The sequence below is a fragment of the Setaria viridis genome, chromosome 2 (genome assembly GCF_005286985.2).
Source record: "Setaria viridis chromosome 2, Setaria_viridis_v4.0, whole genome shotgun sequence".
NCBI classification, from domain to species: Eukaryota; Viridiplantae; Streptophyta; class Magnoliopsida; order Poales; family Poaceae; genus Setaria; species Setaria viridis.
In genome coordinates this window covers 20,502,271-20,573,825 of record NC_048264.2, presented here as the reverse complement: position 1 = coordinate 20,573,825, position 71,555 = coordinate 20,502,271, and the positions used below count along the sequence as shown (strand labels likewise).

General features: G+C 45.2%; 3 protein-coding genes and 1 long non-coding RNA gene across 7 annotated transcripts; 1 reads left to right on the top strand and 3 right to left on the bottom strand.

Moving 5' to 3' along the window:
* The first annotated feature begins 35,314 nt into the window (after positions 1-35,314).
* On the top strand, positions 35,315-36,159 carry LOC117845003 (uncharacterized). Its single transcript, XR_004637985.2, has 2 exons — positions 35,315-35,644; positions 35,775-36,159. It is a non-coding gene; the product is annotated as an uncharacterized lncRNA (long non-coding RNA).
* A 157-nt stretch (positions 36,160-36,316) lies between these two features.
* Positions 36,317-44,605, bottom strand: LOC117845001 (aspartate--tRNA ligase, chloroplastic/mitochondrial). The gene is made up of 15 exons (XM_034725871.2): positions 44,155-44,605; positions 43,705-43,845; positions 43,299-43,408; positions 42,174-42,285; positions 41,599-41,670; positions 41,028-41,119; positions 40,632-40,752; positions 40,210-40,332; positions 39,764-39,959; positions 39,477-39,664; positions 38,969-39,040; positions 38,408-38,506; positions 37,562-37,642; positions 37,080-37,137; positions 36,317-36,798 (listed from the first exon to the last, which is right to left on the bottom strand). The coding sequence occupies exons 1-15, from the start codon at positions 44,548-44,550 to the stop codon at positions 36,626-36,628; spliced, it is 2,034 nt and encodes a 677-aa protein (XP_034581762.1). The 5' UTR covers positions 44,551-44,605; the 3' UTR covers positions 36,317-36,625.
* Positions 44,606-45,905: 1,300 nt separating this feature from the next.
* Positions 45,906-48,742, bottom strand: LOC117841971 (protein NOI4). Its single transcript, XM_034722299.2, has 3 exons — positions 48,585-48,742; positions 47,368-47,565; positions 45,906-46,489 (listed from the first exon to the last, which is right to left on the bottom strand). Exons 1-3 carry the CDS (start codon positions 48,591-48,593, stop codon positions 46,445-46,447), a joined length of 252 nt encoding a protein of 83 aa, XP_034578190.1. The 5' UTR covers positions 48,594-48,742; the 3' UTR covers positions 45,906-46,444.
* Positions 48,743-49,974: 1,232 nt separating this feature from the next.
* On the bottom strand, positions 49,975-66,134 carry LOC117845479 (E3 ubiquitin-protein ligase UPL1). 4 transcript variants are annotated; one of them, XM_034726529.2, is made up of 17 exons: positions 65,857-66,134; positions 64,428-64,523; positions 64,135-64,341; positions 57,282-63,989; positions 56,139-57,173; positions 55,725-56,039; positions 54,932-55,130; positions 54,512-54,777; positions 54,137-54,429; positions 52,142-53,246; positions 51,909-52,055; positions 51,746-51,826; positions 51,403-51,628; positions 51,171-51,310; positions 50,920-51,026; positions 50,650-50,815; positions 49,975-50,318 (listed from the first exon to the last, which is right to left on the bottom strand). In XM_034726529.2, exons 1-16 carry the CDS (start codon positions 65,887-65,889, stop codon positions 50,713-50,715), a joined length of 11,061 nt encoding a protein of 3,686 aa, XP_034582420.1. In that variant the 5' UTR covers positions 65,890-66,134; the 3' UTR covers positions 49,975-50,318; positions 50,650-50,712. The 4 variants fall into 4 exon arrangements, with proteins under 4 accessions (XP_034582420.1, XP_034582419.1, XP_034582417.1 ...); XM_034726528.2 differs by having other exon boundaries at positions 56,139-57,919; positions 58,016-63,989; XM_034726526.2 differs by having other exon boundaries at positions 56,139-63,989.
* Between the last annotated feature and the right edge of the window lie 5,421 nt (positions 66,135-71,555).

Here is a 71,555-nt window from a genome sequence, read left to right as displayed (position 1 = left end):
TTTGTTTTGCGCTAGCGTAGCCTACCTCGTATCCCAACAAGGTCTGTGTAGTCGATGCACATCCTCCACTCATTGTTCTTCTTGCGAACGAGTACAGGGTTGGCTAGCCAATCAGGGTGGAAAACCTCTTTGATAAACCCTGCCGCGAATAGTTTGGCTAGCTCTTTTTTGATTGCATCTCTTCTGTCTTGGACGAACCTTCATAGTCATTGTCTTTTTAGGGTAGCTTTGGGGTCGACATTTAATGAATGCTCAATCAGCTCCTTGGGCACACCGAGCATGTCAGGTGGCTTCCAAGCAAAGATGTCATGGTTAGCCCGAAGAAAATTGACGAGCGCATTTTCCTATTTAGGGTCTAGCCCTGTTCCAATCAGGGCTATCTTGGATGAGTCACCAGTCTAGAGATCAATAGGTTTAAAGTCCTTCTCGCTTGCTGGTTTCACCTTAGTTGATCCCGACTTGTTTTCTGGGATCTCGAGTTCTGTGGGGCTGAGTTTCTTTGATGCTATAAAGACTTGTTGCATGGGATTAGGTGCTTGAGAAGTCGCTGCGATTTCAACAGCTTCCGTGTCGCACTCGTACGATCGCCTCAATCTCCACGTAGTGTCAACTCGCCCTTAGGTCCTAGCATCTTGAGTACTAGGTAGACGTAGTATGGTATAACTATGAATATGGTATAACCATGAATTTGGCCAAGGCTGGTCTTCTGAGTATAGCGTGGTAAGAAGTTTTGAAATCGGCAACCTCAAACTTGATGTACTCGGTTTGGTAATGTTCCTTGGTGCCAAAAGTGACTGGTAGGACAACTTGTCCTAAAGGTATGGCAGCATTTCCTGAGACAATTCCGTAAAATGGTGAGTCCGATGGAGTGAGCATATCTGTGATGTCGAGGCATATTTTCCTTAGTGTTTTGGCGAAAATGATGTTGAGTCCGCTTCCGCCATTGATGAGTACTTTTGTAAGTCTTGAGCTTGTGACGACAGGGTCAAGTACTAGAAGAAATTGGCCTGGTTCTGAGAAACTTGTCCATTGATCCTTTCTGCTAAAAGTTATGGGTACCTCAGACCATTTGAGCGATGTAGGAGCTGCTGGCTCGATAGATAAAAGTACTAGCTTATTGGACCGCTTGGAGGCAGTACCCGGGATTCCACCAAAACTGACGTTGATCGTCTTTGAGGCAGTTTGGAACTCACCTTCACCTTTGTCAGCTTCGTCGACCTTGCCTTTAACCTTGTCCTTCTTTTGACCAATGTCTTCGGGAGGGGGTGGTGTGGGTAATTCTTGCATTACTCGGCGCATGCTGTAGCAATCAATCACCGAGTGTTTGCTGTTTGGATGCCATGGGCATTGTTTCTTGAGTAACATGGTGAAGGAGGGCCTGTGATTGTGTTTGTGTGACCCTTTCTTGCCTGAGTTGGACATAGCCGCAACAGTATTGTTAGGTTTGCGCTTGCGGTTCTGATTACCCGAGTAGTTGTTTCGAGTATCATTGTTGCGGTTTCTATCTTGTTCATGATTGTTGTTATTGTTGTCGCGACCACGGTTGCGATGAGAGCCGAATCTCTCACGCTCTTTGTCTTCTTCATCTGCCCATTGTTGCACCATGGTTTTGAGATCTTTGACAGTGGCTAGACGATGTCTGCCAAAGTCTTGGTATGTTCGACGACCACAGAGGCCATTTTGAAAGCACTCGATGACGTCTGCTTCTGAAATGTTGACTATTGTAGCCTTCTTTTCAAAGAAACGGCGTATGTAGTTGTGAAGTGTCTCGCTTTCTTTTTGTTTGACTTGGCTTAGATCAATTTTGTTGCCTGGGCGAGACATGGAGCCCGCGTAATTATTAGTGAAAGCCTTCGTCAAATCTTCCCAGGAATCGATCATTTTGGGCTTGAGTGACTCGAGCCATGTTAATGGCGCGGGTTCCGTGCATATGGGGAAGTGAATGTCCTTTGTGTCGTCATTACCCCCAGCTGCTTGAACTGCTAGTGACTAGCATCATAGCCATTAGACTGGATCTTGCTTGCCATCATACTTGGTGATCCCCGTCAGCTTGAACATCTCAGGTAGTTTAGTCTTCATTACCCATGTGGTGAAGGCGGGGAAGTGATCATAGTCATTGGCTTCGCGTTCGCGTTCGCGGCGATGGTTGTTATTGATTACCTCTCACGGCGGCGAGGGCTTTTTGCTGAATTTGTGCAGCTAGCCTCTCTTGTGTCCCTATTTCGCCTTGGGGCCCCGTGTTCATCTCTACTTTGCCTTCGGGGTTCGCGTTCACCACTGTGTTGTCTTGGCTGGTTGACTACTTCAACACTGTTTCTTGGAGCCTCATGATGGCCACCGTGGATTGCAACGTCTCTGCTACAATCTTGGTGGGCTGAGTTGTAAGGAATAGATGGGATTTGGCTTGTTCTTCGAGTTGTGCTATTAACTCATTGCCCCTTTCTGTGAGTTGTGTTGTTAACTCAATATCTCTATCGCGAGGTATGAGAGTTGATATGAGATTGATCGAGGCAATTGTTGCGAGTGGAGTGTTGTGTTCTTAAGCTTGCACTGCATCGAATGCTCTTTCGAGGTTCATGATGGGAATGTTCGTAGCTAGTAGTCGGTGACGATCTACTCGGGCAGCATTGCATGCCCTTCTTTGATTTCTCTGTTTAGAGGTTTCATCTTGAGGGGCGTTAGCTGACGATTCATCTTGTGAGACGTCATCGAGTTGTCCAACCTGTCAAGCAATTTTTTGGTGGCTGGCACCCGCGTCGTTGTTTGGTGACGTGATGACGAAGATTTCTCGATCCGGGTAGTAGCTTTCAGAGCTTGATGTTGCAATCTCCGTAGTGCTTCCTTCTTCACGGGTTGAAGTAAGCAGGATACCTTCTTGATACGGGAGGCTATCCATGTGAGCGACAAGGCATGACTCGTAATCTTGGGCAAGAAACGATGGCTTCATCCTAAGCCAATAGACGAATCTACCTTGCGGAGTTGAAGTAATTACCAAGCCTTGAGCTGGGCCTGATAAAGGGATCTCTTGGATGGAGTTTGAGTTGTAGTCGTAGTCCTCGACTAACTCAAGTCCAGTTTGGACTTGAGTCAGGAGTTCTTGGTAGACCACAGCTGCATTGCGGAGTCCGTACAGGAATCGACTTCGAGTTGAAGTCCACTTGTGGGATGACTTGGACATGAGCCTGTGCAGGCTAGTCCGAATCAAGGTCGAGTCCGAGCCGTAGTCAAACTCAATGTTTTGATGTTGAAATTTGGGATTTTCTCGATGAGATTCTCTGCTTCTTAATGAAGAAAGTTTTCGTCGAGACGCTTCTTCTCCTGGTTGCTGATGATGCATCGTTGAAAGGATCCAGCACCGTTAACAATGCAAAGCAAGGAGCTGAAGACGAAGGTTGCACCTACCTCAAAGGTGAACGCAGGCTTGATGACGACTGGTGCCATCGATCTCACGCGGAGAAACTCGAGGACTCTCCCTACCTAGCATGCCAGTTGTCGGTGTTTTAGACCGATAACCCACCTAAGGAATACCCAAGGTGGTCTTTTGTGCGGTGGGTGTCATTGAGAATCAAGGAGTCGATGGTGACGTAAGGAACACGATTTAGATAGGTTCGGGCCGCTAGATCCTGTAATACCCTACGTTCTGTGTGTGGATTGTATTGATCTTGTTCATCGTTGTATGGAGGGGGTCCCTGCCCGCCCTTATATAGTTGGAGGACCAAGGTTACAGGGCAGATTGTGTATGAGTCCTAGTCGAGTACATTTACAAAGTCCTACTCTAACTCGGTAGAGTTGTTTCCTTTTGACTCGACTAGTCTTCGAGGAGTCCATGAAGCCTACGCGCCCTGCAGAGTAGTCTTCATGTCCAAGAAGGTTCCGGGTATGTTCCCTTGAGTGGGTCCGTACAAGTCTTCTGGTGGACCTGGGGGTGCCTAGCTGACACTCACTTGGCTCGAGTCTCTGAAGAGGAACTCCATCGATACATGGAGTCTGCTGAACATGGCATTCACGAACAACTTCGCTGGAGCAATGCAACACCCCGGCAGCAGGATCGACTTGTTGCAAATCAAACAACAACAAGGTGAGACTCTGCATAGTTATCTGTGTCATTTCTTTGATAAGAAGGCCACTGTCGTGGACATCATGGAGAAGGACGCCATACAGTGCTTCCAGAACAATCTCTACGACCGCCGGATGTTCATAGACTTTGGTAGAAATTGCCCGGAAGATATCAAGTCTCTCAAGACCATGATACAAGCCGGGCAGATGAAGAAGACAAGGAGATCGAGCAGTTTGAATCTAACCATAACAGATGCCAGAACAACAACAACCAGAGCAACAGCCAAAGTAACGGCAAGAATTACAACGATCGTCCCAACAATAATCGAGGCAACTACTCAGGAGGTCAAAACCGCAAGAGGAAGCCAGACAATACTATTACGGCAATGTCCCAGTACTCCAAGAAGAGCAGTAGAAATCAAGAGAGGACTCCATTCAAGGAGCTCCTAAAGAAGTAGTGCCCATGGCACCTAAACTCCAAATACTCTATGATGGAATGCATAAGCCTTCGTAGAGTTATGAAAGATATGCTCTGGAGGTATATGGGAAAGGCCAAAGAAGATGAAGATGAGGACAACAATGGGAAATTCCAGAACCCATCCAACACCATCAACATCATATTCGGCGGCACTCCGGGTACTGCTACCAAGTGGTCCTAGAAACTAACCCTCCGGGAAATCATGTCCAATGAACCAGCAACGCCTACGTTTCTCAAGTGGTCTGAGGTGCCAATCACCTTTTCAAGAAAGGATTGGTGGACTAGTTTCTTTGACCCAGGACGCTATCCTCTCATCCTAGATCCAGTCATCGCAGGCTCTCACCTAACAAACATACTCATCGACCGCGGCAACAGCCTCAACGTGCTCATCACAAAACTTTGAGAAAGATGGGCCTCGTTGTGACAGATATGCTTACCCTGGCGAACTCTTCATTCTACAGGATTGTCCTGGGTAACGTAGCCGTACCCCTTGGTCAGGTGGTTTTGCCAGTTACTTTCAAGACCAAGGATCATTACTGGAGCGAGTACATCCGGTTCGAGGTGGCTGACTTCGAGACTTCCTACCACGCCATCCTTGGAAAATCAGCACTGGCCAAGTTCATGGCCATCCCACATTACGTGTACCTCGTACTCAAAATGCCGGGACCCTAGGGAGTACTCTCTCTACGAGGAGACTTGAAGAGATCATATGATTGTGACACGGAAGCTGTGGAGCTGGCAGCAACTACTCAGGTACCAAACTCATGATGCAAGTCTTCACCGCCTCCAAGAAATTGTCCCTGACAGAACTACAAATCCCAGAGAAAAAGTCAGGGGAAACCAAGGTCAAGCCAGCAGGAGAAGTTGATCTCAAAGCCATTGACCTCGAGACCGGTGACAGCTCCAAGACAGCCCTGATTGGCGCAGGGCTAGATCCCAAATAGGAAGACGTGCTTGCCAGCTTCCTCTGGGCCAATTGAGACATCTTCGCATGGAAGCCATATGATATGCCAGGGGTTCCCAGGGAGTTGATCGAGCACTCACTGAATGTGGATCCCAAAGCTACGCCCAAGCAACAACGACTACGCCGGTTCGCCCAAGAAAGAAGAGAAGCTATCAAAAAAGAATTGGCCAAACTACTCGCGGCTAGCTTCATAAAAGAAGTCCTTCATCCAGAGTGGTTGAGTAACCCCATCTTGGTGCGGAAGAAGAAAAACAACAAGTGGAGGATGTGTGTTGACTACACAGACCTCAACAAGCATTATCCAAAGGATCCCGTCGGGCTCCCTAGGATTGACCAAGTCATCGACTCGACAGCTGGGTGCGCTCTACTCTGTTTCCTCGACTGCTACTCGAGGTATCACCAGATAGCACTCAAGGAAGAAGACCAGATCAAGACTGCGTTCATCACCTCGTACGGAGCTTTCTGCTACACTATGATGTCCTTCGGGTTGAAAAAGACAGGCACCATGTATCAACAAGCCATCCAAGAGTACTTCATGAACAAGCTACACCACAACGTAGAGGCATACATGGATGATGTGGTCATAAAGACCAGAAATCCTGACGACTTCATTGCGGATCTGGAAGAAACCTTCGCAAGCCTGTGAGCATACCGGTGGAAACTGAACCCAACAAAATGCGTGTTTGGTGTACCCTCCGGGAAGCTACTCGGGTTCAACATCAGTCATCGAGGAATCGAGGCTAATCCTAAGAAGATTGCTGCCATCACCAACTTGCACGCTCCATCGTACATCAAGGGATGTCCAGAAGCTGACTGGATGCATGGCGGCCTTCAACAGATTCATCTCAAGACTTGGAGAAAGGGAACTACCCTTCTTCAAACTACTCAAGTAGCAAGATAAGTTCCAGTGGACCGAGGAGACAGAACAAGCCCTTCAATAGTTGAAGGACTTCTTGTCAAATCCACCGGTCCTCACGGCACCTACTCTCAGTGAAGACTTGTTGTTCTACATCACTGTGACTTCTATCATCGTCAGCACCGCGATCGTGGTCGAAAGATCAGAACCAGGCCATGTATACAAAGTACAGAGGTCCGTCTACTTCATCAGTGAGGTGTTGTCACACTCCAAAACAAGGTACCCGCCAGTACAAAAGTTGCTATATGCAATACAACTCACCTCGCGGAGGCTATGACACTACTTCCAGAAACACAACAACTCCGTCATCAAAGACTTCCCCTTGGGAGACATACTCCATAATAGAGATGCAATAGGAAGAATCTCCAACTGGGCAGTAGAACTCGAAGCCTTGTCACTGGATTTAGAAACAAAGGACTGCCATCAAGTCGCAAGCACTAGTCGATTTCATGGCAGAATAGCGGGAAAATCAAGTACCCGCACCGGCAGAACGACCAGAGCATTGGGTCATGTACTTCTATGGATCATTCAAGCTCGACGGTGCTAGCACAGGAGTACTCTTAATCTCCTCCCAAAGGCAAACAACTTAAATATGTGTTGCAAATCTTCTGGGAGGTCTCAAACAATGACGCAGAAGACGAAGCGCTACTGCACGGGCTCCGCCTGGCAGTCTCGCTGGGAATCAAATGGTTGTTGGTCTATGGTGACTCACTGGTGGTCATCAACTAAGGCAACGATGAGTGGGACCACCACAAGGACAACATGGATGCGTACTATCTCAAGGTACGCAAGCTGAAGAATAAGTTCTCTAGCCTGGAATTCCATCACGTGGCTTGTAACAACTATGTAGCCGCAGACGTCTGGTCCAAGCTCGGGTCAACTCGTGCCCAAGTCCCAGCTGGTGTCTACGTCCATGAACTACACAAGCCATCCATAGTGGAGCCGACACCTTCAAAAACCACCGATTGAGGCAATAATGAGCCAGACTGGGAGGTTCTGATGATCGACGTACATTGGAGAACCCACTTCATCGCCTACATCAAGGAGCACAAGTTGCCTCCTGACAAGACAGAAGCAGAGCAAGTCTCACAACGCGCCAAGAACTACATTCTAGTTGGGGATAAGCTCTATAGATGAGGCGCATCATCAGGAGTACTCATGAAGTGCGTCTCACGCGAAGACAGCAAGGACATATTAGAGGAGTTTCACAAAGGCATCTGCGGCAACCACGCATCATCCAGAACGATCATGGGCAAAGCTTTTACAGCGGGATTCTATTGGCCTACAGCTCTCAAGGATGCTGAAGAACTAGTCCGCCGATGCCAAGGTTGACAATTCTTCGTCAAGCGGCAGCACATCTCTACCTACAAGCTAATCACTATACCATCCTCCTAGCCCTTCGCATGCTAGGGGCTAGAGATGATTGGTCCTCTGCCTACAGTGCCCGGGGGTTTCAACCGAGTACTCGTGGTGATTGACAAGTTCACCAAGTGGATCGAGGTGAAGCCGGTGACCTGCCCGAAGGTAGACAGAGTACTTGACTTCCTTGACGAGATCGTCCATCACTACGGCTTCCCCAATCGCATCATCACAGACCTAAGCTCGAATTTCAACAATCATGAGTTCTAGGAATACTACGAGAATAGAGGGATCGACATCCAGTACGTCTCTGTCGCTCATCCATGGGCCAACGACCAGATTCTGTGCACCAACAGGATGGCACTGGAAGCTCTCAAGAAGAGACTACACGACATTGGCGATGCCAAAGGAGGCAAGTGGCTCATGGAGCTACCCAATGTCCTCTAGGGGCTTCGCACACAGCCATGCAAGCCTACAGGGTACTCACCCTACTTCCTGGTCTACGGATCAGAAGCCGTTCTGCCCGCCAACATCATGTGAAAATCCCTAGTAGTTCAGCAATACGAGGAAGGTGCAGCTGAAGAAACTAGGCGTCTAGAATTAGATAGCCTTGAAGAAGCTTGTTGTGCAGCACTCATCGAGTTAGCAAGGTACCTTGAAGGAATTCACCATTATCATAATTGCAACATCAAAGAACGCTCATTCAACATAGGCGACATGGTCCTCAAGCGTATTCAAGACACCAAGGGACTGCACAAGCTAAACTCACCTTGGGAGGAGCCTTACATCATCTCCAAGGTCACTGGACCTGGGTCATACAGGCTCCAAACTCTCACTGGCGAACAAATCGACAACTCGTGGAACATTGAACACTTGTGTCGATTATACCCATAGTTTACATACTCATGTAAACCGGCCATTGGCCACAGTTGTACAGTTATAATTTAATAAAGCAGAGTTATTTTTAGTCGCAAAAGACTAGTCTCTGCCACCTTGCAACTTGTACTCACAAGTCTGCACATTAAATCCCCCGGGTTATTCAACTCGGTGGATAGCAGCAACTTGCGCAGAAGCAAGCCTACACATACAAATCTCGAGCTAATCAGCTCCTCGGACAAATCTGTCCATCGACGGCCTTCACAAATAGAAGTCGTCAAAATATTTGGGAGTTATCTATACTACCCGAGTCCTCATCTAGACAAGTTTGTCTAGCTGTGGCTTGTAATAACAAGTTTACAAATTCCAGGTTCTTCGGAGGACAGCACCCAAAACAACCCAGAGAGGTTGCAAAGGCAAGCTCCAATCCATGAAGTCTTGAAGAGTCTACTTGCTTGAAGAGTTTGACTACCTAGATACACGAGTACTAGAGCTCCGCAAAGAGGAGTCACATCCTAAAGGTACTCTACATAGTGTATTTGAAGAGGCTCCCAGGTGTAGCCTTGTGCGCGGACACTCACGACTACCAAACAAGCAAACATCTAGGTGGTCCGTGAGATGCACTAAACCAAAGGAATTCAAACAAGTCAACAAGCAAACAAAAAATTGCGACAACACTTCCAATAATTTGCATTAACATAACTTGTTTATATTACAAACAATTATTTTTGCAGATTACTCAAGGTCTATCTAACCAGCTACTTCTTGAGGAATGGGAGCCATCTCCTCCAAGTACTGCTGGAACTGCTCATCTCAGCAGTCCTCGACAATGCCTTCTGCCACGGGAGCCAAGTTGGCTTGTGGGTAGAACGACTTCACTATTGCCAGCAGTTGCTTGGAGACGGACTTCGCAGTCTTCTTCATGTAGCTGGTGAACTTCTCGGGTACATCCTTGAGTATCTCCACCATGGGATGAGGCTCCACGCCTTCCTCCGAAGGCTCCACCATATCAACAATGGGCTGAGCGACTTCTAACAGCTCCTTGAGAGCAAGGTCCTTCGCCTCCAACTCAGCCTACTGGGCTCGAAGTTTCTCCATCAAGTCAACAAGCTGGACTTCCCCATCCTTGCACAATTGCTTCTCCTTATCAAATTTATGCTCCAGGGTTTTGTACTTCTTGGTCACCTTGTCAACTTTATTAGTGACCCAGTAGTACGCGTTCTGTCAGTCAATGGCACGACCTTGGAGATCATTATTCTCCTTGGAGAGCTCTACAAGCACAAAAGCAAAGAACAAGTTAGTACTACCAAGGACAAAAAAGTACGTGAAAGCAACGGAGGACAAACAACTTACCTTCATTTTGGGGTCCTCAGGCCTCTGTTGAGTACCCGGAGATGATTGTTTTCTTCATCATCTTTCTTCAGGAGGTTCCGATACTCGGTGGCCTGGCCATCATACTTCATCAATAGCCGAGAGGAGTACTACCTCTCCTCAGTCAGTTTCTGCTCTAGCACCTCGGCTTGTTGGATGGTGTCTCCAACTACTTCGAGAACTTTCAACTTCTCACGGGAGCGCTGGATCACTATGTGGTGGAACCGCTCGGATTAACTTAGCTAAAGCACAATTAAGTCGCCTAACACGCGATCATATGCTTTAATCAAGTTAACTCGGCAATCCATCGGATTTCATCCGATAAACCACTATACAGGACCGAGTTAGCATAGCTCACACGAAGGTGAATGGTTCCAGAGAATACAACAGATCATCCACTTAAACAAGTACATTAAGTTCTTTCAACACTGGTTCGGAAATCAAAGTTTTACAGAGTTCATGAACAAAGGAAAAGATAAAACAGCGGAAGCTAGCGGGGTCGGATGTCCTTGATGAGGCCGATCAGGACATCACTGGTCCCTTTCCTCACCGTCCGAGAAGGGATCCCACTCGACTATCCACCCAGGAGGAAGCTGGGGAGGCCAAGTGCCAACAGCAGTGAACTCAGGAGCTTCAACATCACCTAAAAGATGTGCCACAAGCAAGGCTGAGCTACTAAGCTCAACAAGACTTAACCAACCAGTGGGAAAACTACTCCACCAACTTCTAGACATGTAAGGCTCTTTGGCTGAGGGGTTTGTTTTGCCAAAAGCGACTATCGTAGGTCCTTACTTTCAATATTTTAGCTTAGATTCTAAGTTCATTAACCAATCTATATTGGCAACTGATGCTAAACAAACATAGTTTCCAAACAATGTATAGAACAAGCATCAAGGTTCATATCATCATCATGTTCCATTTTTACTCAGTGTAGCATAGCGACCAAGTAGTCTCAAACTGTGAGAGGCAGACAAATCGATTCAAATTTCTTAACCATGCATGGTGAACCTAATCTCACGACATCCGCGCACCACCGAGGGTCGCTTCCTGTGTCGGCCGTCCCCATCAATTCCCAGGCACGTGTCAAGTCCAAACTTTCCTTGGCATGCAATACTCCACAATCCCGACTTCTTGCCGTACTGTGACCGCACTTGCACCCACATGATGCAGCATGGGAACCTCGTTCCAGGGACAGCAGGGGTATAAGCCGCGCCCTAGTTCAATCAGGTACTAGGCTTCCCCATCCCATACTAGGTATGAGATTAGTACTTTCAAACACTTGATCACGAACACCAACACTTTCCGATCTTAACAGATTCATGTAGACAGATGGGGCGATCCATCGACCACCAAAAATAGTTCACAGAGCCCTACCCCGTCCACCGTCCTTATAGTTGTAACCCGAAGGAGAGCAAGCAACTCCTATAACTCGCGAGTGATAGGGAATCACTCGACTTTTATCGAGTCCTGTTAAGCACTGCAACTACTCGGACTTATCATGCTAAAGTTCAGATCAAGGGAACTGAGTCATGCATCTAAGATTTCAAACAACTCCTATAACGTAAATGCACATACATACAATTGAAGGCATGCGCAAGTTTAGAAAGATTGGGTTATGCTCCGGGGCTTACCTTCGAGCGGGGCGGAAGCAAACTGGTCTTCTGGATGCTCGGCTTCAGCTCCTGCAGGCGGCAGCTCGACTACAGCTCTGTCTTCTAGCACCGGGTGCAGCTCGTACGTGCCGTCGGCGAGGTTTAGCTCTACACGGAATGCAAATGCAGGGGTTAAAACACTTAGATGGTTATTTCAACAACACTTGCAAGAGGTATCCCCGAAACTGTAGCAAAACTATAGGAAAGGTGTGAAATCCCATTTTATTGGATTCTACTCAGGAAGAGGATTCCAACCCAAGTGATTTCACACTTTTCGGATTTTTCCTCGACTTAAGATGAATTTCTCAAGCTTGGTCGATTCAGACAAGAATAAAGAGTCGGATCGGGAGAAACTTTACGATCTAACCCTTAGACCTAAGGAATACCTGTACCGGGGTCCTCAAACTTAACACAGAGAAGTCCCCAAAACTTTACACAGCTACCCTTGGTCAAAAGAAAAAGGGTCGGGCGAAGCAGATAGGGGTCGGGTGAAACGGAAAGGGGTCGGGCAAGACGGAAAGGGGTCGGGTGAGACGAAAAGGGGTTGGCAGCTTACCTTTGGGCCTACTAACGAAGACTTGGGGTCGGGAAGGAGCAAGCTCAGGCGGAACGACGAACGGCGCTAAGGTTCTGGCGGTGGCGAGGTCCGATGGTGCTTCTTGTTGACAACAAGTAAGCTCTAGCACTGTGTGGAGGAAACCAGCGGCTAGTGGGTTTGGAAAGGCGGGTGTTGAGCAGAGAGGGGGAGTTCCTCAAAGAGCTTATGCGGCAGCGCTTGAGCACGAAAGAAAGGAAGGTGCGGCAAAGGCAGCGATGGCGAAGGAAACTTCGGTAGAGGCTCTGGTACCCTTTTTATAGCTGCGCAGAAGAGAAGGAGTTCGGGCAGCGTGAGGATAAGGTCAAAGAGGATGGAGTGCTCTGCCGTGGCGGTGATTGGTCGACGCTTCCATTGGCCGGCGAAGCAGAGCTTCGGGGATAGGATTCTTCGGTTATTGGGCACTGAAGATAGAGCTATGCAGGCGCGGTTTTGCCGGACAGAAGGATTGGTGAGGTCAAGCACGTGTCTGATCGCATCAAGCGCCGGATTGGGTGCAGTGGCTCGGCTAGCGTGTGGCAGGAAGGCGGGAAGGGCACTATAGGCAGGGGCACTGCAGGCGAGGTGACAGGGCAAGCAGCGACGCTAGCAAGTGCATAACCAGCGGCTTTGCCGTGGCACGCTACTGGCGAGTCGGGGAAAGGAGTTGTCACTACCGGCGCAGTGGTTGGCAAAGGTGGTATCGTCATGGGCACGCGCGTGGGCAGCGCGACTGAGGGGTGACGGAAAAGCCGGAAGATGTTGGGGCGCGCGGCCAGGGATCCTGGTAAGGAGATGTGCGCGGGAGGCGAGGCGGACTGGCGTGGCAGCGGCCAATCTTCGGTCGCAGTGGCGGCAAGGCGCCTGGTGCGGCCGGTGAGATTTCGGGCGAGACGAGATGGGGCAGAGAGACCGCAGGGTGCTTCTGCGCGCAATTGGAAAGGAGGCGTGCTGATCCATCTTGTCGTGGTCGGCGACTGGGCGAGGCAGGGCTCGTCAAGGAGGTTAAGCCACACGGCGGAGAGGCTCTGAGACAGGGCGCACGCTTGCTGATAGAGGCGGAGTGCCCGATCTTTCGGTGAGTGGAGATAATTTTGATTTGGTGGAAGTAGACCCTCATGATCCGACTACAACGAGCGAACCCGAAGCACCAATGCAATCGCTAAACCAAGTCCCGATGGTTACCAACCTCGCTAGTGCGAGATCAGCCTGATCACGAAGATCATTTCCTGCACGCAATCGAAAAATGAACAAGAAAAAGACGCGAGCAATCTCAATATCACTCGAAGGTGGAGTTCTGAATCACACGAGGACAGCGCGTATTTGCGCGTGTTCGAGAGTAGCTAAAGCTATATGAAAACAAAACTCAAGTTGTAAACAAAAGGGACTCCGACTAAATAAAGGGGGCGCAGCTCCTGGAGTCCGGAGGAGGCACCACGGCAGGAGGGGGGCGCGACCAGGGGGAGGGCCGCGGCTCCCAACCCTAGGCACCCCACCTGGGCTGCCCTGTTGGGCCATCTTCTTATTCCGCTAGGCCTTCATTCCTTAACAGCATGATGAAGTTTAATTCAATCGCACAGGCCCGAGTGATTGGCCCAACTGGATGATCAACTGTAGGCGCCTGAGGTGGAGGAGCAACTGGAGGCGCCTGAGGTGCTGCTAGTGTAGATGTACTCGTGGTGTCCTCATCATCCTCCCCTTCTTGAACTGAAGTCGTCCTCGACGGCAACTCCTCATCTTCGCCCGCATACGGTTTCAAATCTGCAACATTAAAACTCGTGGAAACACCAAACTCCGCAGACAAGTCAAGGATATAAGCATTATCATTAATCTTGGTTAGCACTTTAAAAGGACCAGCAGCACGTGGCATCAATTTAAAACGACGTAAAGTAGGAAAACGATCCTTTCTCAAATGCAACCAAACCAGATCACCCGGTTCAAAACTAACATGTTTTCTCCCTTCACTACCCGCAACCTGATATTTAGCATTAGCAGCAAGAATGTTTTGTTTAGTTTGCTCATGCAAGCTAATCATTTGATCAACATGGGCAGCGGCATCTATGTGTGGGGCGTCCTCAGCATCAAGCGCAAACAAATCAATAGGCGCCCGAGGAATATAACCATAAACAACCTGAAAGGGACACATCTTTGTAGAAGAATGCGTTGCATGATTATAAGCAAACTCAACATGAGGCAAGCAATCTTCCCAACGTTTCAAGTGTTTATCTAAAACAGCCCTAAGCATGGTTGACAAAGTTCGATTAACCACCTCAGTTTGTCCATCAGTCTGAGGGTGACAAGTGGTGCTAAACAGCAATTTAGTTCCCATTTTATTCCACAGTGATCTCCAAAAATGACTGAGAAACTTAGCATCACGATCAGAGACTATTGTATTTGGAATACCATGCAAACGAATAATCTCGCTAAAGAATAATTCAGCAACATTGCTAGCATCATCAGTCTTATGACAAGGTATAAAATGAGCCATTTTGGAGAAACGATCAACAACCACAAAAATATTGTCCCTCCCCTTCTTAGTTCGAGGCAATCCCAAAACAAAGTCCAAAGAAATATCAAGCCAAGGGAAAGTAGGAACAGGCAAAGGCATGTACAAACCATGGTTGTTCAATCGTGACTTAGCTTTCTCGCAAGTAGTGCAGCGTGCAACAAGGCGCTCAACATCAACGCGCATCCGGGGCCAAAAGAAGTGGGCAGCCAGCACTTCATGTGTCTTGTAGACGCCAAAGTGCCCCATGAGACCGCCTCCATGCGCTTCCTGTAACAACAAGACGAACTGAGCTAGCTGGAACACACAGCTTGTTAGCGCGAAATAGGAACCCGTCCTGTATGTGAAATTTGCCCAATGGTTTGCCATGAATACAATGGGCGAAAGCATCTTTAAAATCAGCATCGTCCACATATTGATCCTTCACAGTTTGCAAGGCAAAGATTTTAAAATCTAACTGTGACAGCATGGTATAGCGACGAGACAAAGCATCAGCAATGACATTTTCCTTCCTGCTCTTGTGTTTAATAATGTAAGGGAAAGACTCAATGAATTCTACCCATTTAGCATGACGACGGTTCAGGTTTGTTTCGGTACGAATATGTTTTAAAGCCTCATGATCAAAATGCATTATAAACTCGCGATGCCAAAGGTAGTGCTGCCAAGTATGCAAAGTGCGCACTAAAGCATAAAGCTCCTTATCATAAGTAGAATAATTCAAGCTAGCACCACTTAATTTCTTGCTAAAGTAAGCAACCGGTTTTCCTTCTTGTAACAAAATAGCACCTAGCCCAATACCGCTAGTATCGCATTCAAGCTCAAACACTTTAGTAAAATCAGGCAACTGCAAGAGAGGAGCATTGGTTAACTTATCTTTCAAGGTGCTAAACGCAACCTCTTGCGAATCACTCCAAGCAAAGGGGACATCCTTCTTTGTAAGCTCATGTAGGGGCGCTGCAATGGAGTTAAAATCACGAACAAACCTACGGTAGAAACCTGCAAGGCCAAGAAAGCTTCGAATTTGTGTGACCGTCGTCGGTGTAGGCCACGCCCGAATGGCATCGATCTTGCTGCTATCCACCTCAATGCCCTGTGGAGTAACAACATAGCCAAGAAACGAGACACGTTGTGTGCAAAACATGCATTTTTCGATGTTAGCAAATAAATGGGCCGCACGCAACGCATCAAAAACAGCACGCAAATGTTCTAAATGCTCTTCCATAGACTTGTTGTAAATGAGGATATCATCAAAATAGACAACTACAAACAATCCTATGAAGGGCCTTAGAACTTCATTCATCAAACGCATAAATGTGCTGGGAGCATTTGTCAAACCAAACGGCATAACCAACCATTCATATAACCCAAATTTCGTTTTAAAAGCCGTTTTCCATTCATCACCTAATTTCATGTGAATCTGATGGTAGCCACTACGCAAATCAATCTTAGTGAAAATAATGGCACCACTAAGCTCATCTAGCATATCATCAAGGCGTGGTATAGGGTATCGGTAGCGAATGGTAATGTTATTAATAGCACGACAGTCTACACACATACGCCATGAGCCATCTTTCTTTGGAACAAATAACACGGGAACGGAGCAAGGGCTAAGAGACTCACGAATATAACCCTTGTCAAGCAATGCCTGTACCTGGCGCAGGATTTCCTTCGTCTTATCCAGATTTGTAAGATACGGTGCGCGGTTCGGAAGTTGTGCACCGGGAATGAGGTCGATCTGGTGCTCAATGCCACAAAGTGGTGGGAGTCCCGGTGGCAAATCTTTTGGAAAGACATCAGCGTACTCCTGCAAAATGTTAGCAACCGCAGGGGGAATATCCAAAGATGGTGCATCATCAAGTGAAACGAGCACACTAGAGCATATAAGGGCATAGCATGGCAAAGGAGCATCGCGTAACTCATCAAAATCAGCACGTGTAGCAAGCAAAACAGGAGCATTCAACTTGATTTCAGAATTAACAGAGGTCAATGTTTCAAGTTGTTTAGTAGTTTTAGCAGCTCTAGCAAGATCATCTTTAAGAATTTGTTCAAGTGTCATTGGATGTATAATTATTTTCTGACCCTTAAACATGAAAGAATAGTGATTTGAACGACCATGATGCAAGCTATCAGTATCATATTGCCAAGGTCGCCCAAGTAACAGAGAGCATGCTTCCATGGGAATAACATCACAATCGACAAAATCAGAATAAGCACCCATGGAGAAAGGAACACGGACTGATCGAGTAATTCTAATTTTCCCACCATCATTAAGCCATTGAATGTGATATGGATTTGGATGCTTACGAGTGGGTCAAGACAACTTTTCAATCAGCACGGTACTCGCCAAATTGTTGCAGCTGCCGCTGTCGATGATGATGCGAATCGACCGCTCCTGCACAACGCCCTTGGTATGGAAAAGAGTGTGTCGCTGATTCTTCTCAGATGGAGCGACCTGTGTACTAAGAACACGCTGCACAACAAGACTTTCATACCTATCGGCGTCGCCCGGGTTGACATGTACTTCCACTTTTGCTGCATGGTCAGTGGCAAGCATAGCATGTTGAATATCTTCAGAATCACTAGCGGAAGAATACTCACCATCGTCACGAATGAGCAAGGTACGCTTGTTTGGACAGTCCCGAAACACGTGGCCAAATCCTCTACAACAATGGCACTGAATATCCTGTGTGTGGCCTGTGGAAGGAGCTGAGCCTGTGGACGGGGAAGCACCTGCAGAAGTGGCTGCCCGCTCACGTGGTGTAGTGGCGGGCGTGGACGGTGCAAGGGGCGCGGGTGCTGAAACGGATGTCGAGCTTCGTCCTACAAAAGAGTTAGAATATGGCTTCGAGCGGCGTCCCTGCATTTCACGTTCAGCTTTGCAAGCAAATTCAAATAATGTGGTCATATCATAATACTCCTTATAATCAAGTATATCCTGAATTTCACGGTTTAAACCACCACGAAAACGTGCCATAGCAGCGTCATTTTCCTCAACTAACCCACAACGAATCATACCTTTTTGCAATTCCTGGTAATAGTCCTCTACAGATTGTGAACCTTGCTAAAAATGTTGCATTTTATTAAGCAAATCGCGGGCATAATAAGAAGGTACAAATCTGTGTCGCATAGCAGCTTTTAATTGATCCCATGTGGTTGGAGCTGTAGTGGGATGTTTTTGTTTATATTCACGCCACCAAATTAAAGCAAAATCAGTAAATTCACTAATAGCAGCTTTAACTTGAGAACTAGTAGGAATATCATGGCATGTAAATTTCTGTTCGACTTCTAATTCCCAATAAAGATATGCAGCAGGATCATATTTGCCATTAAAAGATGGAATTTTAAATTTTATCTTAGCAAAAGAATCATTACCGGGACGGCGTGGCACACGGTGAGCACGGCCTCGACGGTCTCCACCATCCTGCTCCGTGTCACCACCGTAATCCTTCTGGAAATCTGTGACCATCGTGTTCAATGCATCGAGGCATGACACGATGGTGTCGAGCATGGTCTTGGTGGCTGTCTGCGCGAGGTTGAGCTGATCGAACCGCTCGTTCGCCATAGTGACCGTGGAATCCATCCGTTCATGCATCGTCTTGATGTCTGTGGCAAGTCCATCAATCTGTGTCCGCATGTCCTGCAGTTGTTCATCCTGCTTGTCGTCCTCACCTGCCATGGTTAGCGCAAACACAAAACCGACACCAAAATAGGGGTGTAACGGCTCACAAGGCGCTCACACTAGTGCTGTTATCAATGTCTTATCTGTTCTTACCTAGCACACAGGGGCGACCCGCAGCCGACCGGAGGAACTCTCGAAAGATTGGAGCAGCGATTGCCTGGAAACAAAGTCAGCTCGTCGTAGAACTATGTGGTGTTCTGGGTAGGCTGTACTCAAGTCAAGGATTAGCACAATCAAACAATAATGCAAAGTTGAATTATAGTGCTAAACACGAAACAAACGCTGCTGGAAACAAGTGCGAAAGTGGAACAAGGAAGGTGGCAAAGGTGGAGAGGGCGCAACAAAAAGCTATTTTTTGGATGTTTTTTTTTCTGCAGGAGTCCTCAAAATCGATAATATGAACACAGAGGATCTCAAACAGCAAATTGCGGCACACACTTTTTCCGAAAGTACAGGGGTATTCCGGTAAAAAGAAGATTGCGGCACACACACACACACTCTCTCTCTCTCTAGGGTAAGGTGAACCTCAGAAAAATGTACCAAGAAAGAGAGATACGAATATGAAAAGCTGGCACGGGGTGCGTGGGGAAGGGCGCGGTATGCGTGGGGAGGGGGGTGCGGAGTTGCCCCGGAGGGTCGCGACCCAGGGGGGTTCACGGCGCGCGCAAGGGGAGTTTCCACCGAACCAAACCGGATCACCTTCCTTCTCCCTATTGGTTTTTTTTTTTTTTGCCTTTTTCCTTTTTTTTGCAGTTTCCTTTTTTTTTATTGCTTTCTATCTTTTTTTTTTTTGACAGGGGAGGGGGCAATCGGAGGGGTGGGATGGCGTGGCGCGGTTGTCTGGTCACGACCAGGGGGTACGGCACGAGGGGTGGGGGGTGTTCGCGCGAGGGGACAACGCGAGGGGGGGCGGTGGGCGCGGCGTGGTAGGATTGGCGAGTAGCGGAACGGCGGCGGCGAAAACTAGGGTTAGAAGAAAAATGAGAAACAAGAGATTAAACACAAGTAACCAGCAACAATTAAACGAGTAAGCACACAAATTCAACAAAGACACTTATTGAAAGAATGTGCGAGGCTAAACGGTTGCTGGGACAAGGATCTAACCTGAAAAAAAAATTGTTTTGGTTTTTGTGGACTGTAGGAAGGGAAAAGCACTCGTTAAAACTCACCGATCAACCTGGAAAGCTGATACCACTTGATAAAGGCGGAGTGCCCGATCTTTCCGTGAGTGGAGATAATTTCGATTTGGTGGAAGTAGACCCTCACGATCCAACTACGACGAGCAAACCCGAAGCGCCAATGCAATCGCTGAACCAAGTCCTGATGGTTACCAACCTCGCCAGTGCGAGATCAGCCTGATCACAAAGATCGCTTCCTGCACGCAATCAAAAAATGAACAAGAAAAAGACACGAGCAATCTCAATATCACTCGAAGGTGGAGTTCTGAATCACACGAGGATAGCACGTATTTGCGTGTGTTCGAGAGTAGCTAAAGCTATATGAAAACAAAACTCAAGTTGTACAAAAGGGACTCCGACTAAATAAAGGGGGCGCAGCCCCTGAAGTCCGGAGGAGGCGCCACGGCAAGAGGGGGGGCACGCGACCAGGGGGACGGCTGCGGCTCCCAACCCTAGGCGCCCCACCTGGGCTGCCCTGTTGGGCCATCTTCTTATTCCGCTGGGCCTTTGTTCCTTAACAACATGATGAAGTTTAATTCTCTCACACGGGCCCGAGTGATTGGCCCAACTGGATGATCAACTGTAGGTGCCTGAGGTGGAGGAGCAACTGGAGGCGCCTAAGGTGCTGCTGGTGTAGATGTACTCGTGGTGTCCTCATCACTTGCTCTGGCGCGCTTGACCTGAGAGATCCATGGGATCTGCTTCTGGGTCCATCTTCCAGTCTCTGGCTCTCCCAAAATCCGAACTGCACCACATCTGCTACCTTAACAAAAGTTGTAGAACTCAGGCCAAGGCCCAACTCTTGTAAGTGGTTCGAGTCCAAGAACGCAGTGGATTTGGGGATCCAAAGCTCCAAAGTTGGGAGGAACACTGGTTTCGGGACTTAGAGAAAAACGGAGGTTTGCTAGGCTTCAGGGGTCGGGGCTGATTGAGCTGCAGATTTGGGAACCTTCGGAGACGAATTGGACCAAGGTCCAACTAATAAAGTTGTAGCAGTGACTTCGTTCTCCAACTCCCATAAAGGAATTTCTAGACGTTCAGCTTAACTTACCAAAGATAAAGGAACTTGTCTTAAGGCGCGAGACAAGACTGATTTTCCAGACATAGCCATAGTGGCTAAAGGAGTTTGAGTTGACCAGATCAGGGAACTTGTCTTAAGATTGAACTCGGCTGATTTAAACCTAAGTCGTTACACACTATCTACAACAATAAAGCATGTGCTCGTGGTCAGTAACGAGTACCAATTTAAAGACAAAGATCAAGATAGCAGTAACACCTACCACGGTGGCCAGGGGGTCAGCTATCAGCTAGTCTCTCTCTTGGTTCACCATGGGAGGGAGTTGTGTGCCATCATGTTCCCCGGCAGCCGGCGCATCGAGAGGGACCATCGTCTGGCTGGATGATGGACCAACCTCTGACAACAAAGAGGTAGTGGCCACGCGACTAGTTGACGCCCTCACCTTAGACAGCGGGAGAACAGGCAACACTTGCAGTGCCCCGGCAGCCTCCACATTAGCTTCTGGCTCGGGGGCTACACGTGCACCCTCGACTTCGTCGGCAGCCACCACTTCAATCTTGGCTTCTAGCTCCCACTTCAATCTTTGCTTCTAGCTCCACCTCGGCCTCCAGTTCTGGATTAGCATCCGGATTTAGCATCATCGCTACCAACTCCGTCACCATCGCGGAGGTACTCTCCACGATGGGTTCGGCCTCCGGCAGCTCAGGGGCTAGCACTAGAGAAATGTCATGTGATGACAACAAGTCGTGCATAAGAGCTGTTATAGAAGATACCACACCTAGGGCAACCTCGGGCACGAGCTGATCCTTTGGCGGCGGGACAGCGGGCTCCAAGGCCGGCTCGGGGGCTGAACAGCTACTACCATTAGCTCCAGACCCTGAAATGACTTCCTGGGCTGAGTGGCTACTTCCATCAGCACCAGACTGAGTACTCGGGCCCTCGGTTTCCATGCTGGCAGATCTCCTAGAACAAGGCAAGCGTTAAATGCGTTACTCGATGATACTACTTGATGACATCAAGTCGATATCGGCACTCGAATACTTACTGGGTGGACCTCCTAATCTTGATGGAGGGCTCGATTCCTAGGCACAGCATCTTGACAGTTGGTGATGACTTCTTCGGCATGTCTTGCTAGCTCACAGGTGGATCCTCACCAGCCTTAGCTGTCGTCTCCTTCCTTTGGGTACCTGGCACCGGGATTTCTTGTATGGTCGGTAGCCTTCGCCGCCTCAAGATTAGAGTAGTCGGTTCTTCTACCTCTGTCTCTTCCTCAACTACCTGCACATTAGCAAGATCAAAGTCAAATTCTGGTGATTTAGCAAACAATGAACAGGTACTCGATCCTCAGGATCTTGTTACCTAGGGAGGGACTTCATTGGCCGACGATTTCATCGCCACCCGTTTGGCAGTGGTAGTACGCGCCTTCTTCGGGAGTGGCGCCACTTCAACTTCTGGAATGTCCTTTGCCGCATGCTTGGACGTCCCCGACAATGACCCCGCCTTGTCAGATAGACAGGGCTTCACAACATACTTTTCAGCAGACTCTCAATCAGAGTTGCTGAGGGAGGACCAGTCTGGAGACCCCTCCTTTTCTCCTTCCTTCTCCTCCTTCTCCTCGAATGCCTTCTGCATAGCCTCAAGGGACTGCATATGGGGCGTGACATCAGCACCTGGTGGAGGCTTGAGCACCTTCTAGCTGTATGGCAGTACTCGAGCACATTCGAAGACTTAATCCGAGTACTCAAAGGAGCACCACAAACTAGTTGGTGACATCTACAGAAGTACTTGGGACTGCTGCATTTGACTAAAAAATACTTAGGGGCTTGTCAGCCATAGACCTATGGGCCCACCGGGAGGCTTGAATAGTTCTACAACACTGGGCTATACACCAAGACATATCAGACATGAAGACTACGGTGCAGGACAGCATGGTCTACATGGCGGAGAAGGACTAGTCAAGGATTAGGAAACTACTCATAGCAATTAGAGTAGGACTCTCTAGTCGAATCCGACTACTCTTGTACAACAACCAACCTGTAACCCTACCCCCGGCAATATAAGGCAAGGCAGAGACCCCCTCCAAACATCTCATTAATCAATACAATCAACCAACACACAGGACATAGTGTATTATGCAACATGAGCGGCCTAAACCTGTCTAAATCATGTGTTCGAGTTCACCTTCGAGTTCCTGGTCTTCGGCGAGCCCCACGCACAAAACACTACCTCGGGTACCCCCTCAGTAGGTTGCCGGGTCTAAACACCGATAGGGTCATGTACTTTGATGGATCACTGAAGCTCGAGGGCACCGGTGCAGGAGTACTCTTAATATCTCTCAAGGGGAACAACTCAAATATGTCTTGCAAATCTTCTGGGAGGTATCCAACAATGAAGTTGAATACGAGGCACTTCTGCATGGGCTCTGCCTAGTAGTTTCGCTGGGAATCAAGTGATTGTTGGTCTACGACAACTCACTGGTGGTAATTAATCAAGTCAACAATAAGTGGGATCGCCACAAGGAGGACATGGATGCGTATCACCTGGAAGTACGCAAGTTAGAGAACAAGTTCTCTGGTCTGGAGTTCCACCATGTAGCTCGCGACAACAATGTAGCCGCGGATATCTTATCCAAACTTGGATCTACTCGTGCTCAGGTTCTAGCCGGGGTCTTCATCCATGAGCTACACAAGCCATCCATAGTGGAGCTGACGCCATCAAAAATCATCGATCAAGGTCATGATGCACCAGAATGGAAGGTTATAATGATTGGTGTAGACTGGAGAAGTCCCATTATCAACTACACCAAGGAGCACAAGTTACCTCCAGACAAAACAGAAGTAGAACAAGTCTCATGATGTGGCAAAAACTATGTTCTAGTCGGGGACAAGCTCTATAGAAGAGGCGCATCATCAGGAGTACTCATAAAGTGTGTCTCACAGCAAGATGTCAAGGACATACTGGAGAAAATTCATACCAGCATCTGCGGCAATCACACATCCTCATGAACAATCATGGGCAAAGCTTTCAAAGTAGGGTTCTATTGGCCTACAACTCTTGCTGATGCCAAGGAACTAGTCCGCCGATGCCAAGGATGTCAATTTTTTTCCAAGCAACAACACGTCCCTACCTACAAGCTGATCACTATACCACCCTCTTGGCCCTTCGCATGCTGGGGGCTAGACATGATTGGCCCACTGCCTACGGCGCCTGAAGGATTCAACCAAGTACTGGTGGCGATCGACTAGTTTACCAAGTGGATCGAGGTGAAGCTAGTGACCTGCCTAAGGAAGATAGAGTACTTGATTTCCTCAACAAAATTCTCCATCTCTATGGCTTTCCTAATCACATTATCACAAACCTGGGCTCCAATTTCAACAATCACAAGTTCTGGGAGTACTGTGAGAACAGTAGGATTGACGTTTGGTATGTCTCTGTCACTCATCATGGGCCAATGGTCAGGTTGAGCGTGCTAACGGGATGTTACTGGGAGCTCTCAAGAAAAGACTATACAATATTGGAAACACAAAGGGGGGCAAGTGGCTCAAGGAGCTACCCAATGTTCTCTACGGATCAGAAGTCGTCCTCCCCGCTGACATCACGTGGAAATCTCCAGTAATCGAGCAGTACGAGGAGGGCGAGGTAGATGAAAAAAGGCGTGTAGACTTACACAGTCTCGAAGAAGCTCACTATGCAACACTTGTTCAATCTGCAAGGTACCTTGAAGGAATCTATCATTATCATGATCGCAACATCAAAGAACGTTCATTCAATACAGGCGACATGGTCCTCAATCGCATCCAAGATACCTAGGGACTGCACAAGCTAAATTTGTCATGGGAGGGTGTTTTCATCGTCTCCAAGGTCACTAGACCTGGGTTGTATAGGCTCCAACACCTCTCTGGCGAAGATGTCGACAACTCATGGAACATCGAGCAACTTTGTCGATTTTATCCTTAAGTTTAAATATTCATGTAAATTGGCCATCAGTCTCAATTGTATAATTACAATTTAATAAAGTAGATTTATTTTTCATCGTAAAATGACTACCTATTCCTGCTTAATTATGACTTGCAAAGCAAGTTCGTAGAGCTACTCAGCTCCCTAAGCACTAACGCCCAACTCGCAGCTTGTAATCACAAGTTTGTACAAGGCTATTCAGCCTTTGGGACAAAATTTCCCACATGCGGCTTGCAAAAACAAGTCTACAGAGGTATTTTGTGAGTTATTCAACTCATTGGACAAGTTTGTCCTCCGACGTCCTTCAAAAAAAGAAGTCGTCAGCAAGTTGGGAGTTATTTGGACTACCCGATCTTTTCTTATCTAGCCAAGTCTGTCTAGTCACAACTTATAATAACAAGCCTGTAGTTCCAAGCTTTCGAGAGCACAACATCTGAACAACCCAAAGAGGTTGCAAGGATAGGCTCCAATCAAAGAAATCTTGAAGACTCTACTTGTCTAAGGAGTAAGACTACCCAGATGCCCTGAGTCCTTGCACTCCACAGAAAGGAGTTGCATCCTAAAGTAATCTACACCGTGTATCTGAGAAAGCTCATAAGAGTAGCCTTGTGCGCAAACACTTACAACTACCGTACGAGGAACTATTAGGGTAGTTCATAAGATGCACTAAAAACTAACAAGTTGACAGCAACAAAATTGTAATAAGACTTCAAATAATTTACATTTCATTCAAATCATGTTTATATTACAATGAACTGATGTTTATTTTTTACAGAAACTACTCAAGGTCTAATTGCCTAGCTTAATACCGCTGCGAGTTTTCAGGAAATATTGAAGTGTGCCTATTCACCCCCTCCCCCCCCCTAAGCATCAAAAGACCCTTTCAAGCTCCAACATTTTTCAATCCAAAAGTCATGACTACCCATTCGAACAAACCGAGATGGCCAGGACACCTGAAAGCCATTTTGGAGATGTCTTCTTTGGCCATTAATACTTGATTGTACCCGATGTTGCCGTCCATAAAGCTGATGACCTTGTGTCCTACGGCAGCATCTATTAAAACATCAGCCGTCGGCATTCGGGTATCCGTCCATCGGTGTAGCTTGGTTAAGATTTCTGAAATCAATACAAACACGTAGTTTTCCATTCTTGTTATATACAGGGACAATGTTAGAAATCCACTCGGCATATTGACACTGCCGAATAAACCCTGCTAATCAGTCTTGTGATTTCGGCCTTTATATCAGGTAAGATTTTTGGATTACAACATCATGCGGGCTGCTGATATGGCCAATACCCTGGTTTTATGGACAACCGGTGTTCGACAATGGACCGGTCTAGACCAGGCATTTCATGATACTCCCAAGCAAAGCAATCTTTCAATTCCCTTAACAAATCTACTAACTCGCGCTTATACTCAGGGTCTAACTTAGCACTAATATACGTCGACCTTGCCTTGCTACCATCTGCAAGATCTACCATCTCTAACGAATCGGCCGACGTAAACCCGTGCCCAAGCTTTCCATCTTCTCGGATGAACTCACCCATTTAAGATGATTCTTCTGAGCCGACTGCTTGGATTGGTTGTAGACCGAAATCGGACACCTTCAAGAAATCAGTGTCTCCTAGGTCTCGCCGGATATGCACCTGATGTCTTCGTAGCTCCATTGTTGGGCATCAGCTGCGGCAACGCTATAAGAGGAGTCGGCGGTGACCACTTCAATTGTGCCGCCGATCCACTGGACGAGGCATTGGTGCATTGTAGATGGGATGCAGCAGTTCGCGTGAATCCAGTCTCGCCCAAGCAGCATATTATAGGACCCTTTACCATTAATGACAAAGAAAGTAGTGGGTACGGTTTTACTATCGATGGTGAGGTTGACGCAGAGTGCCCCCGGGCAGGGGATATGTTGCCTTCGAAGTCCTTGAGCATCATGTCTGTCTTGCTCAAGTCTTCTTCGCCCTTGCCAAGTTTCTGGAACATGGCATACGGCATGATATTCACTGCTGCGCCTCCATCTACCAACAGCTTGGTGACGGGTTTTCCGTTGACTTGCCCTTTGAGGAACAGAGCCTTGAGATGCTGGCGTTTCTCATCTTCAGGTTTTTCGAAAGTAGCAGTCATTGGCTCCAGAGCCAATTGTGCCATGTGTTCTTCTATTTCTGTTGCGTCGCGGTCGGCGGGAGCCATGAACTCCATTGGTTAGATGAACACCATGTTGACGTCGGCAGCCGAACCCTAACCGTCATTTTCTTCATCGGCTTTTCTCCTGGGGCACCAAACTTGAGATTTGACACCATTCCTATCCACCGCCAGCCTCTGTTCTTCTTCTTGTTGTTCCCATTGGCGCAAACGCTAGACCCTTCTTTTCTGGGATTTGGTCAAACCATCCGGGCACCATCTGGGGTTCACCGGTTTTTTTGGCAGCTCTGTACGTTCCCAGTCCGGCTCTTGGCCCAATGGATTTTCATCGGAGACTCTTGAGTCGACTATTTCTCCCAGCCGATCATACGCGCTAGCTCTGCCCCTCCAGCCAATTACGCTCGTATACTCTGCCCCCCAGCTGATCACGCACTGAAACATGCCAATCCTCTTGTTCAAGCGTGTTTCTGCTGATCGGCTCCAATCCTCGTGTTCGAGAGTAGCTAAAGCTAGATGTAAAACAAAAACTCAAGTCGTAAACAAAAGGGACTCCGACTAAATAAAGGGGGCGCAGCCCCTGGAGTCCGGAGGAGGCGCCACGGCAGGAGGGGGCGCGCGCGACCAGGGGGAGGGCCGCGGCTCCCAACCCTAGGCGCCCCACCTGGGCTGCCCTGTTGGGCCATCTTCTTATTCCGCTGGGCCTTCGTTCCTTAACAGCATGATGAAGTTTAATTCTCTCGCACGGGCCCGAGTGATTGGCCCAACTGGATGATCAACTGTAGGCGCCTGAGGTGGAGGAGCAACTGGAGGCGCCTGAGGTGCTGCTGGTGTAGATGTACTCGTGGTGTCCTCATCATCCTCCCCTTCTTGAACTGAAGTCGTCCTCGACAGCAACTCCTCATCTTCGCCCACATACGGTTTCAAATCTGCAACATTAAAACTCATGGAAACACCAAACTCCGCAGGCAGGTCAAGGATATAAGCATTATCATTAATCTTGGTTAGCACTTTAAAAGGACCAGCAGCACGTGGCATCAATTTAGAACGACATAAAGTAGGAAAACGATCCTTTCTCAAATGCAATCAAACCAGATCACCCGGTACAAAAGTAACATGTTTTCTCCCTTTACTACCCGCAACCTGATATTTAGCATTAGCAGCAGCAATGTTTTGTTGAGTTTGCTCATGCAAGCTAATCATTTGATCAAAATGTGCAGCGGCATCAATGTGTGGGGTGTCGTCGGCATCAAGTGCAAACAAATCAATAGGCGCCCGAGGAATATAACCATAAACAACCTGAAAGGGACACATCTTGGTAGAAGAATGCGTTGCATGATTATAAGCAAACTCAACATCAGGCAAGCAATCTTCCCAACGTTTCAAGTGTTTATCTAAAACAGCCCAAAGCATGGTGGACAAGGTTCGATTAACCACCTCAGTTTGTCCATCAGTCTGAGGGTGACAAGTGGTGCTAAACAGCAATTTAGTTCCCATTTTATTCCACAGTGATCTCCAAAAATGACTGAGAAACTTAGCATCACGATCAGAGACTATTGTATTTGGAATACCATGCAAACGAATAATCTCGCGAAAGAACAATTCAGCAACATTGCTAGCATCATCAGTCTTATGACAAGGTATAAAATGAGCCATTTTGGAGAAACGATCAACAACCACAAAAATACTCTCCCTCCCCTTCTTAGTTCTAGGAAATCCCAAAACAAAGTCCATAGAAATATCAAGCCAAGGGGAAGTGGGAACAGGCAAAGGCACGTACAAACCATGGTTGTTCAATCGTGACTTAGCTTTCTGGCAAGTAGTGCAGCGTGCAACAAGGCGCTCAACAACGCGCATCTGGGGCCAAAAGAAGTGGGCAGCCAGCACTTCATGCGTCTTGTAGACACCAAAGTGCCCCATGAGACCGCCTCCATGCGCTTCCTGTAACAACAAACGATGAACCGAGCTAGCTGGAACACACAGCTTGTTAGCGCGAAACAGGAACCCATCCTGTATGTGAAATTTGCCCCATGGTTTGCCATGAATACAATGGGCGAAAGCATCTTTAAAATCAGCATCATCCACATATTGATCCTTCACAGTTTGCAAGCCAAAGATTTTAAAATCTAACTATGACAGCATGGTATAGCGACGAGACAAAGCATCAGCAATGACATTTTCCTTCCCGCTCTTGTGTTTAATAATGTAAGGGAGACTCAATGAATTCTACCCATTTAGCATGACGACGGTTCAGGTTTGTTTCGGTACGAATATGTTTTAAAGCCTCATGATCAGAATGAATTATAAACTCGCGATGCCAAAGGTAGTGCTACCAAGTATGCAAAGTGCGCACTAAAGCATAAAGCTCCTTATCATAAGTAGAATAATTCAAGCTAGCACCACTTAATTTCTCACTAAAGTAAGCAACCGGTTTTCCTTCTTGTAACAAAACAGCACCTAGCCCAATACCACTAGCATCGCATTCAAGCTCAAACACTTAAGTAAAATCAGGCAACTGCAAGAGAGGAGCATTGGTTAACTTATCTTTCAAGGTGCTGAACGCAACCTCTTGCGAATCACTCCAAGCAAAGGGAACATCCTTCTTTGTAAGCTCATGTAGAGGCGCTGCAATGGAGCTAAAATCATGAACAAACCGGTGGTAGAAACCTGCAAGGCCAAGAAAGCTTCGAATTTGTGTGACCGTCGTCGGTGTAGGCCACGCCCGAATGGCATCGATCTTGCTGCTATCCACCTCAATGCCCTGTGGAGTAACAACATAGCCAAGAAACGAGACACGTTGTGTGCAAAACATGCATTTTTCGAGGTTAGCAAATAAATGGGCCGCACGCAACGCATCAAAAACAGCACGCAAATGATCTAAATGCTCTTCCATAGACTTGCTGTAAATGAGGCTATCATCAAAATAGACAACTACAAATAATCCTATGAAGGGCCTCAGAACTTCATTCATCAAACGCATAAATGTGCTGGGAGCATTTGTCAAACCAAACGGCATAACCAACCATTCATATAACCCAAATTTTGTTTTAAAACCTAAATTTGCACGTGTTCGAGAGTAGCTAAAGCTAGATGTAAAACAAAAACTCAAGTCGTAAACAAAAGGGACTCCGACTAAATAAAGGGGGCGCAGCCCTTGGAGTCCGGAGCAGGCGCTACGGCAGGAGGGGGGCGCACGCGACCAGGGGGAGGGCCCCGGCTCCCAACCCTAGGCGCCCCACCTGGGCTGCCCTGTTGGGCCATCTTCTTATTCCGCTGAGCCTTCGTTCCTTAACAGCATGATGAAGTTTAATTCTCTCGCACGAGCCCGGGTGATTGGCCCAACTGGATGATCAACTGTAGGCGCCTGAGGTGGAGGAGCAACTGGAGGCGCCTGAGGTGATGCTGGTGTAGATGTACTCGTGGTGTCCTCATCAATCTTCGTACCGGCGCATCATTTCTTCCCAGCGCTTCATGTCCTCTCGTTGCCTTTGATACTTGTTGAGCAGATCCTGGGACGTTACAGACTGACGCGGCCTCTCCGAGTTTTCATCCTCCGTTTCCACCCGGCCTTTTCCCTTAACATCTCTGGCCGAGATCTGATTCCTGAAGTCCACCGTGCTGCTCCTTCTAGCCGATTCTAACGTTGGCACCTTGGTTTGGAGCGCGTTCTTTCCGCCGATGTCAACCATGTTGGCTGGGAAGGGGTGCCGGTCGATCTTCATTGGCTTCACTGGCTTCGTGGGACCTCAAATTTAAGTCTCCCTTGCTCAAAGGCCGACTGTATCTGTTGATGGAAGACCTTGCACTCATTGGTGTCGTGAGACGTGGCTTTGTGCCACTTGCAGCACTTCATCTTCTTAAGCTGCTCGACCGACGGAATTGTATGGTAGGGTGAAAGCTTGATTTGTCCTTCCTATAGCAGTAAGTCAAAGATTTTATCACCCTTAGATGTATCGAAGCCGAACGTTTTCGGTTCCTTTTTACCAAATAGGCATGAGATTGGCTTTTTGCCCTTGACCCATTTTGCCAAGCCGATCTCTGCCTCTTCTTCTGACTTGGACCCTTCCACGTACGTCACCTTTTTCTGGAAGGGGCGCATTTCCTGACCGGACAGTCGGTGAACTATTTGGCTCAAACTCTCGAACTCCTGGAAAGCGGTATCGGCCAGCTGGGCGTCGGTCAAAACCAGACAGTAGCACTTGTTCCTGACTTCTCTGAATCTCTGTATGTAACTGGCCACTGACTTGTCGCTTCTCTATTTGAGTCCAGTTAAATCTGAAAGCTTCACCTCGTGGACCCCTGCAAAGAAGTACTTGTGGAATTGTTTTTCCAAATCGGCCCAAGTGATGATGGAGTTAGGCGGCAGCGTCGTAAACCATTGAAAGGCCGACTCGGATAGGGATGATGAGAACAAACGTACCCTCAAAGCATCTTGTGCAGCAGCTTCTCGCACTGGATGATGAATCTGTTGACGTGCTCCACCATAGACGTGTCATCTTGGCCCGAGAACTTAGTGAAGTCAGGCACCTTGTACCGATGCGGGAACAGCAACAGGTCGTAAGCAGGTGGGTATGGCGTACTGTAAGTGTAGGTTTGTACTTTTGGTTTCAATCCAAACTGGTCTTATATTATATCCGCTATTCTAGCGGTCCAATCCACCTGTTGCTGATGCACAATCGGCTGAGCCATCGGCATATGTTGTTGAACTTGCGGCACTGTGATTGGGTGGAAGATTGGAGCATGCTGCAGATCTTGCGGCTGGACTGTTGGTTGAGGAGCCGATGGCTGTTGATGAGCGGGATCCACGTGTTGTAGCACATCTGCTGCCTCATCGTACCCTATTGGCGCGACAGTCCTGAGAGGATCCTGGACACCGGCCCCCTCTGCCGATTTTCGGAGCAGCCTGTTGATATTGCGGGACTGTCGGCCGAGAAGCTGATGGAAATGGCATCTGTACCAGAGATTTTGGGGTGTGAACTCCTGGAGGCACCCCATAACCAGTGGATGGATCTAGATTAGCAGGTACACTCGCCGCTCCCCACTGCGCTGACGTCATCAACGGCGTTTGCACGGAAGGGAAAGGTTTAGGGTGAAATGGTACTTGCGATTGGATGGGTGGCGTACCACCATAACCCAAGGGCAACGTGGTGTTGTACCCCCCGGTCTGCATATGCATCGGCTAAGGAGCCGATTGGAACATGTTGGGTGCTGCGAAAAGCCTTTGACCGGTGCGCTGATAGGGGGTGCGTAAGATGGTCCTTGATACCCCTGTGCCACACCATTGGCCATGTAGCTAATGACGGTGTTGTACACTGTGTGAGTCATCACCTTGGACTAATCAATCATAGCCTGATAAACAGACTGTTGGATCATCTCGGACATCCTCCCCGAGTCTTCGGCGATGGTGATCTGGCGAGGAATTGGAAGTGCACTCTTTTTGACAGGCTCCCCACTTCTGGTACGACTGTAGGATTGCAGGCATGCCTTCTTGAAGTCTTCAATAGCCTTTGTCAACTCATCCCTTTGGTCGTCCTTGAGATCTGCTTTAGTGACTTCAATGATGTTGTCTTCTGAGATTTCGGCACCCTTCGACATGTTGGATCTTGTTTCTGGTCCCACCGGGCGTGCCAAAAATGTGTTGACACTAAAAATCGGATGATGGCTCTAGCTCCTGCGTCGGACACACGACCTGGGAGAATCTGCTTAGCTCCTGTTCGGGTTATCACTCTGGTGCGGTTCACGCGACGTGCCAGTCAATCTAACCTGTTGATTGATAAGGAAAGAAAAGGTATTAAATTGCAAGGGTTCGATCGGCTGAAGTTCCAATCTATTTCAAAGGGTGTATCAGCGAATCGACCAATTTAGTGTAAGGATGATCGGCTATGAAACAATTGATAACCACGTGGCAAATGTAAAAAAAACTACTGGAGTAACCTAAATAACGCTACGGATTCAACACTTGGAACAAATCTAATCGGCTGTGTGATGATAAACAAAATATTGGTATAGCCGACAATTCGTATCTCAAGCTGGATAACTAGTGATAAAAACTAAAATAACAGGTAAAACCTATAATTCTAGTAAATATCAATAACTGTTAAATAAATCTAAACGAAACAACAGCAATGCGTCCAAAGTTAAAGCTTAGATATTACTCAATACGCGGAACTTACAAATTGGCTGGGGGTCATATTGATGCAGCCCTGCCGACTCGCACGAACTCGTGAAAAGAGAAAAGGGTTTGGCGAAGTCGCCAACTTGAAAGTAAAGTTACGTGAAAAGTAGATCTGTATTGATGATTGTTGTGTTGTTTTACAAGCCTTGCGAGGCACCTATTTATACCCTGCTACAACTGATTTCTTAACTGACTATGATTTTATCTCTAATTCAAAATAACAAATATTTACATACAGATACAACTCGCATCGGAGTCGAACACTATTCATCTTTTCCATGGACCAATCCTCGTCTTCATCTGGTCACCGCCTTGGCCCATTTTAGGCCCACATCGGCCAAGCTGCTCTGGCTCCCAATCGGCCAATCTTCATCGACTCCCTCGGCTTAATCGGCCGAAACACTGTAGCTCTATCGGTCGATTCCTCCAGCCACAGCTTCTTGTTTAACCAGATCGGCCACTTTCCTCTCTTTGACGCCGACCTTAACATGTGTCAAAAATCGGCGTCAACACATACTTCCAACCAGAGGAAGCCTTTCCTCCATAAAGATTTTGATGACGATGGAAGCGTCCCACCTAATTGAGTTTTTCACATGTGCATCATACCTCCAAAATGAGGGGAATGTGCTGGTAGACATGATAAAAAGAGGCTCCATACTCAAAGCAGAGAGTGGGATGGGTGTGTACTTGACCGCTTCGGACCTGAAATCCCTAAGTTTTAGCTAGGGCTCCTAAAGACATATAATTGTGTGCCCTGGTGAAGGAGGAGTTTGGCCCATGGTTGTATGGTTCTGCTCACCCCTCCTAAACTCAGGGCTCACAGATAAGGGAGTGATGTTGGGGGAATCATAAATGGGTTCCCCCTAGATGGGTCTAAACAATCTCCTATACGGCCTATGGATGGTTCAACCCAAGGACCTAGATGCAATTTTATTCCCCACCAAGGGTATGAGGGAAAACTGCCCCTACCCTCTCTCCCACTATACCGGGTGTGATTGGTAGGGTGCATAGCTCCTGTTCAGATTTGTGTAATGCAGCTCGCTAGTGTTTGGTAGCCTGCACAAGGGTGTTAGCTAGGCTTGTGTAGTGCAAAAGGAGGTTCCTAGTCTGGCTTATCAGGAACAGAAATCAGTTGTGTTTCCAGCTATGTAGGCTAGCTTAAGCTCCTTTGGGTGAGTTGCTTCACCTCCCCTTCGTCCCCTTCCTCCTATCGTTCTCACCGCACCGGATGCTCGTGGTCGAGGTGCGGCGCCGCCGGGCGCTGTTGGCGCCAGCGGAGAAGCTTCGCCACCCATGTTGCTCCTGTAGCCCGAGGGGAAGATCCGTGAGGGCTAGCTCTGCTGCGCGCGGAAGGTGCTTTAGGACCTCTCCTCGCTCCTCCTCGCCGTTCGCCGCCACCGCGGGTGTCGTCATCCACCGCCGCAGCAGGAATCGTCGTCGGGGTCGCCTTGTTCCTCGCCTTCCACTGCAACCGCTCCGGCTGCCTGCATCCCCTCCTGCCGCCAGTGAGCACACCCGCATGATCCCCTCCACTGCCTCTTTCTGTTGCGCCACCTGCTAGGACCCATAAGCCCCCAAATCCGCCTGCTAGGACCCATAAGCCCCCAAATCCTTGTCGATTGGAATGCCCTGAGGCCATCCGCCATGCATGCGTGCAGACGGTAGGGTCAACAACAACGACCTGTGTTCGGGACTCGTGTGCACTGTGCACGACCACCGTGGCGCAGGCGCGACGGGCGGCGGGTGAGGTCCGACGAGCCCAACGATACGCCAACAACCCTTGGGCTCAAACACGCGGACATATCAGCAGGTGCCGCCCCCGGAGGAGAGGGAGGAGGAGGCAACGATGGTGGTAGGGGACAGGGTGTCGCGGGAGGAAATGATGGGTGTTAACTTCACCTCTAGCAACACACAGGGTCATTTTATCATATTGTGCAGCCAACCAAACATAAGCATAGCAAACCAGACTATCTTTAGCCACCCTACCAAACAACGAGCAATTTGCATTGATTTAGCTTGGTCAAAATTGATCTGGGTTAGAGTTAGTCTGGCTAGGAACTAATGCAGCCTACCGATCACTATCATAAAGTACTTATGGGTATTAGGGCAGGAGGAGACTCTTCTTCTACTCCATCGGTCTCATACAAACCCTAGGTCTATGGGAGCACCGGATGCCTCCTGGAGGTTCCTTTCTGTTCCGTTGAATTTCTAATTCACCAACATGAATATTTAAGATCGGATATTTTTTTAATGTAAAAATATCTCTAAATATATAGAAAATATATGTATCTAGAAAAGTCAAAATGATTTGAAATGGAGGGAGTACCTCTAAATTCTAATCGATGGCTTGCGTTAGTGCCCAACGGCCGAAATCAGTGGAGCTGCAAAATTGAATAAAGGATTCATTGCGACAAAAAGATTGGGAATCAAGCAGCTAGCCAATCCTTGCCTTAGTCTGGACGCCTCTCTCACGGTCTCACCAGTGCCCACTGTGTGGCTCCCGGAGCACCGTGGAGGTCAAGTGCGCCAACGCCAGCAACGCCGAGGACTCCTCCGCCGACTCCGCGCGTCGGGACGCGGGGTCCGGCGGCGAGGACGGGGCTCCTAATACTACCAACTACGCGATCCTGGACGACCTCGCCGTCAGGCCCGTGGCCGCCGCCGCCGGCCTGAGCGGCGCCGCGCTCGGCCGACGCAGATGACGTGCACGAGCAGACCGTGCCCTTCGGGTACAAGGAGGTACAGGTACTGTCTCGTCGTCCCATCGCCTCCTCATCATTGCTAAGATTCACGATCACGTCGCTCGGTAGCATGTTTGCTGTGCTGGTGAAAGCTCATCGCCCATTGCTCTACTACCGATCGTGCTTGTTTCCAGGGCCTGGACCTGCTCTGGGCGGCGCTGCACTCCAAGACGGCGCTCACCGACGTGTTCCTACCCGCCGTCGCTCCGGCCGCCCAGCGCCGCCACCGCCCATCAACGTTCATTCGGGAACAGTAGTTCCTCAATTCAGACTTTTCTGGTTGATTGAGATCGAGTCGAAATTAGTAGCTGTGCTGTTTCTGCTTGCTGTCTAGGTAATTGAGCAGGTCGTCACTAGTATTTTTGACTGGAAGCTGTGATCTTATCTGTAGCAAGCTAATCGAGTGTTACGATGCTCATCGAGTCTTTAGCTAGTAGCAATGCTTTACATCTGGATGGCTCTGTAAAACACCAACGGCATATGCAACAAAGCAGGTGGTGAAAATGAAACTTGCAGGAACATCTTCTGTAGCTGTTTGTTATGGACGAGCCTAGGCACTACTACAGAGTGAGACATGCTCCCACTGGTGCGCGTGGGCCTGATTGCGATCAGACGCGCACGCCAGGGACTGTTTGTTCTTCCAGTTATTTCCGAGCATGCCTGGAAGAAATCTTGGTTGCCTGAAAAATAAACCCCGGTTTATGTGTGCAACAAATGGAGCACTCTGCAGTTCACATTTTGCACAAAAATGCGTAAGATGTTGAATAATTTACAAGAGAAAGATGTACACAGATGCATAGCATCACTACTTGAAACTCGTATGAATCCATGTTTCCGGAACTTTGGCGTGATAACCATCTTCTATATATTTTCCAGGGTCGGAAAATTCTCGTGAACAAAGCACATTCCCTATGAATGCGCCTCAAAATATAAAGAAGCAACCAACTCTAACTGTTCTCCAACCCCCAAAATTTTGAACGGTGTTTCAAGTAGACTTAGGGAAGGCAAGATCCTTGAGTTGCTGAGGATCTACAGCAGATGGTGCTTTGGTGAGTGCACACTGAGCCGTCGTGGTCTTGGGGAATGCTATCACGTCCCGGATTGAGCTCTCACCAGCCAAGAGCATCACCAGCCGATCCAATCCATAAGCAATGCCTCCTGCAGTAAAATTTCCAATACACCAAAACAATAAGCAAACAAAAGCAGCAAAGACTGGGCACAACATATGGTATAAATTGCTATATAATATTGAGCATGAGCATTAGCCTATCTTAGAATAAGAATGTGTCAGAAGGCATATAATGAGAAAAGTGGAATTTTCTAAAAGGGCAGCTATTATCTGAGGAATAGCAACTTAGTGAAACATCAGAAAAGACGGTTTGTATTGTAAGACTTTAGTATAATATTAGACGGAGTTTATTGTAACTGAACATGCATACCATGTGGGGGAGCACCCATGTCGAAAGATTCTAAAAGGTACCCAAATTTCTCCTCCGCCTGCATTGGAAATAAGGAAAAGCATAAGTCACAAAAGAGTGAGCATCACCAAATACAGTACCAGCATGTTGACCACACTAACAATCTGAGCAGAATGTGGATAAAAGCATGCAATGCTTGCATAAAATTGGTTCAAATACCATTACCCTGTAATGCTGGTAGTTTCAAAATTTTGACCATCAAATTTGTAAATTTGTAAACATATACACCTACAATGACTTCCATTCTGTTAACTTTGTCATCTGATAAACAAATGGCAGCTGAAGACATTCTTTTCTCAACAAATTTTTATAACTTTTTTTACGGCAGTTTCACCTAACACCATATATGGGACATTTGAGAACCGAGAGCATGCTTGCAATCATAATGGGGGCAGTACGAACCATATGAACTATGAAGGGCAAGCAGATAACTGAAGTCATACCTGTTCAGGTGAGATACCAATGATCTCAAAAATCCTTTGCTGTACATCACTTTTGTAGATTCTCAAACTGCCCCCTCCAATCTATTAATAACAGGACACATTATTAGATGTTTGGTATAATTTTCAACATGAAATCTAGCAATCTTTTGCATATATTTCAGTAACATGGATATATCATAGCTGTGAAAAAAATTAATATCAACACATCAGACCAACTTTTGCACATCTCAATTCATTATTGCTAAAACCAGAAAGAAGGGTCATTCACTCAGGCAGCTCTATAGAAGTAATTTAGCATCTATAAGGTCAAAGTATTAAGTATTTGAATCATCTTCATTTATGGACCCATATATTACAATACACAAGCAACACTCAACAGAAAACAAATAAGAACTCAGATTGTACTGCACAAAACAACTAAATAAATTGTATTGAACATTGATGCGTAATAGTATGTCCAATTGCCAGTCAGCATGCAATATGAATCCTCAACTGTAACTTGATTAAATTCCTGATTCAAAGTTTATGTAAACCAGTCGAATGATACAACTAGCATGTTTCAATTTAAAAACAAAGACTACTCAATTCAATATAGTAATGATATTTCTTGGCTAAAATAAATGTAAATAAACATGTTTGCATTAGTCTTTTTTTTCTGAATATGTGCTGGATTGCATCTGTGTGAAGGTATGACAATTTGCTAAGCAAGACAATGCAAGAAAAACTTCAATAACCAAGACCGGTAACAATCTTGAACTTTAGGGTGTATCATAAGACTCAAATAGATTAAGACAATGTATCAGTTAGCTTTGTATGCACACTAAGAAAGATGAAAACAGGATGTACCTCCACACCGTTGTAAATCATGTCATAAGCCAGGGCACGAGCTGATGGTAGATCATTCATGTCTTCAGGATTTGGCGCGGTGAAAGGATGATGTAGGGCCTGGGTTCATAAAGGCAGAAATTGACATACTCAGAAAGCATAAATTCAGACAGCTACTTCTAGGGACGTGCAAATTCTCAGTGTATCGGGACCAAAATTAGAACAGTGGGCATTTGCTGTAATCATGATCTTATTGTTACCAACCCATTAAAATGGCATTAGCATGTAATATGAGAAACATATTGATTATAACCAACCCTGTATTATGTTTGTTGCTATGTGTGTCGTACCATATCATGCTAGGTCACATTTACAGACTCTGGAGATTAATTCCAATAATGGTGGACATTCTGGTGCTAAAATGTGATACCCTACTATACCAAATTCTGCAAATGGTGTAATGTCAACACAATAAAATAACAGCCTCTTTCAAAATAGCAAGTATACACAGATCTCTAAAATAATGTGATCAGAGACAATTAAGCAGTTCTTATAATTAATAGAAGACTAAGAATAACTGACCTCATATCTCTGCTCATCACTGTTCCATTCAAACATTGGAAAATCTGTCACCCAAAGAACTGAATTTGTTGACTGGAAAAATATAGAAAATGCAAAAGTGGATGTCAGGAGTATAAGGCAGAAACAGAATTATTAAAAATAATACTCCCTCCATCCCAAATTATAAGTCATTCCAAGAATCTTGGAGAGTCAAGTATATCAAGTTTGACCAAATTTTTCATGATAATATAATAACATTTATGATGTCAACTAAGTATCATTAGATTCTTCATCAATTATATTTTCATAGTATACCTATTTGATGTCATAAATCTTTATAATTTTCTCTATAATTTTGGTCAAACTTGAGATGCTTTGACTCTCCAAGATTCTTGGAATGACTTATAATTTGGCATGGAGGGAGTAATATAATATGGAAAAAAACAACAGCATCTCATCAATATACCATGAGTAATGTATAGAACATATCGACATTAAGGATCAATATATTCCACAGTTTCTGACTCACCGTGTCTATCACTTCCAGCTTATGAGCAATAAATAATCTTAACCAGCCAAGAATCCGGTTAGCTGATGATTGTTCACCCAGTGCAAACAGGATAAGATCACCCGCCTTTGCATCCAGAAGTTCCACAAGCTGCTCTTTCTTTTCAGGTTTCATACTTGATACCAGCGGACCAATTCCTTCAAGATCCCCTATGAAAGAAGACAAAAATATTATATATATAGAACAATTGTACAAGCGATGCCACAGAAAAAGTCTAATAGAAGAGCAAAGATTTTTTTTCATTTTACCATTCTCCATAACTTTGAGGAAAGGTAGGCCCTTGGCTCCAGCTTTGGAAGCTTCAGTGTAAACAGTTCCTTTCTTTAGGTCAGTGTTTGAAAACACCGTCGCACCACCAGGAACACACAGTGCCTTTATTATACCTCCATTTTCCAAGGTATCAGCAAAAACCTTGAAGCTACTGCCCAAAAATGCACCGCTAACCTGCATTGGACCGAATAGTTAATGAGGGGATCAATTGTGTGACTAATTAATTAGGAAAGTAATTCTTAGCACATGTTCGACATATATGTTGCATGGCAAAAGCAGCACAGGATCTATCAGGCCACTAACAAAACATATAGTAATAACAGTACTATATGAACAGTGCTAATGTGCATTGCAGACATAGTTAACTAATCAAATCATTAATGTCGCAAGTATAAAGGTAAGCAGAAAGGTCAGGAATCCTCACATCTTTCAGCTCCCAATCAAAGCGAAGGTCAGGCCTATCTGTCCCATAGCGATCCATTGCCTCTGCATATGTTAACCTTGGAAATGGATTTGGCAGCTTGATACCTCCTGCCGCTAGAAAAACCTGTTACATGAATTCTTCGACCATTCATTAATTCAACCATAAACAGTGGTAGTTAGTGAAGGGACAATGACATTTCCTGAACAATGTACTGAGACCTTGACTTACAGCTAACTATCTAATGTAGCTAACTGATAAGTCAGCAAATAGAGTCAGAGACTGTGACATATCTTTATAAGAAAACATTTGTGGTTACCTTTCACACATGGCAACCACCGACAGGCAAGGGTCAAAGGGTCTCAATACAATGTTGAACTCGAGAAAGGAAAGAAAGAGAAAAAGGTATGTCAAAACCAGCATACATGTCTCATCAAATCTTCATTTAACTTCAACATATCCTCCATTGATGTAAAGGCAATCTCCATATCAAGTTGTGTAAACTCCGGTTGCCTGTCCGCACGCAAATCTTCATCCCGGAAGCACCTACAAGAATCATATAATGCAGCTTTTAAAGAGTAGTTAACTCGTCTAATAATACTATATGAACTGTATGTGATCATATGCTCATGCTGTGAGTTTATTGCCGAGACAGAAATGAAATTTGAAAATTAAGCTCCGAAGGTAACAAAAACAAAATAAATCTCATTGACATAAGAAAAAAAAATCGTGGCTCCTAACTAGATAGAATAATGGCAGAAGAGTTCAGATACGTGAAACAACCAAAGTGCAATTATATCTAGAAAAGAAACAGCAGTTACCTTGCAATCTGATAATATTTTTCAAAGCCAGAAACCATCAACATTTGCTTGAACAACTGAGGGCTTTGAGGGAGAGCGTAGAATGTTCCTGGCTTCAGAAACCATATTGGAAGAAATCAGGGAGCATTTAGCGCTTATTTGAAAAGGTAATAAACACCACTGTTTATTTCTAGCTATTAGACCTACAACCAACAATCACTTGCAATAGAATTCTGATGCATGATAATGTGTAGTTTATAAACACAATTGTAATATACTCGAATGGAATAACTTCGCAAACTAAGAACAGAAGTCTTCCAGACTACAATCACAACGTAATTTTCTCAAACATCAGAATCAACCAGCACAAAGAAAAAGAAAGAACTAACTTAATATGTACATTTAAACTGTCATAAGATTATTTTATATTGGAGAAAGTTGCTTTTGCAGAAAAGAATCCAAAGTCCAAACATGACATGAAGCACAACTCTTCAAAGTTGCAAGGGATAGCAAAGTGCATAATGTGTTTTTTAATAGATAAAACGAGAACTGTCCTGTGAAGAAACAGATAAATTGTATACAGCTTAATCACCTGAACTCTCGATGGTACAAGATAGTCCCGAGCACCTTCTGGTGTAGATTTGGATAAAACTGGAGTCTCAATCTACCTTAACATGTAACTTTAGATCAGAGTCAAATAGAAATATTACTGCTACTATAGACATTGTTAGTAACTGGCATTGCCTTAGATTTAGTGACTAGTTGTTAGGTGATACAAGCAATAGCAGATGTTTGACAGTGCATGCATGATGGATCTGTTTTGACTAATCTACACAATTTTCATCAATTAGATTGTACTGCTGGTAAGATGCTAAAATTGAAAAGTACTGCTGGTGACTAAACAAGAAGTATCTTGCACGATGATAAAAACAAATTTTCAATGACATTAAAACTGATGCTATTATAATAGGATTCAAAATCCGAGTCACAAGTTGAAGGATTAGAGCCCTGACTCAAGACTGACCATCTAGCACTACATCATGAAACTATTTCGGATTTATTTTGTTACAAAGTGAAAAATAACAGGTATATGACAAGTAGGATATATTGAGGTGGAAATTCAGGTAAATAAACAATGAGTGTAACAGTATATAATAAACAGCATACCTCAACAAATTCATGTTCATCCTCCAAGTAACGTCGGATGAGTTTAACAACATTGTGGCGCAACCGCAAGTTGGACTGCATTTGAGGACGACGCAAGTCCAGCACTCTAAACCTGTAATATTCGATGATAGGAAGTTACAAAAAAAGCACATTACCTAAAATGGCAGAGCATAAACACATAGCTTAAATTAATTTTAGCATATCAGGAATCTCAAGTTCGAAAGGAGAAAAGAATAAGAACAAGGTGATCAACTTTACGAAAAGAGGAATGCTCTATCTTTTGACAAGCACATTAAAATCTTGAACAGAGTTGTTGTTGGGATCAAGAAGCAAAGTACAGTAGTCCGGCAGAATCCAACGGTTGGTTTGACTAAAGTAACATTATATAAGTTGGTACAAGTTAGCATAGTCCGAATCCAATGAAAAGAAGCTATAGTCCAGCAGAATCCAATGATGGCAAGAATTTCCTAACAAAACTGCATCTACACACCCCCGTCCCAACATTAAATATCTAACTATTGAAGGGATTTGAAAGGAAAAACAATCCAAAACTAGAGTTGTGAACATAATTAGTATATAGCAAACTGAAGTGAATATTACTACAGCAACTGAGAGCAGATAGAAAGTGTGACAAGCAATCATGCAACTTTGCCCTGTGTATGCATATAGCATTCACAATGCCTCCTATTATACTAAATACAAATGCCATGCTCCCAATAGCTAGTTACCATCAGATACGCTAGAATTAGTGCATGACAATGCCTACGCCACATAAGCATCACCTTTCCTAAAGTCTAATGTGTAACTTTCATACACCATCTAAACGCATATCAGCACAATTTTGACAAGTCTAGCTAATTTGGGTTATTCACCAAATACAAATGCCATGCTTCCAATAGCTAGTTACTATCAGATACACTAGAATTAGTGCATGAAATGCATATGCCACATAAGCACCATCTTTCCTAAAGTCTAATGTGTAACTTTCATACACCACATAAACGCATATCAGCACAATTTTGACAAGTCTAGGCAATTTGAGTTATTCACCATTCTTACAGATACTTCAAAAAAGGCCTGAGCAAAAAACAAATTTCCAGGAACCACAAACTGTAAATGTTTTACCTCAACCTAATTTCTTCCGGAAACTTCTCTTTTACAGTGTCGGCGGTTGTAACAGGAAACGGCAATGAACGCGTTACTGAGTTCAGCACTAAAACACGATCTGCAGCAACCTTCACGGTAACCACATGACAACAAAGTTAGACAGTCATGTCGGTTTCCGCTGAACACAAAAGAAAATAGAAAAGTTGATGCCAATCAAAGAAACAGGTACTTGAACTATGAGTTATAAAAATTATATATGATATTCCTTATCCCATACATTTTGCATAAAGGAAATGGGAGCTTCTTAAACAGAAATATTTCGATAGTAGATTATGTAAATATCAAGTTCTAGCCATAAAAAGTCTTCCTCTAGATTATTGATCTCAAAAAAACATAATAAGGTGTGATGGGTAACAGTCAATACCTCTATAGCCCCGGTCTTCATATCTGCATTGATGGCATCTGCCGGGCGTGGCCGCACCACCCCCTCAACAGCAACCACTGACTCCACTCTCAGCTTGTTTACTATGTTGTAAACTTCTGGATACTCTGGCAATGTTGTCACCTAGGCAAAGGACCAAATAAAAACCCCTGTGACCATTCGATAATAACAACATAAACATCAACAACCAAAACATTCCAGACAACACACATCAAGCAATGAAAGCTTAGGGAAAATGTGAAATTAACATTAATTGCGAATTTGTCTCCACAGCAGCAGCAGCAGCTACATCAATGTAATCACGAGCAAACAGATACGAAATCACAAAACAATGTACTGTAGCAGCTTGCAACCAAAGGAAGTAAGCAAGTACCAGCATAGTCAGCACTGCAGAAAACCATCACTAACGCAGCCACCACAACTACGACCCACCTGCACCATTCCGGAGCGGTCGCGCAGGGTGAGGAAGGTGAGCCCGGCGTGCACGCGGCGTAGCGCAACCCATCCGCAGAGCCGCACCCTGCGCCCGGCGTCCCCGGCGCCGAGCTCGCCGCACAGCGCGTCCCTCGGCGGCCACTGCAGCGGCTGCAGCCTCTCGACCTTCGCACCAGCTTCCGCGGGCGCTGCCGCCTCCTCCGGCGGGCTCGCTGCCGCGTCGGTGGCTGCCGCGGCCGCTAGGGTTCGGAGCTGGGGCGAGGGACCGGCGGGCGAGGGAGAGGCCGAGGTGGTAGAGAGCGGGATGAGGCGGCGGAGGTGCAAGGCGGATGGCCTGGGCTTTAGGCGGGAGAGGAGGGAGAGGGGCGAGGCGCGAAGGAGGGAGGACGCCATTGGAGACGACGGGGAAGGAATCGGATGGTGGGGGGATGGGGAGGTTTGGATGGTTTATCCCTGGACACGAATTGGTCCGGCCAAAACGAGCCGACCCACTTCGACGCCGTCTCGAGTCCGTCCGTGGGACCCGCAGGCGAGCGCGCTGGGAGGTGTGCGGGAGCTGGCCGCGCTGGGGGGAAGGGGCGGCCGACTTTTTTATTTTTTAACCCTTTTTTGAAAGATTTTCACAAATAGATCCCTGACGGAACCCATTCCAAAAATGGACCCTTAGCTTGGCGCCATCCACACTGGCGCCAAGCTACAACGTCTCGGCGCCAGCTATCCTGGCGCCAAGGTCTTTGCGCAGCTGCTGGCTGGCGCCAAGGTCTTTGCGCAGCTGCTGACGCGGATGCCGACGTGGCGGGAGCTTGGCGCCAGCTATGATGGCGTCAAGCCTTGGCGCCATGGATCTTGGCGCCGAGCTATCTACGCCGTACCTCTTCGCGTTTCGAACTAAAGAAGTATAATTATTCCGAGGAGTGTGCAACAAACTAAGCTGTGGTTCAACTGGTTAGGAGGTGAGTTCCTTAGCTTGGAGACCTGAGTTCAAACCCTAGTGTTGAACCTTTTTTTCTACATTTTATTTTTTTCTCTGTTGTACAGGTAAACAAGCGGTGCAACTTTATTTTACGAAATCTCGTATCCTAGGAGTTCAAACCCCAGTGTTGAACCTTTTTTTGTACATTTTATTTTTTTCTCTGTTGTACAGGATAATAGAGTTTGTACATGTCGGGTTACCCTGCCTTCCAAATTAAAAAAATAAAATGTAGAAAAAAAAGTTTCAACACTAGGGTTTGAACTCAGGTCTCCAAGCTAAGGAACTCACCTCCTAACCAGTTGAACCACAACTTAGTTTGTTACACACTTCTCGGAATAATTATACTTATTTAGTTCGAAACGCGAGGGGGTACGGCGTAGATAGCTCGGCGCCAAGATCCATGGCGCCAAGGCTTGGCGCCATCATGGCTGGCGCCAAGCCCCCGCCACGTCGGCATCCGCATCAGCAGCTGTGCAAAGACCTTGGCGCCAGGATGGCTGGCGCCGAGACGTTGTAATGGCGCCAAGCTACGGGTCCATTTTTGGAATTAGTTTCGCCAGGGGTCTATTTGTGAGAATCTTTCGCAAAAAGGGTTAAAAAACAAAAAAGTCGCGGGCTGGGGCGGCGAGCGGTGGCGCGGCGCAGTGGCGGAGGCGCGGCAGGGGCGGCGCCGGTGGCCGTATGCGCGCGTTGCTGGGCCGTGAGACGTCATGAGCGCCCTAAAAATAAAATTTGCATCACACAATGCAACATCCATGAAAGAAACTCTCGAAAATAAACATCCAAAAAGGGGGGAATTTGCATATCATAGCAAACCCTAAAAACTCAAAACAAACCATTTAATGTTTCAAGTTTTTCATCATCCAACAATACAGTTTACGGGGAATTCAAAGAACTACAAGTACTTCAAGCTAACTGCAACAGAACGTGTAATCCCCACCTGTTTTGGAAAGTAGCATAGATCTACAGACAGGAAAGAATCACATGCACTTCCAACTTGAAATGCCTTTCGGTGTTGCTTTTGTTTTCTCTTTTCTTTTTCCACCTTTTTAACTCAAGGGACTCTGAATATCGAGTCAAATGATCAAACACAACTTTATGCATTACATATATACCACCGATGTTCACCCACATATATAGGTTGTAAATAATGTACACACCAGACCAGTAACATTACTCGACTCCCCATAGCATCTTCACCACTTAACTGTAAAAAACTTTCACAAACAAGTTTTCATGGATGTCATGAAGTCCCTTCAGAATTCAACAAGATAACCATAGCTCGGCTCCACGGTCCAGTCAACTTCATGACCCTCAAGATTCAGCAGCAGTAGGTTGCATGCAGCAGAACCATTTCTTCTGCAAATAGAAACAGATCTTGATGAAAACATCTAAACATCACATTACCAGGGCAAAAGATTTCCCTGACAGTTATGCAAGAGCTACCATTAGTAATCATCATGTCATACACACTAGAATTAACAGATTTTGCTACTCATGCACACTAAAGACTTCCTAGAAAGATCTCATTTATATGCATGAGATTTGGCTAGATCCATAAAACATTGGAAGGGACAATAGGCTCACCCTTGCCTAAAACAAGCCGTAAAGGGACTTGCATCATGGCTATGGTCTTTCCTGTTTACTAGTGTAGATGCCAATGAAATGACTATGACAAAGATTGATAACTCTCTACAGCAATGGCAGACACTTTGGTTACAATCGAGCTGCCTGTAAAGGGAGGCCTGCAGAATTTCTGTAATACGCACCAACTCATGATTGTAACAACTATCTATGCTAGAACATTTATTGTTTTTCAACATTTCCAATAAGTTAAAACAACATTTTTTTCCCATCTGTTAGCAGCATTACATGGTCATCCTCAGCCATAAACATAATAGAGCCTCATGGCCAACAATCCAATACATGATTTTGAATGGCTCAAACCACTACAGACCCACTACATACAGATAGAAGGGCACGTTACAATTCATTGTGTAAACAATATGATTGCAACAGTATATGGTCATATTTGGAACAAAAATTGCAGTTCTTTCAAAAGCAGTCAGAATAATTAGACATGAAGGCAGGACCAGTAAGTGAGTACATCCACCTTGATATGGAGTTGCAACTATTCGTTGTTATTATAGGCCATCATAGACTATTTCTTTAACTATAAAAAGTGCTGAAATTCCAATGGAAATGGGACACCAAAATGGAAAGGACAGGGTGCTTACAGAACTGCTAGGTCCCTTTGCTGCATATAACCCTTGCCCAGATGGCTGTGAATTTTTTGTGGGCACATCTTGTCCCTGTGAGTTGCCACCAGTCTTCTTCTCATCCCTGGCTTTGTTGAAGATTACAGTGAACCCCTCAGCTGATGCAGGGTCATTGACATCCCATTCTCCAAACTTGGGCAGTGGACTTCCTTTTTCCTACATGAGTTCAAAAAGGAGCAGAAAAAAAGCTCTTATCAGGCATCATTGTGGTAATCGCACCTGAATGTACAATGGTTAAGACAGAGGAAGGAATATGGAATTAAGCATTACAGATGTAACTGTTCCGTGAAAAAAAAAGCCTTAAATTATCGACTCACATGAAGAAAATGCAACATGTGGAGAGACAATCATAGTTTGACACTACTAAGCAGCAGGCAGAGCACAAATTTAAGCCAGAAGCACCAGCTATCTGATTAAAATTGCATGCTAGGCCTGAACAAAATATAGCAACAGCATAGTCAAATTGAGGAAACGGAAAGACAAGGTCTGTGGCAGCCTCACCCTCAGCCTCATCTTAACCAATTAAACCACTCGCATAAAGCTCATAAAAACAGCTGCTACTATCAGACAGAAACCATTCCTACTAATGTACTACACTGGACGGGAAGTAATACAGAAGCAGGAGTCATTTCACCATTCAATTAATCAAGGAACCCGCAGGACCACACAACAATAAGCTTATTGGCAGCTGACGAGTACGCAGAGCAGAAACTTCAATTCCACAGAAACACGGTACCAACGGTCGAATCATAAGACCAGTGCAGAGCCTATACAGTCACGAATCGCAGGTCGCCTCTAGGCTCTAGGTACAGGAAGGGCGTCCCAAACCCTGAGTATCAAGCGATGGACGGCGAGGAACGGCGGCGGAACTCAAACACCATACTACAAAACCAAGGAGGAAGAAAACGGCTGTGGCACGGCTACCAAACCCTCGCCGCGAAACCCTCGAATCCCCGAGCGCAGCGCCCGCCGCCGATCGGCGAGCAGCCCCTACCTCACCGCCAGCGCCTGCCGCGCGCGCAGATCAACATGCGCCCAAGAGCTGCTCCGGCGGCGCGCGCCAGGCCCCGAGAACCGACCGTCGCGCGAGAGGGGCGGGTCGAATTTCCCGAGGTGGGTAGAGAAGAAGAGCGGGGAGGGAGGAGGACGGCCGAGAAGGCGAGAGAGAAGCTTACCGCCGCCATGGCGATTCTCTTCTGCGGGGGCGAGGGAGTGGAGGCGCACCACCGGAAGGAAAGGGGACGAAGGAAAAGGAAGAGAGGAATCGGTTTCGAGGGTTTGATTGATGGAGCGATCGATTGATTAAGAGGAGTGGCTTAGCGGGCGCTAATTAATTGCTGTGCTGATACTAATTAATTTAGTAGACTAGTTGCTGTGTGACTGCGTCTTCTGGTCTCGGGGCGAGTAGGGTGTTGGGTTGGGTCATTGGGTGGCGCCTGGCTGCCGGTGGGGCCCGGAGGCAGGCTGTCACTCGGCCGTGCTGGACTGGACATGGACAGGAGCAGAGAGGAATCCCAGTTCGGTTGCAGCCAGGATTCTCCGTGCCAGACTGCCAGCCACTCGGCTGCAGCCGTGACGGCAGGGCTTATCTCAGCTGAAACTCATCAGAAGAAACGGGAAAAAAAAAGGGGGGGGGGGGGGATATTGCAGTAGCTATAAGAATGAGAGAATGGTTATCTGTAAGCTAAGCTACAGAACTTCTATGAAAGATGGTTATTTTAAGCACGGATGTGTTAAGATCTTTATTGTACAGGCTACTCATTGTTTCAGGTTGCCAACCAAAATTCTTCGTGTTAGTTTTCTAAGCAACGCATATTTTCAAAAAAAAAGTTTTCTAAGCAACACAACCTAATTAAGGAAATTTAAAACAAAAGATCTGATAACTGAAGTCGAAAGGTTGAGGTAATCTATCAAACAAGAGTATATCTAAGAATAACTTACTATATTAAAGTGAGAAGTTGAAGATCCCATGATGTTACTTTAGACGTTCTACCGCATAATCAGAATGAAATTATCTAATGTGGCTAGGAGGGACGGCCATATTGTTTGGGGTAGTTAACATCGGATGGGAATTTTCCCATTGGACGGTCCGTTGCAATATCAAAATAAAACATCTCGTTCAACTCTGAGATAAAAAAATTCCCACAACATGAACATTATATTTCATACAACATGAAACGTGTATAAACAATAGTAGCAACATCGATGCTTAACTATTGCAACGTAGATCAAACCATCCGATTTTTGTAAGATTCCGAACATCAGTTCTATAGAATTACCGTAATGTTTGTGGACTATGTGCACTTAACATAGTTCTTATAGTTTAAACCACCTTCGCACACTGGCTAGCCGTGGAAGCCGACAGGGTCATCCATCTTGTTGCACGCAGCATCGCAACCATGCTATTCAAACTGAAGGTCGACACCATCTTTATCTACTGAAACTCCAACTGCAGAACCTTCCTATTCAATTTTGGGAGCCTGAGCTGACATTCGATTTCAGAACCTTCCAATACATTTTTGCTCATGAGGTTTATACCGCTTGTGCATGCACATAAAAAGCTGATTAAAAAAACATGGAGCCATGGCATTGCCAGATGGCTTATTTATTTGCAGAAACTGCCCTGGCCCCCAGAATTGGAGGAAGCAGTACAAAAATCACCAGAACGATTGGTATAAAGAAGCATTAAACGAATTTACATCCAACCTTTTAACTAGAAGGCAAATGGAAGCTAGTTACATCAGCACTCTTGCCGCAGAGCTCTACTCCTACTGTACCCGCCCCACATCCTGATTGACTATTCCAAGAAAATGTTGGATCCCAACTTCACCCTGAGCATTGCCAAAAGGCTCCTTGGCCCGATCCATGTCATGTATAGCATCTGTGACCATCTCAATTGCCTTCAAAATCTGCAGGGAGGAACCAACAATTAATGCATGGAAACAACAGAATAAAGATTATCTTCAACTGTTTGTATCGACCAATGCAGGGCTCAATGAAATCTTTATTACTTCTGCTTCTCCATCAAAAATTACCCTAGCAAATGAGGAAAATTACCCCCCACACCCCACACCAAAGTGACCTTGGGTCCTTCACATAGGTGAGGCTGGGGGGTGTGGGGCAGGGCTTTTTTCCTAACAATGGATTGGCATGAAAATTCCCCAACATGTATGATAAAACTTTTCAAAAAAACATGTATGATAAAATCTAGATGCGGCAAAGAAATAATCACCCCCATACCTGTACATGGCAAGCAGAAAACCAATGACCCAGCACTCTTTTGGATCTTGAGGAACTAACTGATCAGCCAAAGCCAAAACCTTCACTAGCTTCATGAATGGCAAGAAGCAGGCGCTCTTCTAATTGCTCCTTTGAGGTATATTCCGGTAAGTCCAACTGGTTAAAGCTGCACATTCATTGTGCATTTAGAATAATTGCTAAAAAAGAACAGGTGACATCACAAAGAATTGCAAAAGTGAAAGGCAGTACATAAACATATTGATGTATTACCATGTATGAGCAGAAGGAAGACGGTCTGGAGCTCCATAAGCCTTGTGGATCTGAAATCTCTGGGGGCCGGAAATACCTTGTAGTGCTTTGAAACCTTCCAATGGTACCTGCAGAAACAAATTCCAGAAGGGCTACTGAAGTTCTGCCGCAATATGTTGTTCAAGAATACATATGAAACTTTCTATGTGAAACTACATTTCACTGTATTTCTACTTTCAAATGTGTCAATACAGAGTGAAGTGCCTTTTGACCTTTGATGTTCCAGTAACAAACTGCAGTAGTCTGGCCATGTCCTCCTTACTGAATGCTTTAACAACTTCCCAGAACCACTGGATGACAGGAGATGCAGCAGAAAATCCTATATATTCCGCATTAGCCTTCAAATCATCCACTGCAGGACAAACACAATAAGATCAAATCAAAAGGAAATAAATAAATAAGCAAAAGATGATGAATTACTGCTGACAGATGAAATCCACTCACGGTCAATTTCAGGAAGACCACTGATCAATAGTTCAAGTTCTTTATCATTAAATAGGGATATTAGGTCCCTTGGAACTAACTCTGTGAAGCCCTCAAGGAAAGCATTAATCTGAGGACGAATTGCTGTGGTCAGTATATGTTCAGCTACAAGGTCAACATATTCTTGTTTAGTTTCCTCAGTGACCCTGATGTTTCTTCCACCCGGTTTTAGCTCATAATCAGTAACCTGAATTAGAAAAAATATTAAACACAACTAAGACAATAGCCTTAGTCGAAAAAAACTAAGATAATAGCTGAGGCAAGTAGAAAAGGTCTCAGCTAAGCCATGATGTCTTCTCAATACCTCAGTCTTCTCATAGAGAATATGTTTTTCCTCGTCAGGATCCATGCTGAATGTCAAATCAGGAAGGTCACTTACATCATTCTGTTCAGAAAAGACATGATTTAGGAACTGTGCACATCCACACAAACTTAAAATATGAAATTTGTGGGTAATGAAACCAAACCTCCAGCATCCACTTCAAATTTTTGTAGTAATCAGGATCAATAGCCTCTATGTCATGATATGTTACTTTAGCACCCAGGATGTGTTTGTAAAATGAACGGGTAAAGTGGACGTCCAACAATTGACCATCAAACAATGCTTTAGCAACCTGTGCAAATAACTAGGTCTCAGAAGAGGGGTTACACAAAACAAATAATGCAGTATATACTATTGAGGACAGTGTCAAGAAAATACCACTCGACCAACAAACTTGAAATAAGAAAGGTGCTCCGTTTGATAAACAGAGTTAGGATTAGGCTGAAAAGTCGCATTGTTTCCAACAGTGGTGAAGAGAAGAGCTCCTTTGTCAAAGATAACTCTTGAGAGCAGCTGGTACCACTCCCTAGTTAGTCCTCCAGCATCTATACCCTCTTCTCCTTGAAATTGTACGGTCAAGCGACCTTTGAGGTCCTGGGTACGACGTAACCTCAACTGATTATATGAATCCTCCAAAACGTAAGCCCTGCGAACACTAATGCGTAGAGGAGCCGAAAGATGCTGATCATGTTGCTGTCGGATGCGCGACCGGAAGTAAGCACGCTTGTTGTCAAAATCTATCAGCCTTGGTACTTTCAACATCATAGAAAGTGATTTCTCAAGTAAGCTTGGGTTTTGTCGAATGAAAACATTGAGTAGCCGTCGATGTTTTTCTGCAACCTTTATAAAAGTAACATTGCAGATTCCACCAGTCTTCAGTGATGGTGACGATGAACTTCCAGCTAAATCTTTCACTTCAGGAGCAGTAACATTGTAATCTGATTGTGTAACTGGTTGATTTGTTTGAAGCTTCTCACATAGAACAAAAAATGATTCTATAAATGGCAACAAGCGCTGAGTGCCTGGAGGAAGTGGTGGGGAGACAGAGGATGAAGCACCAACTTCCAGAGTGTCCACCAATGGAGCAGGGGAAGTGAATGTTGAATTATGTACAAGTTTTGCCTCTGTTGCACTTATACAATCACTTAATTCTTGCCACAAAGGTTCAAGACCAACATTCAGATCCCACAAAATTGACTGCTCTTCCTGTCCCATATCTTGTTCATGTCTACTATCAATCACATCTGAAGTCAACGTAGATAAGACTTGCAGCACCCGCAAGATAGCAGCTCCAGCCATAGAACAAGTACTGAGCCCAAGCATTTGAGTGTTCTTCAGTGTTACAAGCTCATCTACTGCCGAAGAACTTAAACTCTGAGCAACACCAGCTAACTCAATGGAAAAGAATTTTCGATGCGATGCTGCAACACTAGCCAGTTTTTTCACCACCTCCGAGGCAAGAGAGTACACTTTATCTGGAAGACTGAATATTTCAACAAAAAAGAAACATGTAAGTAAATTTGTCTAAAGCCCTGAAAAAGGACAACAATTTTCAAATGTCAGAAGTCTGACATCAAATATCTTTTCTTGAGTATTTTTGGAGTAAAATGTATTCTAATATTAAAGCATATCAATTGGTTTCAATTTACTGCATATGGCCAAGTCTTCCTGCATAAATTCTGTAAAAGCTGTTGAAGGTGGCAAGACAACCAATTTCGCAAGAGAGGGAAAAGAAAACAATGTGTTCTTAAAGTAACATTCTACCAAAAATGGATCTTTTGAAGCTAAGAAACAAATACACGGAAGGAATTAATTTCCTATGGTGCTTGTTATTGTATCTTTAGTAATTCTATGTATTCTGATTACGCATTGGTCAGCCTCGGGTCCATCTTCATTCTGCCTAGTTGGTCCGCTTTCTCTCTACTGTACCTAGTAGAGTGTAGTAAGAAAAAATGGTATGTAAATCTTGTCCTAATCCCACTTCCCTCCCATACTCCATACTTTCCTACTCCTTGAAAATGAACAATCAAAGGCATCTGTTAGGGGTGTTTGGTTTGAGGAACCACCCCATTCTAGATGAGGTTGTGCATCATGAGTCCTCAAATTTGGTGGAATGAACCCATTCCTCATACTAGTACTAATTATTAGCTTGTAAGGAATGAGGTGGTAATGGATCAACTCATTCCAGTTTGCAAACCAAACAATAAAGTGAGAAAATGATGGACTATCTCATTCCTCAAACCAAACAGCCTATTAATGTTCAACAGGAAATACATGTGAACTCTAAAACTGATGCGTAAACCATCATTTGTGCATGTTATGTGATAATAAGATAAAAAGAATAAGAGTGCAAAGCAAAAAAAAAAAACTAACCCCTCAAGTGCCAGAATATTGCACAGATTATGCAATTCAGCATCAGGAAGCTGAGTAAGAATGGCATGCACATTAACATCCTGCCTAGCACATGACGCTGGCACCTCAACATCTTTGCTTTGGCTATTATCCTGAATATGACCTTGTTCCAGAGTAGATGGTTCCGCCTGAGTTTGAGATGGTGCCCCATCAACCAATTCAACATCTGAACTATTAGCAATCTGTGCAGAACGAGGTGGATAATCAATTTGGGACGCAGCATTGTTGACCACAACTTCAAGCAAGCACATCACCTGAGGACAAAATTAAAAGATACGATAAATATTTGAAGTGAATCAAGAGCTACCATACGCCAAAACTAGTGCTGAGAAATACCTGCTCAAGGTATACTCGACTGCGCAGAAATAAGGGTTTGTTTAGGAGCTTAAGAAACAATAGAATAGGTGTATAGCCCTGTGAAGATGGTTGCTTTGTGTCCAACGACGCACTTTCTTGAGATATCTCTTTACTCCGCTGTAACATCAAACAGTTTGAACTAGCTGAAGGATTGAAATGGACCAAAAGATCCGCAACAGATGGATGGTTAGAAGCAAGATATGTCAGGATTTCTAGAAGTCTCCGTGTCACAAGTGGAGGCAAACCTGAAAAGTAGTAGTGCCAGTAAAAAGTGCTAAATAACACTGTTGAACAAGATAATGAGCAAAAAAGGAAGCAATATAAAAGAAGTCTTAGGAGAGCCAAAGATTATCCAAGAAATGAAAAATAAAAAGACAAACAACAGAGAGATTGTATTACCATTTGCAGAGTAAGGTTGTGTGTAAACAATGTTCCACTGACATCCATGTAATCTATACGTAGCCATGCAATTAGATATGCTAAGCCCCTCAGATTCAGGTTTAATCATGTTGAGCAGATGGCCAACCAAGGTAACACGTGTGACACTGTGTGCACATAGATTGAACATAAGCCTTTGAAGAAGGCCTTTGCTGAGTGGCTGCAAAAATGTGGAATAGTTAAGCAGTAGCTGAAAATGTAATAAGCTAACAGAAAAGTGGACAAAAACCTATAATAAATAAAGAGGAGACAATTGTGTGTATAGTAACTTTTTCAACCCATCTTTATTGATGTATTATCTGCAAAGTCATCATTTTCTCATTCTAGTGCATAATCCATGTAATTATTATTGATTTCCTATAGCCTAGAAGGAATTAAAATATCATATTTCAGAGGTTGGTGGGTAACATTGTGACCCCAGTCCTGCCTGGATGGTTCACACATAACGGAAAATATGCAAGGCTTCCAATAATATGCTACTACCCATAGATGGCACATGAATATAGGTGTCTGCAGGGGTTTATAACAGGTTTCCACTGTGCAAGGCTCTTATCATTTCATTTAACATTTTGGGAACTTGTGGCAAGCTTACAAGGACAGGTTTACACTATGCAACTATACATTTATACATGCAATATTACATCATACTACCAAGAATGGAGCACATGTGGCAACGGCTAAAAAGAAAGTTGCAAGTTCAGTTGAAGAAAACATAATACAATTATTGAGAAATTGTGCACAATTTGGACATTACCGGAGCAAGCTGCAGAAGGCGAATAAGTGCACGTAGAGCATCTGAGTCCAGAAGCGGGGTCCCTTCCACATCTTTACCCTTTGAACTGCCTGGTGTAGCAGAAATAACCCTTCTACCCATAGTAACACCAACAGCCCTATCTATAACTGTCTGATTGTCAGCTGGCAACCTCCTCCCTCCAAGCCTGTAGCTTCCACCAAAGAGGCTTCCTCTAGCACGATAGCGACTCAGTTCTCTGTCCCGTAGCATTTGAGCTTCAGCAAGTAACGCTGAAGGAAGGGCAGACAGAACTGCTTCTGACGAGGTTAAAAGCACCTGTGGTAAAAACAGGTCAGTATACTGAACTGTTATATAAATTAAGCTGTACCTCTTCACGCAAACAAGGAGGGAAAGTAGTAATGATTGAAGCACTACCTCTTCACGTAGATCAGGAGGAAAAGTTGCTATAATTGAAGCATTATCCATATCTACTGGCTGACCAACTGGTTGAGAGTGAGCAATCCTCTGTGCTCGCTGCTGGGCTAGAACTTCAGCTTGAATGTCTGGTGGAAGAGCAGCCAAAAACTCTGGATCTATTTCTTCTGCAGCTGGTGGAGTATAGGAAGCAGCTGGGGCAGAACGGTTCTGCTGAGAAGCAAGGACCTCCGCACGAAGATCCTCAGGCAATGCTTCAAGAAATGTGGGATCGATTTCATTAGCACTAGAGGCCTCATTGTTAGCATTTGGTTGCTCTGTCTGAGGCTCTTGATGAGCTTCTTCATGTCTCCTAGAAGACAAGCCATTGCCATCAGAACCAGGAGCTGAGTTTCCAACTTCATTATCAGCAATATCAACACTGTTCATGTCAACATCCGCATTCAATGCAGCAGAATCTACATGAGCATCACTCAGCTCAGGAGCAGCACTTGCAGAAGTGACAAGTGCATGGCAGCTTGACTCCAGATCAGATGGGGCTTCCCTAGGATCATTACTCAACTGAGCTTGTTGAGGTGCTTCAATCTCATTGTGCATAATATGATCACAACTTTGATTACCAGACAAGGAATCTCTTTCAGGACAATCACCAAGTTGTGTATCAGCAATAGACAACATTTCATCACTCTGAGGTATAGGATCATCAGCTGCTGTTTGCTGTACCGCTTCCTCAACACGATTATCATGAACAGAACCAACCGACTGTTGATTTACCTGCACATTTGTAGGACAGAGACCATCAGCAGGAGCAGGTTCTTGATTAACAGTATGAACTTGCTGATGACCACCAACAGGTTGAGCAAGAGAATTGGTTGCTATAGTTCCTGTATCTGGTGATTGTAAGTGTGCATTCACATCATTGCCATTCTGTTCAGGCTGCACCAGAGGAGTATTATTTGAATTACTAACCGCAGTTAACTGCGACACAAATTGATCCTCCACTGCCTGAGCAACAGCAGCTGCATGATTACCTGCCTGTGGTTGACCATCATCAGTCCATGGATTATCACCAGGGCCCCGCCTAATTCGGAGGGAATCCCCACCAAGTGAGAAATCTATCAAAGGTGGGGGAGCAGTACTTACAACACGCTCACCAAACACTGGGGGAGCAGTTTCTGGCGGAAACCCAGCATCTAACATGTACAAGGGGATGTCTGAATTCCCAAAAGATAGTGTGTGAAAATCTCTTGATGAGGTGGTGCCGCCAGAGGGCCACGCTGAACCAGTTCCCTCCCTAGACTGAGCTGGCCTGACGAGCAGTGGATGAAGAAAAGCATTTCCATCAGACCTTGGTCGATCAAGAAGTGACCTACTTCCACTTTGGCGGCGACGCTCAAGACCGAACGAACGATGCAGATTAAATGAATCCTCCGTTCCCACACCATGAAATGACTCAGAAGATATATCAATAAAACCACTTGAGTCTGCACGACCCCTGGAAAATCTCAGATGATGATCCATTCCAGTTAAGCTCTCCCTCCATCTCACTTCTATAACACGGTTCTCAAGAAAGTCGTCATCTTCTTCATCCATCAGATCATCATTGTATTCCTCACCAATTGCATTGTTCTCCTGGTCCTCAATATCTGTGTCAGCTATGGACATCAAACCAGCTCCCTCATCTGCTATTTCCTCATCATCCTCATCCTCGTCTTCATCCTCCCCTTCCTCCCCAATATCCTCATCTTCCTCACCCATTTCGTCATCAGCTTGATGTTGCACTGGGAAAGGCAAACCAACGTCAGTACTAGTAGCCATTACATTACCTTCAATTGTTTCGTCTCGCATGAACTCCACACCATGCATTGGAGGATTACCGCTAGAGTTATTGTCCACTAGATCAACTCCCATTTCTTGTTCAGAAGGTTGGACATGATTCTCATTATTGTCCCTATCAACATGAGACAGTTCTTGCGCTTGTTGACTTGTAGATTGGATGGTGTCATCAGTATGATGATGTCTGTTATCCGTGCTTTGCTCATGGATTACAGTGTCATCAGCTTCATGTGTTTGTTCATGTGACCCTGGTAATCTGTTCTTGGTATATCGATCTGACTTGAGAACTTGATCACTAGCATAAGCAGTCCTGGTGAGGCTATCCAAAGCCTTCAATATCAAGTTGACAACCTTTGTAGCATCTGGGTGATCCAGGTCAATTACTTTCAGAAAACCAGAAAGAGATTGTACCATTCCACCATCTACCATAGGTTTTGCAATATCAGGCGAGCAACCAAGAACAGGCAAGTTGCTCTGACTATTCCGCGACAATATTGAATTTACCAGCTCAGAGAAAGCCAAAACTTTTCTGTCAGGTATCAAAGATCCTCTGGAGGTACTGCTTGCTGAATCAATGAAATAGTTAAATGCCTTCACAATTTCAGAAATAACCCTTCTACGACCTTCAGCAGATCGGCAGCATAAAGCTACCAAGAAACAGGAAGCCCTCTCAGACAACTTCCCTGTCCAATCATCTGAGACATCAGCAGTTTTAACCGAAGTTAGTGGAAGTAGCAGATAGAATATATGATGCAGTAGACCACTGTGTCCAGCACCTTGATCGCAACTTCGTGACTGTGATATCTCTGTATCCCGTCTCAGAATTATCCCTACTGCATGCACATACATGAGGAGTATCTCACTCATCAACTTAAGCACAAATGCCAACTTTGACAGTAAGGCAGATCTCTCAGAGAGAGCATCACCCTCAAGCTCTTGGCCATCATCAACTTTGGATTTTCCCTTAGTGTTTGGTTCGTCAACATCAATTGGAGTCAACAGGGAGTAACCATCAAACCCCTGTTCTTTGCTTGCAGATGGATAGCTCATAATGATCTCGAGAAGCTGATCGATCACTTGCGAAAGACTAGCAGGAACCTTTTTGTGGCTCCGTGACCATCTGTTCGGTGTATCAACTGACTTAATATCAGCTGTCACCCGAACAGGCTCATTGCATGGCACACCACTTTCTATTGAAGGAACTTTCTGTTTCTCCCTGTCTCTTTCCTTATCCTTCAACAAGACTACATTCATTCTCCCTCCTGAAGAATCTAACTGGCAGACTGAAGTTACGGCCCTCATGAAGATCACAGGATCCCTAGATATCAGCGGTGCCATATTTGTCAGAAATGAGCGTGGAGTACGACTGCCACGGTTGCTTAATGACTGTCGTATCTCCAATTCCATGGCACTCTGCAAGGTCTGAGGATCCTCAATGAGGTGGCGCACAATGGCAGATGCTAAGGTCTCAAATCCTGGAAAGATGCAAGCACTTGGGAGATTTAAAAGAGATGATAGGCCACCATTTTCAAAAAATTGAGCAGCAAGAGCATGTGTCTTTGTCAAGCGGGCACTGAGCTGAAGAACAGCTTGCATAACTGTTGCTGGCACACGTTTCTTGATGAATTCACAGCAGAAAACCAGTGCCTTTTGGCTCTCCTGATCGGTCAAATAGCCAGTAGATTTCCCCAAAATCTTTTCAAACACATTAGCACTTGCATCGTCTGCTGAATCCATAGTTTCAGTTTTCTCTTCATCAGGTGGTGCTGGATTTGCCTTGCTGTCAGCACTGGATATGTCAGAAGTTGACTTGGATGCACCATCTGTTGTTTCCGTATTAAGCTTTGGATTAAATTGTAGCATGTTATCCAATATGAGCAACAGAGCACTGATAGAATTCCAAGTCTTATCTGTGTGGTCTGTCCTTGATTTAAGATTTTCTAACATGTTAAGAACGTGAGGGGTGACACCATTTTCAGCACCAATTTCACGTATGCCACTGTCTTCACTCAGAAGCAAAGCCAACAAATGGGCAACGGAATACAAAGCACCTGCATCAGTGATGGTATCTGACGAAAAACGTCTTAGTTGCTCAAAAAGATACAGGACTACCCGCTGTCGGTATTCCCCCTTATTACGGTTGCATAGTGTCACTAGAAGGTCAGTCAATGGGAAAGCCATGGCGGAATCACTAGAGCAGAAAAGCTTTGTCGATACAGTGAGAATGTCATCCAAAGGGAGCACAAATACACCTTTTTCTTCAGCAGTAGCTGTATCATTCTTATTGCTTCCATCCTCCTTGGGTGTTTCAATGGAGTTTCCAAGTGACAAAGCTAGTGCCTGTGCAAGCTGCACATCTTCTTGAACAAATTCTTCTGGATGGCTGAACAACCAATCAGTTGCCATCTCCACGCTGTTAGTTCTGACGCTTCTCAGAGCTTCTTCTGCCCTAGCTCTTGAAAATCCCATTTCAACAATCGTAGCAATAGCTGACTCATCAAGAGGGGGGCTAGTAACACGCTGGTTGGCAACCCCGGCAATATTGCGGCTTTGCTTCAGATCTCCAACAGCAGAGCATATATTGTTCATAATTGAGACCAAGGAGGTAACAAGAGTTGGGCTGCACTCAGGAAATATTTTATGATTCCAAACAGGAAGGACTGCGTCTAGAATTTGAGATTGAAGCATACGAACAAATGATTCTGGCTCTGAAGGCACGGGGAATAGATTAATTGACAGCTCAGTAACAATAGGCTGGACAAGAAGCTGATTATGAGAAGAGGATGGAGACAATAAGAATGTAGAGTTCACATAATATTCTAGCAATTTACAATAACTCTGCAACGTATCCAGAAGCCAGGTATTGTGAGACACCTTCTCATTAATAGAGGAACCTTGATCTGTGCCAGCAGGAGCAGAGAAAGGAAGCGTCCATAGAAGCTGACTGGTGGCTTCAAAGGTAGTTAGAACTTCCTTGAACGTTCCATTCACATAGAAACTATTAACAAGTGCAGAATTGCATGAGCGACGCCTGCTGTCGAATGTAAGCACAGCCATGTCTTCCACAACCTTTCCAAGGTATCGACATTTGACAGATAACGACATCTCAAAGCCAGCGGTAGAATGTCCAGAGTAACCAAGAGCGCTAAGGAAAAGTTGTGCAAGTGCAGTCACAAGACTTCTTGAAGCTGGGCTAAGATTAGAGTCAGCTCGACGACGAGCTGGTAATCCTTTGACAAGGGTAGAGAGGAAGGAACGCATGGTGTAGCCAAGCTTTGTCAGAAGTTCAGAAACAACAACTTCAGGACTTTTCTTTGAAGCATCATGACTCCTAGAGATCTCTGCTGGAGAAAAAGGGCCATCCAAATCAGTATGTGTTGCATCCAATACTCCACTTAGGCGCCCACGTATCCTTGATAGTGAGTGCCGACCATGGCGGTGCATGTTGGCAGCAGATCGGACTGCTGATACAAAATCTTGCTCCATGCTCCAGGGTGATAAAGAGGCTCTTGCTGAAACAGAATTCATATATCTTGCTACTGGTGCTGCACTTGTGTCATCATCACTATCCCTTTCAGATGCATTAGAAATTGAAGCATCTCCAGCTACATCATCTTGATCTGACTCTTGCTTATCCACCTTGGCATCACTGAGTAAAGAGATCTGCCATGTGACTTCAGTATAAACCTTCCCCAATTCCTTCAATATCTCAGCATCTGCAAAAGCCAGTTCTGAAATCATAATGGTTGTTCCCTTTAGAAGAAAATTGGCAAGAGATAAAAGCCCTTCAAGAGTAGAAAGTGATTTCATGAGAGCTGATTGCTTCACAAGTTCACTATCAACCAGCTTAGTTCCAGAGATCAAACCCAACAGTTCATTTGTCAATTTAAGGTGGTCTCGAAAAAATGAGCACACTGCTCTTGCCAGAGAAACAGAATGCTGAGGTGAGAAGTTTTTAAATGCAACAGAAATACTCTGACCAATTGAAACAGATACAGGTAATACTGGCAACTTAAACAGTTGAAGAACAGCTTCAATTCCTTTTTTCTCAATGAATAGCCTGCATGTGTCAGTATTTTGCAGAACAGTTTCAAGGAGACGAGCAACATTGCATATGCATTCAGGAAGAAATAACTCAATGGAAGATGATGTCGTAGCATCTAGAGGAGCCTCAACCATTTTGCCTGAGCATCCCACCTCAGAAGGTACACCCTCACTCTGTGTTGTAGCTCCCTCCACATCAGCATCCATGGGAACAGCTGCAGAGGAATTATCACATTCCGCACAGGAATTAGAGTCTCCACCACACCCAATTTTTGAAACAGTGTTCAAGATTTCAATAAACATGTCAACTCCAGAGGAACGTAATGATGATGCATGGCGCATTAATTCATCGAGTCCACTTGATAAGGCCCCTGTTGTGTCCCCATTAAGAGCCTTCAAATATAATCTGGAGGTAAAGATTTTCACAAAGCATCTTAAAGCATTGCAGTCCTTTACTAATTGAAGACCACTATTATTCAAACATAATGCATCCAAACACTGTGGTATACATGAGACTGCATCAGAGTTGTAAAGTACACCGTCCAGTATAGCATCAAGAAATGCTTGTGGCAAACCAGCTGCATCAAGAACAGAATAGCATGTTGGGTCTTTATGTATGAGATCACTCATAACATTTGCAGCAAGTGAGAAAACACCACCACCAAAGTCCTTGCCTCTCCTAAAAATTGTACATAAACATGGAGGCAATACATTCTCTTCAGAACCATCAACACGAGCAGAGCTACCAGGAACATATGTTGCCAGAGATATTGTACGTAGTAAAACTTTCATTAAGTTCTTCCTATTATACAAAACCAAGGCTTCAGAACATGAGGGCTGCATATCTGGCACCAGTGGACAACTTTCAACCTCTTTTCCTTTATTGATTGACTGAGACTCTTCATTTTTTTTCGAACCAATCTCAACTTGTGATACTTCTATCTTAAGGCGTGCAATAGTGTCATCTAGTCCACCTAGATCCCTGAACAATGCTGAAGAGGGATTGTGATAATCCAGGAAGCTCTCAATGACATGCACTGCCGTACTAACAAGGTGTAAATGCTGTGTGTTTGTATCTTTGAGAAGAGGCAAAATGGTGGGTATAAAACCTGCTTCTTGAAGAGCTAGAGAACCTGGGGTTGATGATACCAACATAGAAACAAGAGAAAGAAGAGCTTCAGCAAATATTATGGACCATTTCATAGAACCACTGATGATAGAATCAACTGCCTTCTGCATGAGACTAGGAAGAATACTACGATGACCACCTGAAGTTACCGAGGACAATACAGTAGGCTGGTGAGATCGATCTTGGGACAGTGCAACCAATGAAAGGATTCCCAATATCCTAATTTTTTCTGGTATCTCATCCTCGTAGCTAAGCAATGATAATAGCTCATCAATGAATTCTGGTTCATTATTCAAAAATGATGATAAACCTTCAGTATCATGGCCTGCTTGCACAAGAACAATAAAGGCATATAGGCGGATACAGATATATTGGCGTCGACATGTCAAAGTGTCAAATGCCCTTGCAAATCTCAATCTTGTAAGAAGAGGGAACCTTAAAGCTTGCGGCACACTGTAATCCTTGACCAACTTGTCCAATATTTCAAGGTCTGTCTCCTTGCAGGTATTGACATTCGGTAAATGAATTACTTCCAACCTGTTCCCCTTATCTACAGACTGGGATTTCTCTGATTTATCAGCACCACGATAGAACTCAAAATGGAGAGTGGAGCCAACTTCAGTGGAAACTGGATCCGATACAATCGGCAAAGAACATGCTATTAATCCAAGGCCGCCTTCTTTTCCACCCCAACCTTGAGAGAAGGCAAATAACTTTGAAGTCAGAGATGTGCTGCGTATCGAGCTTTTCCCAACTGACTTGTTTACAAATGCCATTAATGTCTGCAAGCTCGCTTCAACAATATCCGCATCTGTAGATGCTAGAAGAGCAGACAGATGCTGCTGTAAACATTGAGGACAAGAAAAAAAATACATACATTAGCACTATACTAATGAGATGAAGGAAACTTTGCACTATAGAAAAATAAATACAAATGGAAAAAAGAGAATAGGACCTCCTGATAAACAGGTGCAAGAAAGTGCTGACCTCAAAAAAACTATAGAAGTGTCTATTTGTGCAATTTTCCAATATTATTCTTGACACTCGAAGAATTTGAAGGACTGCTTCCCTAGGAAATGGGGGATCCACATCAAGAAAATTATCTTCGAGCAGCAAATCTTTCCTTGATTTGATATAACTCTCAAAGAAAGAATCAAAGTGATTGAAAAGGTCCACCCAGTGATGAAAATCCCCCTGCACCATTTTGATAGCAAGAGATTAGAATTCATAACATCATCGCAGATATGTTATAGAGGAAGAAAGGTCTACACTGTGCAAACCTTGTCAAATTCCCATGCAAAATCCTTCAGAGGCAGTTCTACATTGTCAAGAGGAACTGCGGTAACACTGTCGATGAAAGATTTTATATTTGGAGGCTGCAAATAAAAAAAGTTCATTGGTTCCATTGGTGAAAGGTATGAGATTTGAAAAGGGATCCACAAATTCAAGCTAGTTTAACAGTCAATATAAAGCACTAAACAAAAAGCAACTAACTTGTGCACACAACTGTTTATGAAATATTATGTCCAGCTTAACTTACTTTAGCAGATGAGCTGAAAACAAAATTCATTCTCCCATCAGATTTGGTAACCCAAATCTTGACGTGTCATTGGAAAGAAGTTGGGACTTGTACTGCTTAACTTTCTTTAGCAGAAGAGTTCGAAAACAAAATTTATTATCCCAACAGATTTAGTAACTCAAATCTTGATGCGTCATTGGAAAGAAGTTGGCACTTGAATTTTAAAATTTTGGAATATCAAGTGGCAAGCAAAGCCATGTCAAAGCTAGCAAATTCTAGGACTCCACATCATGACCCGTCAGGATTCTCCTAATAAAGTACGGATGGAACACTGCACAAATACATCTTATACTTTTGACATAAACACACCAAAAGAATCTTTGCCTCTAAACATTGCTCAAAGCCGTTGACCTTGACCATAACAAATAGCAATTACAGATTATTTATTATTAAACTGAATGCCCTTGTTTAATCTGAAATGCAGTCCGTTCAAAGATCTAAGCAATGTAGTGCAAAGCATATAAATTTGTTTCGATCTTTCTTAAGTCCTTGAGTTCAACTATCATAGTCATATCAATCATCAAATTCATCTCTTCACACAACTAGAGAACAAAACTTCAGACTACACCCACCTTCACCTGACCTTAACAAATGGGGGTGGGGGGGGGGGGGGGGGGGGGGGGTTATTCAGGAAAAAGGAAAAGAACTAGAACAAATCCAGATTTAACTACTGCACATACAGGTTTGGCCAACTGCGGATCTAAGACAAGCGTTACAAGCAAAGAACCCCCACCAAGACTGCATCAAACAGTATGATAGTCAGAAAAACACAGCCTTCCTGATGAGCATGGAACTACAAAGCATCTATCTTGAGGTCAAAAGCTTCTTTTTTGTAACCATAAACTACCGTTGCAAGGATTGCAGACACTGAACACTGCACAAGCCATGATGCCAGCCTAGTGATTCCCAAAACCGAAAGGTACCCTGGGCATGCGGCATCCTAAACCCCCCAAAACCTTCTCCCGCCGGAACAGGAATCGCCACCATGGGCTGTACCCCGCACGGGTAAAAACCCCGGGGCAATACCCTAATCCGTTCGCAATCGCAGGCCGCCGCGATCAGGGCGATCGGCACATAGATCGCGGCGATCGAGTGGGAATAGGGTAACAGATTGGGGCGAGGCGGCGTACCACTTCCACCGCGCGTCGCCGCTTGAGCTTCATACCGCAATTCGCATCGCCGGGGGGGGGGGGGGGGGTGAAGGAGGGGGGTGGCGGCAAGGCCCTCCGCCACCTCGTCCGCCGACTCAGCCGCAGGGGGGCAACCCGCTGCGCTGTCCGCCTCCGCCTGGGGGCGCTACGCCGTCCCCTCCGGCAGCCGCCGCCGAGGCGCCGCGCGGTTAGGGTTTTGGGGGGGCGCTGGGGCGATCGCTGGGGAGAGAAGGAGAGGAATCGTATCGGGGAGGGGGATGCGCGTGTCGTTCTGAAGGAGCGAGAGAGGGGGCAGGGGAGGGGAGGCGAGGTAAAGGAGACGAGCGCTGCTACGCGTACGGCGACGGCGGTTATGTGACTGTGATGATGATGATGCCTAGGCCCACGCTACCACGGTGCACGGTGAAGACCATAGTGCTTTTTAACACAAACCAGGTGAAGATCATAGTTAGGGGGTGTTTGATAGCAGGTGCTACTGTCACATCGGATGTTTGAACACTAATTAAGAGTATTAAACATAGTTTAATTACAAAACTAATTGCACAATCCCTAGGCTAAATCGCGAGACGAATCTATTAAGCCTAATTAATCCATCATTAGCGAATGGTTACTGTAATTAGCACCACATTGTCAAATCATGGACTAATTAGGCTTAATAGATTCGTCTCGCGATTTAGCCTAGAGGTTGTGCAATTAGTTTTGTAATTAGACTATGTTTAATACTCCTAATTAGTGTCCAAACATCCGATGTGACAGGTGCTAAAATTTAGCACATGCCTCCCAAACACCCCCTTAGTGTTGCCGGTTGCGCTTGAAAAATCCTTGACTATGCGACCATCATTCTTTTTTTCTAAATTCACAATGCGTGAATTATGATTTTCATATATGTGGCGGAACCGCCCAACTTAAGCTGGTTTAAGTGCGCCTAATCGCTATCGGACAGCAATTATCCGAAACGCACCTAAAATAGCATAAGTCCGGTAGTCCGTCGAGTGTCCCTAGGACTCCTCGAAAGATCCACGACGTGTCTCATAGCCATATATCAGGATAGTATCCGCGATGGGATAACATCAACAAACATTACATTTTTACATACATATAGAAGGTACGAGTTATTACAGAACATAGATTGAAGCAAACTTAGCAGTGCAGTGTTAGACGGAGTTCTAAGATTTAAACATAAACAGTTCAGGAGAAGATGAGCATTTAAAACTTCTTCTTTAAGGGTATTGTGAGACTCATGACAATACCCTAGGGCTTCGGGGCTTCCTCCTCTGTAGACTCCTGCGGAGCTTCTGAAAGATAGCCACAAGGGATAACCCTGAGTACGGGATACTCAGCAAGTCTTACCCGACTAACCAATATAATAGCTTTCTTGGGATGTATATGATAGCTTTTTGGTGTACTTGGCTGATGCAACTTTTGTCGAAAAAGCTTACGATAAGTGATGCCTTAGTTTTATCTTTTATTTGGGTTAAGTCATTACCTAACCCTTCTAAATGATAAACAAAAAGTAAAAGCAATCATAAATGTTAAGTCATACATCGAATATTAACAGAAACTATACATTGCATGAATTTATACTACGATGCTCAACGGTGATCAAGTGCATTCATAACCGAGAATTGCGGTGATCTGGATCCATTTACATCCTGCAGGAGAGTACCCTGACCACCAGCTTTATACGACTGTCCAGGTCGTACATAACAACCTCTCGATTAGCAAAATCAATGATTAGGAATACGACTACCCGGACCCAGGGATGCACCCCCACATGGGACCCCACGTCTGGCCCGATCTTCATGTGAGTTTCAGGCTACACCCCTGCCAATCTCCAGCACGTCAAGCGCGGGTACGAAGTATTCCCGATCATAGAGTTTACTAACCTACTGGGCTTTACTGGTCCCATACCCAGTAAGTGATCAAATGCTTATCACTTGATCAAAGGTTAAGACAACGAATCGGGCCTTAACCAATTAATCTAGCAGACAGAACTACATCTCTAGCTTCTGTCCGCTTTTCTATCTCCAAGTTATCTTTCATAAGCAACATGTAGGACTCAAAAGTTTTCCTTAAGGTTGGTAAACCGAGTATGTAAGCAAGTAAGCAATTCTAGACTTGGGTATCTTCTAAGGTTTGAACAAGTGGCAAAGATGTCCTTAAAACAAGGCATGATCATGCACAAGAATAGGTTTCAAGCAACTCCTAGACTTAGTGCATACATAAAGCAATTAACCGATAATTGGACACATGAAATAACGACTCCAAAATAGATAGGTATAAATGCACCGGGGCTTGCCTTGTTCGCTTAAAAAGTTAGTATTCTCTGACGGGTTGGCTTCACAGGGGACTAATTCAAAAACTTCTTCGAACTCCGAAGGTCCTTCTGAAAATTCCAAATATTCTCCTTCTGGTGCTTCGGGATCTATAGCATAACACATGCAGGGGTTAGGAATGCAAAATTTGAATAAAAGACTATACAACTTTCCTTCATGATAAGGTTGCAAGCCAACAAGGACTATACAATTTATCATGATAAAGTTGCAAGCTAACACACAAAAACCCAAAAGATTAACCCACAATTTTTATTTTCCTATTTAACCCTACCTAAGGCTTTTTCTTTTGTCTTTAGAAAAAGTTATAATTAATTTCTAACTTGAAAACCTAATTTCCTATGAGTTAAGAATAATTTGTGATTAAGAAAATGTTATTTCATATTTTATACATTTTATAAATATTAAGTATTTATTTAATTACCTTAAAAGGAAGGCATTAAATAACTACTCGAATTTTTATTATTTTCCTAGGGTGTAAAAATTTTAATGCATAAAGAAAAATAAAACAAGTCTAACAAAATTGGTTTCACTAATTTTGGACACTCCTAGAAATTTCTGTGATTTAAACGGTGTAATTTGGATTTAAACTAATTACTTTCTAAAGGAAATCTAATTTTTCCCGAAAAACGCCCTGGAAAACTTTTCTTACGCAGCCTGACTCTACCCCCTCTCATGCGCACTGGGCCCCACGGCGCGGACCCACCTATCCCTATTCCTTTCTACCCGCCGGCCTTATTCTCCCCCTGACGGGCCCTGTGGGCCGTTTTCTTTTTCCTCGGCCTGCCACCGGCCCAACGGCCCTCTTCCTTTTTTTCCTCTTTCTTTCACGGGCGCGGCCTGCTTCCCACTGGGCCTTCGGCCTTTTTCAACCACGACCGACTGCCCCGGCTTTCTTGGGCCTCCGACGCACCAGCCCAACAACCGCCCGCGCCCCAGCCTCCTTCTCCTCTCCTCCTTTCTCTCTGCCGCGCGGGCCCGAGCTCCAGGCGCTTCTTCCTCCTCCCGCCAAAACGCGCGCGCGACAGGGGGCGGCGCGACTCGCCGGCCGGCGCCCTACCGGCGGCGAAGCTAGGTCAGGACAGCACCTCTACACCTTCACGCACCCGTGCGCGGCAACAGCTCCTCGGGAGATGGCCGGAGCCATTCCCTCCACGGCGACGGGCGGCGACACCTTCGGCCGGTCGCGACTACTCACGACGACGGCACAAACTACTCGAATAACTACTCTTACACCATCCTAGTACCCTAAGGACTTGCCTACGACTACTTAAGGAGGAAGGGGAACAGCGCAAGGTAGTGCTCACCGTGAGCGGGAGGCGCGGCGACGGCTGACAGAAGCGACGGCGGTTCAAGGCGTGACGACGAAGAAGCTGGGCAACAAGCTGCTAGGGTTACTGGTGGGGTGTGGGCGGAGGTGTGGACGGAAGGAATCGACAGGAGCTGCGGTGTGGCGGTGGAATTTTACTCGGCGGCGGCGTTCAACAGAGGAGGCGGTGGTGGTAAGAAAAAGACGGCGGTGAAACGGCGGCGCGGGAGCGGTAAATATACAAACGTCTTACCGCGCGCATGGTTGCCACCGTGGTCTACCCATAGGCTTATGTGGTGAGGAGGTGGCCTAGCCGTTGCGCTGGCGAGCGACCGACGACGGCGGCGGCGACACGTCCTGCTGCTCTGTCATCGCCTCCCCCCTTTTCTTTTGACGCCCGAAACTTCAGAGTACTTCCACGGCCGATTTCCAATCCAACGGTCCCCAAGTGCCTTAATAGAAGTTGGAGATAAACTCGAACCCTCCACTTTTTATTTTGGCTCTGACCCGAGATAAGTATCAAACATGGCTGAATTTTGAATTGTTTCCCGTGTTCATCTGAATGTATCTGAAATTGGCATTCAGTTCGTCAGTTAACCGACAGTGTCACTTGCTTCACTTTGGGATTGAGTTTAGTGATCCAATTCCTCTCCTTTCAGTCCAACTTCTTCCCAAATGTGTTCTACAACATCCCAAGGTTCCATTTTGCTCAAGAACGACTACTCTTTTTGATCTACCTTGCTCTGAATTCAAGTCCAAAGTCGACTCTATGCTGCTGGTTTCAGACTTAACCATTTTCAGTGATGTCATTTGCAGTGACAAGATGCTGACTTTGAGCTGGAATTTGAATTCGTTCCCTTCACTGTTTCTGGCCAACAACATCCAATTCTAGTAGTCCAAAGTTCATACTTCAATATGGTATAGTTGTCCTGATTCACTTATTTGAAATTTTTTTCAGAAATCAATTTTGAAAACAGACTCTGCTGCTGTTTTTCTGAGTTCCTATTTTCGGACAGTGAACAGTAAATTCAATTTTCCTTTTTCTTCCTTTGATTTCTCTGAGATATTTAGCACCATTTCTGTTCCAAATTCTTGATCCCTAAGTTCTAGTCACTCTTACACTTGTATTCTATATTTTTGCCGAATTTTTCTGAATTTCAAATTCAAAATTCAAATTTCGGCCAAATTTGACCCGAATTTGATTTTTGGCCAATTTCTTTTCCTTTTCTTCTTGAATTGCTTCCAATTTATCAAAGTCACTTTAATGACTCAATTGGCAGCTGTTACAATATATTACCGGTTTTTTTAAATTTCGCTTAATTGAAGATTTCCTATTGCGTTAGCTTAGCTTTACGTGTAAAAAGGCAAGTATATTGGTGTTGTCTAATAAGCGGTCGCATATATTGACACGTAATCTTAAGACGACCTAACAAATAATATGTACAATGTGTTGCCATTTTAAGTTGTCTTATAGTAATTATGTTTCCTTAAATTGTGCATAGAGAAAAATAAAATATTATGAGTTGTATGCAACTACAATTCGTACAATGGTGGAGTTGTTGTCTCATAGTCCTGAAATCTAACCTACAAGGCGGTTGTTTCACGAAACAACGACCTCTTTTTCTCTCCTCACCCTCTCTCCTCCACATCAACAAAAATCTTACGTGACACTGCATGAAACGACCTATACAATCGTGGCTAACTACATTGTCAATTTGTCATCTTTTAGGTCCTTTTAGGGCAAGTCATTCGGAGACAACCATTGACTTCACTACAACCCAATATCGATTTAATTTGTTCTTGTTGCCGCAAAAACGTGACACGTCAAATACTAATGCAGTGTCCAGAAAAGCTTGTTGCGTCGCCTCTGCACCAAACCATTCAAACTAGTTCGGCAAACCATTAGACCGGTTTTGCCGATGAGCCCGGCGAAGGATCATTGAATGTCTACCCGAGAGGGACACCATTAGGGTGGGAGCATCTTAGGTTGACCTAGGCTCGGCAGGCCAGTTAGGACACCTCCTCATGTCATGGAA

Excerpts from the sequence above, each read along its gene's own strand:
- LOC117845001 (XM_034725871.2), bottom strand. The coding sequence starts at position 44,550 with ATGGCGTCCTCCCTCCTTCGCGCCTCGCCCCTCTCCCTCCTCTCCCGC. Across the intron at positions 39,665-39,763 it reads CCTCAAAGTTATGGAGAATG|GGGATCTTGAAGGAATTGGT; the intron begins GTAAAATGAAAA and ends CTTCTTTCATAG. Across the intron at positions 37,643-38,407 it reads TGATTTACAACGGTGTGGAG|ATTGGAGGGGGCAGTTTGAG; the intron begins GTACATCCTGTT and ends TGTTATTAATAG.
- LOC117841971 (XM_034722299.2), bottom strand. Across the intron at positions 46,490-47,367 it reads CAAAGGGACCTAGCAGTTCT|AAGAAATGGTTCTGCTGCAT; the intron begins GTAAGCACCCTG and ends TTCTATTTGCAG.
- LOC117845479 (XM_034726526.2), bottom strand. The coding sequence starts at position 65,889 with ATGAAGCTCAAGCGGCGACGCGCGGTGGAAGTG. Across the intron at positions 52,056-52,141 it reads TCAAGTTTGTTGGTCGAGTG|GTTGCTAAAGCATTGTTTGA; the intron begins GTATTTTCTTGA and ends TTATTTGCACAG. Across the intron at positions 51,027-51,170 it reads TTGTTACTGGAACATCAAAG|GTACCATTGGAAGGTTTCAA; the intron begins GTCAAAAGGCAC and ends TTGTTTCTGCAG.